The sequence below is a fragment of the Emys orbicularis genome, chromosome 4, assembly GCF_028017835.1.
Source record: "Emys orbicularis isolate rEmyOrb1 chromosome 4, rEmyOrb1.hap1, whole genome shotgun sequence".
Lineage (NCBI taxonomy): Eukaryota > Metazoa > Chordata > Testudines > Emydidae > Emys > Emys orbicularis.
This window is the reverse complement of record NC_088686.1, coordinates 153,130,580-153,200,115: the sequence shown is the minus strand read 5'-3', so window position 1 is coordinate 153,200,115 and position 69,536 is coordinate 153,130,580. Positions and strand designations below refer to the sequence as shown.

Here is a 69,536-nt window from a genome sequence, read left to right as displayed (position 1 = left end):
GGGATTTGGCAGGTCACCAGGATTTTTGTTAGGCTTGGGAGGATGAGAGTTTTATCGGTAAATGTCAGTAAACGTCAATTTCTCCCAACACACACAAACAGATGAAAAATGATTGCCACCAGTTATAACTGAAATGTACAGACAGGCAAAATAAGAAAAATGCTGCTGGAGAACTACTTAGAATTCAATTTAAGAATATTTACATTGTATATTTTGACATGTGACATTGCCAATTTGTGTTTTAATGGTTATAAAACTTTAATTTTTTGAATGTCAACATCTGTCATTAAATAAGTATTGTCTGACACACACATGCAATTTCCTGAAATTGCGAAAATGTAAATGGATAAAAATAGAAAAAAAATATTTAAAACCCACACATTTGTGCAAATATGGAAACTGAAATTGACAAAAATCTTTAAAAAAAAGCTTTAAAATAAGCACAGATATTATCCAGTGAAATTAGAAAAAAGAAAATTCAGTCCTGACAAGTCTAATTATTGTTTCCTCTTTGAGTTTTGTTTTTCTGCAATATTCTTAGTTTTGAATCTCAGGTACCTCCTGACACCATGCTCAGTTTTCTAGCATAAGAGACAGAGCTAAGGTAGTGCGACAGTCTGGTTTTATTCCTTCCACCACATCTCCAGTCCTCTCTCATCAAGCAATTACTGACCATGGAGTTCTCTGCATTCCTAAACATTACCCTATATGAGCATCCTATCATACAATTGTAACAGCCCCCTGCGCTGGGGAGAGACCCCGCTAATGTGCTGGCCATAGGGCAGAGCCAGCCTGTGGGGGCAGAAACCCTATCAATGTCTGCATGGAGGAGGGGCATGAGGGCAGATCACTCAGCCCCCAGTAGCCCCCTCTGCGACGATGGAGAGACCCCATCAATGTGAGGAGAGCTCCAGAGCCAGCGACAGCCACTGAGCCATGGGGCTGGGGAGCCAGGGATCTGAACTGGGCACCCGGTGCTGCCCTGGGTCTGCGATCAGCCAGTGGGGGAGGGGCGGGGTGTCAGAGGCAACCCATGAACTCATGGGGCCCTGACCCCCCAGCCTAGTTTGTGCTAGTCGCTGAGGCTGGGATGGCTCAGTCGCAGCACTGTCCAGCTGCTATTAATTGTAGGGTTGGTTTTATTCCTAACCACAGTGGCTGGGAGCAGTTGGCACCACTCCAGCCCTTAGTCCCCAGGGAGACCTGGTCATGACTCATCTGCCAGTTTAGAGCTGGCTATTCACCCTGGGGGATGACTGGAGATGTCTCCTGGTCGTATACTGCCAATCAGGGCCGGCTTTAACTTTTTTGCTGCCCCAAGCAGCAAAAAAAAGCACCGCCCCACCGAGCCCCCCCCGCCGAGCGCCGCCGGAACCCTCCCCGAGCGCCCCGCGCCGCCCCCCCACTGAGCGCCGCGCCGCCGGAGCCCACCCCCCCCGCCGAGCGCCACGCCGCCGGAGCCCGCCCACCCCGCCGAGCGCCGCGCCGCCGGAGCGCCCCCCTCCGCGGAATGCCGTGCCGCGCTGCCCCCTGCCACCCCAAGATTGGCCGCCCCTTACCAGGTGCCGCCCAAGCACGTGCTTGGTTGCCTGGTGCCTGCCCTGCTGCCAATACAAACACAAGTGCTGGAGTCAGTGCAACGGTGCACTGGGCTGCCTCCAGGCCTGCCCCCAGCATCCCAGAGTGGCTGCATCTTAGCGCCAGGCTGAAGGATCTCTGCTTAAACAGCCTCCACACCCCACCCCAGAATCAGCTGCATCTCTGCACCATACAAGGTATAAACAGCTGGCATGCCCCACTCCAGAGATGGCTGCAACTCAACAGTGGACAAAGGATCCCGTATAAACAGCCCCTGCAGCCCACCCTGGAGGCAGCTGCATCTCATTATGGGATGAGGGACCCTGTATAAACATCCCTAGTGCCCCACCCCAGAATCAGCTGCATCTCAATGCCTGGCAAGGGATCCCTGGATAAAGGACCCCCAGCACCCCAGAATCAGCTGCATCACAAAACTAGGCAAGGGATCCCTGTATAAACAGACCCCGTTCCCCACCCCAGAGTTAGCAGCATCTCAGCTTTGGCTGAAGGATCCCCGTATAAACAGCCCCTGCACCCCACCCCAGAGGTACCTTTATCTTAGGATGGACTGAAAGAACCTGTATTAAGAGCCACTGGAGTCAGCTGCATCTCAGCACCCGGCGAGGGCTCCCTGTATAAACAGCCTCCATGCTGACCCCACCCCAGAAGCGGCCTCATCTCGGTGCTGGGCAAGGGACGCCTCTGGGCAGCAGGACCCGAGAGCAAGCTGGGGGTGAGCGAGCGAGTGGGGGAGGCGCAGCAGCACCCTGCAGTTGCATGATGGGAAAAAGTCTCCTTCCTCCACCCCCGGCATCCGGTCCAATAACTTCTGGCTGGGCGAGAGGTAGCCCGGAGAAAGAGAGGGACAGACAGATCCCCACCATGGAGCAGCAGCCGGGGTTCCCAGCGTGAATCCCCAGCCCAGGTAACCACGGGCCCCGTATTCCCAGCCTGGCTGGGTCTCCCAGCCGCTCTCAGCCAGCGGATCTGCCTCTGCCTTTGTCTGGGAGCTGAAAGCGACCTCTGCTTCCTGCCCCCCCCCCCCCCCGCCCCGGGACCCACCGAGGCAGAGCTGGGGGCGGGGGGTGAAGCAGAGAGCCCGGGACCCGCGGGGAGCCCTGCCCGGTTGGGTGAATGCGGACGGGACAGGCGAGCGCACGCAGGCACCAGAGGCAGAGTGACGGGGGAAGGGTGTGAGCAGCGCTGGCTGCAGGCAGCAGCAGACTCGTTCCCAAGGGGCTCCGTGGGAGCCGGCTGGGAGATTTGGTTTTTGTTTGTGGGAATAAAGCAAATCGTATTCTTAGGGGGTGGGAGAGGGGGACATGGGGGCCCCAAAATATTCCTGGTGGCAGAGGGACAGTAGAAGAGATGGGAGAGCCCCCACCTGTGAAAGAGACCAGGCGCCTGTGACAGGGAGAGAGCATGTGTGTGTGTGTGTGTGTGTGTGTGAGAGAGAGAGAGAGATGGGCAGAAAGCATGTGCATGTGTGTGTGACAGGCAGAGAGCATATGTGCTCATGTGACAGGGAGAGAGCGCGTGTGTGGGTCTGATGGGCAGAATGTGTGTTTGTGTGACGGGCAGAAAGTATGAGTGTATGCACGCATGTAACGGAGCGAACGTGTGTGTGTGTCGTGGGCAGAGAGTGTTGGTGTGCATGTGTGTTTGTGTGATGGGCAGAGAGCATGTGTGTGCGCATGTGACAGGGAGATAGCATGTGTGTGTCAGGCAGTGTGTGGCTGTGTGATGTGCAGAGAGCATATGTATGCACATGGGATAGAGAGAGTACATGTGTGCGTGCCAGGCAACTTGTGTGTGTTTGTGTGATGGGCAGAGAGAACACGTGTGTGCGTGCATCACATATGACAGGAGAGAACATGTGTGTGCCAGGCAGAGAGTGTATATGTGTGTTACATTAATGTATTGAAATATATGGACTTAGAGTCACAGGTGTCCAATATTAAACAAGGTTCAGGGTTTGGTAGTAATAGTACTTTGTACCCTGGCAAACACCCGATTAAAGAGTCTTTTATCCTTTAATAAAGATACAAAAAAGGAAGGGACAACAGTTAATGTTTGACGTGTAAAGTACCAAATAAGGCTTTTGTTTTAACAATTTTTCTCTTTTTTTTAAAAAATGCTGGAGGGAGTTTCTAAAAAGGAGTGCTCCCTTCCCCCCCCACCCCCCATTTGACAGACATTTAGATGGTATTAAAGATAGTAATAGCTGTCAAAAAGTTAAGAGAAATGGGCCGGAGCTGTTATCATTAGTGAAGTTTGATTTTTGTTATTTAAAAGGCAAAGCAAGATGTGCACACCTCAGGGGACAGAAAAGAACAGCAGAGAGAGAACGTGCAGTTTCTGTCTGTGTCATTGTTGACTTTTACTTGCAGTTTCACTGTTGGAAAAACACGTGTTGCCCGTCACACCCAGCTGATCAGTCACACTAAGACTTGGCAAACTTGTACCAGTATTGGGCTGTTTAGGGCATTGCTTTTAGCTGCCTTTTTGGTCTGAGGTTTACAGCCGTATTGCAAAATATACAGCCTTGGCTGGCTAAGCCAGACGCTTATTAAATAGAAGGCAAAAGAAGAGGGATAGGAAAGAGAGAAATAAAATGGGGAAGGAAAACACCACATAAGGGTGGAGGGACAAAGTCTTACATCCCAGGAGGTGTTTGGGATTCAGTCAGAGCCAGGGGAGGTGGTGATGTCATCTGGGTCCCTTTTTTTGCCTGAGTCTGGTCAGAAAAATCTCTTAGGATCAGGATGACAAAGACTCAACAGTGTCATGGTGGATCCTGGTCATCCAGGAGACAATGTGTTCGGGCAGTCATGATGATAAATCTTGTTCCTTCCTGATCTTCTCTCTTTCAGTCTGCCTGCATCCCCCTTTGCCACTTTTCCTCCTAAAGTCTCTCCTTTTTTTAAGGACCTCAATGCAGTGTCTGCACACCCCATCCCCCATTTGGGGTGGATCTTGGGTGAGGGGGCACTGTGGTTACAGTCCACCAGACTGTCCTTGTGCTTAAGACAGCACGGCACACAGGTTAGAGTCAATACGGCTGCCCTCGGGTGCAAGGCAACCTAATGGGCGAAGTCAGGGGCCACTTGGGGAAGGGGAGGTTGACAGCTGGGGTAGGGGGCCCAGGCCCTCCCTGCTCCACCAGGTCCCAGCCCAGGGCCCTGTCAGCAGTGAGTGTGGTCATCACCCAGTCAGCAGGGATCCTACTGCAACACGCTGACATTCCTCAGGTGGGAGATACCATTCACTCTGCCCCCCAGGGCCACTTCCTACTGTGTCTCCTGAAACTGGGATCTATACGCCATCAGGGTCTCCAGGCTTCTTGCACAGGTCACTCCCTGGGATTCTGACTCCAGTCAGCCCACCGTCAACAACAGGTCTCTGGTCTGGTCCTGGGGATCCCGCAGTCAGGTGCTGAAGCAGCTTCTGGACTGGCGCCTCCACCAAGCATCCTTCCCACTCAGTGGTCAGCCTAGAATGAACTGGGCTGCTCCCTTTTATACTAAAGCAGCAGTTGGAGCATGCCCAGAATGGTCTGAGGGGTGGGACTTCCTCCGCCCACAGTGTGGGGTTAACCCTTTCTTGCCTAGTGCGGGGTATGCACACCCTGTCACAGACCCCAAAAGGGGAGTGATGGGTGGAATAGCCCATCCCCTCATTATTTTGTCCACCAATAGGCCCAATATCTGACACACCGATTTTGGTTCATTGACTTTTGGTCCCAGGCATGACTGTAGCACAGTTTTGAATTATATCAGTAGGCCTTTTTGTTTAGATTAATTCAGGCTTTCTGTCTCCCTTTTGCACCTTTTCCCACCATCATATATTGTTAGAGGTTACTGTAACATGTTTGTAAACTTTTGTTTACTTTTTCATAGTTAGGCTCACAATAATTGCTAGGCCCCAATTGTTCCAACAGTGTGTGTGTGACAGGCAGGGAATGTGTGTGTGTGTGTGTGTGAGAGAGAGAGAGAGACAGGGTGACCAGATGTCCCAATTTTATAGGGGCTTTGTCTTATATGGGCCCCTATTACTACCCACCCTCTGTCCTGATTTTTCACACTTGCTATCTGGTCACCCTAGTGCGAGATGGGCAGAGTGTGTATGTAAGAGAGAGAGAGAGAGAGAGAGAAATGGGAAGAGAGCATGTGATTACAAAGACAATATTTTTGTGGGGAGAATGTCTATGAAGGGCAGGAGCATGTGTGGAGGACATGCAAGAGAGGTGAAGGCTAAGAACACCTGGGGGTGACACTAAAACAAGGTGCACGTGAGAAGCGTGTTTGGGTGAGGGGTGGCCACGTGGGTGAGGGGACGTGTGTGTGTGTGTGTCAGGAGGGATACAGTGGGAGGCATGCTCTTATGTGAGGAGGCAAAGATTCATGAGGGGACGTGTGTGTGAGTGCAGCGGGGAAATGTGTGTGTGTGGGGGGGGGGGACACGGATGCTGCGATCCCGTTCTCCTCGCCTCCGGGCATGGAGGAGCCTGTCTGTGCTGGGTGGGGCAGGGAGCTGAGGGAATGGAAGGTGGATGGGGAGGTTAGAGAGGGGCCTGTCTGTGCCGGATGGGGGCAGAGAGCTGGGGGTATGAGTGTGGGAGATGTGCAGGGGTCTTTCAGTTATGACTTTTTCTCTGGAAGCTCTGTATATGTGGTATGAGCCATGCAAATCCTGCCGGCACTGGGAACTTTCACTCACTACCTTTGTTCAAAGGTAAGTGAGGAAGAACGTTCCCTGTTAACAGTGTGTGAGCATCCCACAGGCCTTCATGCATTTATCCTCACACATCACTGTGAGCCAGGGCAGTGCAACTGCCCCCATGGTACAGGTGGGGAAACCGAAGCACTGAGAGACTAAGGCCTGGTCTACCCTTCAAAGCTTTACGGGCACAGCTTGGGAAGGGGATGGAGGGTGTGATACTATTACCGACATAGCTATATCAGTAAATGCCCTAGATGCAGTTACACTGATTGAGCTTATACCAGACACCAAACCAGCATTAGCTATATCAGTGCTATATGTTTTATACCAGCATAACTGCATCCCCACTACAGGGTATTGGCGGTGTAGCTATGCTGATGTAATCATACCACAAACCCCACCTCATGTAGACGAGGCTAGAGTGACTGTCCCAGACTCACATACGGAGTCTGACAGAGCAGGGAACTGAACTCGGATTTCCCACGTCCCTGGCTCGTGCCCCTCATTTCCCCATCCCCCCTCTGGGATGATTCTCTAAGAAGGAGAGGTGGTCACTAGCTGGCTGTAAGAACACAGCTTTTCTGGCAGGGAAGGGTGCGTCCACACTAGGAGGACAGGAGTGTTAGTGAACACGACGCACAGTCCCAGGGGACAACTCGGCCGTTGTCATTTTTACCAGGAGTTATCAGGTTGAGCTAAGCACTCAAATCCCTCGGTACCACGGAATTGCTCCCTCACTGTCTGTGTTTCCCTTGACCTCCCAGGAGCTGCGGGAGAAGCCCCTCTTTCCAGACAGCAGCATTGCCGGCTCCAGGAGGTTGCTCTGGTTTTGCGAGACAGTTTGTGCTTCTGGGCCCTCGGACCTGATCCCCCACCCGGCTCACGTGGTGTCAATAACGAGGCATTGGTGTACGAAGCCAGAGGCTGGATGCTTCCTGCCAGGGGCATGAATGAGACAGAAAGGCCTGGGGTCTGGGATCATCCCCTGCTGGGATAAGGACACCCCCGGGGAGCAGCCATGGCTGCAGGGCCGGGGGCAGAGGGGGCCCTGGACCTGCAGTTTCAGATCCAGGTGGAGCAGTCGGTGTGCTCCGCTGGACTGACGGAGCAGCAGGTCTCAGCTGGGCCCGAGCCAGATGCGGGATTGGAGCGGTCGGGCGGGCTGCCTATTGTGGTGCAGTCCGGCACCATTGGGGAGCTGCTGAGATGGGTGGCGCCGCAGCAGGCCCAGTATGCGTCGCAGAAGGAGATGCTGCAGCACTGGGAGGACGTCTGGCAGGAGGTGCTGCAGGCCCTGCGCATCCTCCCGGAGGTGAGGCCGGCTCCGGCCTGCGCCCTCAGGCATGGAGAACCAGAGCTGTCGCCTCCTCCCGGAGTTGTGCCAGCACCGACTTGTGCACGTAGGTGTGAAAACCCCACCTCCCAGGGGGGCAGTGAGTCACCCAGGGGTCTGGAGCAGGCTGGGATCGAGCTGCCGGAGGAGATGGCACTGTGTCGAGAGGAGCAGCTGTTAGCCACGCAGACCCCTGCCGAGGTTAAGCCAACTCCAGCACCTGCATGGAGAACCCTGGAGCTGCCACAGCTGGCCCCAGAGGACGATATCGAGGCCTATCTGGCCACCTTTGAGCAGGTGGCTGATGCCTGCCAGTGGCCGAGAGAGGAATGGACAACCCGACTGGAGCTGTACCTCACCGGGAAAGCCCAGTTGGCCTATGGCAGCCTAGATATCACAGAGACAAGTGACTATGGGAAGGTGAAGGCCACCATCCTGCGTCGCTATGGCATCAGCCCGGAGACACAGCGCAGGCGCTTCAGGGAATTCTGCTACCAGGAGGCCGAGGGGCCCCAGGAGGCTTACAGCCGCCTCCGGGAGCTCTGCCATCGCTGGCTGGAGCCGCAGAGCCGCACCAAGGAGCAGATCCTGGAGCTGCTGATCCTGGAGCAGTTCCTGACCATCCTGCCGGAGGAAATGCAGAACTGGGTCTGGGAATGCGGTCCTGATACCGGCGCCCAAGCGGTGGCCCTGGCAGAGGGGTTCCAAGTGGGGCAGCCAGAGGCCGAATGGCCGGGACTACAGGTGAGAGTTTAACTCCGGTTATCTCAGTGAGGGACCGGGGTGGGAAGGGGAGACAGACTGTGGAAGCCACAGGCGAGCCAGGGTTCCTGTATTTGTCCCTGTAAAGCCTTGCTCAAGATTCTCCATGGAGTGTGGGTGCTTCAGAGTTTGGGTGCCCAACATGAGTCAACTGGGGCCAGATGGTTCAGGTGCTGTGCAGATACATCTGTGTTATCTTTAGCACAAACCCCCTGGAAACCAGGTCCCACCCGTCTCCCAGCTGGACAACTAAAAACTGTAGTGCCCCAAGTTAGCGACCACTCGTGGGCATCTGAGCGCCAGAGAACGTCCCTGAAATAATTCCTAGAGCAGAATTTTTAGAAAAACATCCAGTCTTGATTTAAAAATTGTCAGTGATGGACAATCCACTCCTCACTCTTGGTAAATTATTCCAATGGTTAATTACCCTCACTGTTAACAATTTACACTGTATTTCCAATCTGAATTGGTCTAGCTTCAACTTGCAGCCATTGGATCATGTTAGTCCTTTCTCTGTTAAACTGAAAAGTCCATTATTAAATATTTCTTCCCTATGTCAATACTTATAGACTGTGATCAAGTCACCCCTTCTCTATGGCTAGGTCTACACTACGGGGGGGGGGAGGGAGGTGTTCGACCTAAGATACGCAACTTCAGCTACGCGAATAGTGTAGCTGAAGTTGCGTATTTTAGGTCGACTTACCTGGCTGTGAGGACGGCGGCGAGTCGACCGCTGCCGCTCCCCCGCCGACTCCGCTTCCGCCTCTCGCTGCGGTGGAGTTCCGGAGTCGACAGCAGAGCTATCGGGGATCGATTTTTATCGCGTCTACACTAGACGCGATAAATCGATCCCCGATAGATAGATCGCTACCCGCCGATCCGGCGGGTAGTGAAGACGTGCCCAGATTGAGCTCCTTAAGTTTATAACTATGAGGAAGGTTTCCTTATCCTTCAATCATGTTCATGGATCTTCTCTGAATCCTCTCCAATTTATCTACATCCTTCTTGAATTGTGAGCACCAGAACTGAACAGAGTGTTGCAGCAGTGGTCACACCAGTGCCAAATACAGAGGTAAAATAACCTCTCTGCTCCTACTCGAGATTCCCGTTTATGCATCCCAGGATCGCATTAGCTCTTTTGGCCACAGCGTGACACTGGGAGCTCATGTTCAGCTGAATACCCATCACGACTCCAAAATCTTTTTCAGAGTCACTGTTTCTGAGGATAGAGTCTCCCCTCCTATAAGGATGGCCTCCATTTTTTGTTCCTAGTTGTATATATTTACATTTATCTGTATTAAAATGCATATTGTTTGCCTGAACCCAGTTTATCAAGTCATCTAGATCAGTCTGTATCAGTGACCTGTCTCTTCATTACACCTCTACCCCGATATAACGCGACCCGATATAACACGAATTCGGATATAACGCGGTAAAGCAGCGCTCCGGGGGGGGGGGGGGGGGGGGGGCTGTGCACTCCGGTGGATAAAAGCAAGTTCGATATAATGCGGTTTCACCTATAACACGGTAAGATTTTTTGGCTCCTGAGGACAGCGTTATATCTGGGTAGAGGTGTATTTACCACTCCCCCGATTTTTGTGTCATCTGCAAACTTTCTTAGTTATGATTTTTTGTTTTCTTCCAGGTAATTGTTAAAAATGTTAAATAACGTAGGGCCAGGAACCAATCCTTGTGGGCCCCACTGAAAACACGCCCGCTCAATGATGATTCTCCATTTACAGTTACATTTTGAGACCTAGCAGTTATCCAGTTTTTAATTCATTTAATGTATGCCATGTAAATTTTATATCATTCTAGTTCTTTAATCAAAATGTCGTGTGGTATCAAGTCAAATGCCTTACAGAAGTTTAAGTATATTATGTCAACACAATTACCTTTGTCAGCCAAACCTGAACTCTCATAAAACAAAAAACAAGATAATTTGACCGGACCTATTTTCCATAAACCCATGTTGATTGGCATTAATTACATTACCCTGCTTTAATTATTTATTAATTGAGTCCTGTATCAGCCCCTCTATTATCGTGCCCAGGACTGATGTCAGGCTGACATGCCTGTAATTATTCAGGTCATCCCATTTACCTGTTCTATAAATTGGCACATTAGCTGTCTTCCAGTCTTCTGGAACTTCCCCAATGCTCCAAGATTTATGGAATATCAACACTAATGATCCAGCGAGCTACTCAGCCACTTCTTTTAAAACTCTTGGATGCAAATTATCTGGGCCTGCTGATTTACAGATGTCTTACAAATAGCTTCTGTTTAACATCCTCCAGAGATACTAATGGAAAGAGTGTTATCATATGAGACTAAATCATCTGTTTTTCTTTTCCCAATACAGCACAGAAATATTTATTGAACACTTCTGTCTTTTCTACATTATTATTGATAATTCCACCATTTCCATCTAGTAATGGACCAGTACTATTGTCAGGATTCTAACCCCCACCATGCACACCCAAATTCTGGGGGTCCTGTTTCCTCGGCACTTGGCCCTGACCTGCTTCTGTGCCTGATCCCCTGATTTCAGGGATTGGCCCTGGAAAAGCTGGCACTAAGTGGGATGGAGGAGGACTGGCAGAGGTTGGGAGGGAAGGGCTGGTCCCTGGCACAAGCATTGGTGAGCAGGGGATAGCCTTGGAGTGGCCTGTGCTGAGGAGGATGTCTTTGTGGTTGTAGGTGCCAGTGCAGTTTGAGGACGTGGCTGTGACTCTGAGTGGGGCAGAGTGGTTGTTGTTGGATGAGGAGAAGAAGCAGCTCTACAGGGACATCATGAACGAGAATTACCAGAGCATCAGCTCCTTGGGTGAGTTGCATTATGATCCAAACTTCTTGCCCACTGTGGAAGCTCTGGACAAAGCTGTCCAGAAAATCCTAAATCTTTTCCACTGAATTTTATTTTTTAAAGAAACTGAAAATATTAAAAAAAATATTTTTTCCCCAAAAATATTCCAAATTGTTCAACAAAACCCAAACTGAAAATCTAAATCTTTGCCTTTTCTTTTTTCCCCTCCTCGCTCTGCTTTTAACCATCCTTTCCTCGCTCCTTCTGCTCCCTCTTTCCCCCATTTACTATTTTGCTACTGGGGAAAAAAGGAAAAACTGGAGATAAAAAACAAGAACTGGAAACTTCTTTTGTTGAAAAACTGGAAAATTTTCACTTGCAAGTAAAGTCTGTTTTTCATCCAAAGATGTTGCAGAACAAAAAAATTTGACCACCTCTGGCTGGCTTTGAGCAGAGCTGGACAGAAAATGGAGAATTTTTTCAATAGAAAATTTCAGTGGAAACTAATATTTGTTTTAGTTTTTGTTGAAGTTTTCAGTGGAAAATTTATACTTTTCAATGTAACCCCAACATTTTTGGTTCAAAAACTGCCCCCCAAAATTTAAAAATCAATAGAATTAAAATAATAGCCAAAATCTGGATTTTGGCTGAAAATTTTAAATTTTGGGGACTTCGATGTTCAAATTTTTTTTTTTTAATTGACTAAAGCACACACTCTCTGCTAAAATTTTTGTTCAATCAAACCCCAAATTTTCTGTCACAGAAAGAGTCTGGATGGATAGTTTTTGAGCAACTCTCATGGTGAAGTCTCTGCTACCCCCAAATCTGGCAGGCTGCAGGGAGATTAGTGATCAACCAGAATTTTTTACCTGTGAGAAATTCCACGTTTCTGAAATTTGAACAAAAGTCAGAAATTAGAGATTTCCCATGGAACCAAAATGTTTGGAAAATTCTGTTTATGAAAGAACTGAAATGGAATTTTATAAACATTTCTAGCTGGAAATAATTTTTTTTTTTATAAAACTGATATTTTCACAAAACCTTTGCGCCAAATATTTTTGGATTTCAGTCACTGAAAATCCTCAAATACGTGTGTTTTTCAACAAAAACCTGAAAAAGTTCTAAAAAAATCCTCCCCCTTAAAAAAAATTCACAGTGGGGAAAGAAAAATAATTTCCTGAGCCACAGGCGCCGACTTTCTGATTTTCCTGGGGGTACTCGACCCCCACTCTGCCCCAGGCCCCGCCCCCACTCCACTTCTTCCACCAAGGCCCCACCTCTTCCACCCCCTCCCCCAAGTGCGCCCCACCCCCGCTCCTTCTCCTCCCCCACCCAGGGCCTCCTGCCTCCAGCTTCTTCCAGCAAATAACTCAGAGGGTTTCAGCTGCAGGGGGAGCAGCCCTTGCAATTGCTGCTGTGCTGGTGAAATTCACCCCTTGGAAAGCGTGACCCTTCTGCCAGGTGCTGGTGGCAGCTCAGAGGGCCAGGGTCAGTTCTCCAGCGGGGTGGTTCGGAAGTTACTGGCTGGGACACCCACCAAAATCCCAGCTTGGCCCAGGCACTTTGCCAGGCAAAACTGCCCCAGGCCCAGCGTGTGGGGCTTGGACATGTGGAGAGCTTTGTGCCTGGGGGTGGGGGCACGGCCCAGGCTGGAAACAACCAGCACTGGATCAGCCAGCCCCAGCTAGTGAGTCCAGCTGCCTTGGCCATAGCCTGGCCCTCTGCCCCCTCAGTGCACTGAGCTGTTCCCTGAGTGCCACCCCAGCACTGGAGCACCCACGGAGTCAGTGCCTATGTCCTGAGCAGCTCTGTGATGGGCTGGATGCAGGAATCAGTGGGTGAGACTCTCTGGCCTGGGTTATGCAGGAGCAGGTCCAGTCAAAACGCTGAAATTCCGTTTCACTCGACATTTCAAAATTTGTTTTCCTTCTGAATCGGAACAAAACCAAATGTTCTTGAAATGAAACACAAATAGTGAAAAAAATATTTAGGCATTTATTTTATTTCTTTTTTTCTTGTCAGTGTTGTACTATTTGCATTATTTTTACCTTATTTCATGACATGTAGTGCACACTATGGCATGTCCTCTTGTGAGAGAGAAGTTGGGTGAGGTAATTTCTTTTATTGGAACAACTTCTGTTGGAGAGAGAGACAAGTTTTGAACTTACACGGAGCTATTCTTCAGGTCTGAAGGTTACAACACCACTGCATACAACATGTCCTCTCATGTCAAGTCATATCGTAATATGGCATATTATGACATAATATTCAAAATACTTTTATTTTATTTTTTAAAATATTAAGGGCAGTGGCTGCTTAGTACAGATTGAAACATCTTATTTTCTAGATCAAAGTGTCTCCTGTTTATGTTGTAGTGAAAACATTTAACACCTGTGGAACTAACATGATATGAATCATAGAAGATTAGGGTTGGAAGAGACTCAGGAGGTCATCTAGTGCAACCCCCTGCTCAAAGCAGAACCAACCCCAAATAAATTATTCCAGCCAGGGCTTTGTCAAGCCGGACCTTGAAAACCTCTAAGGAGATTCCACCACCTCCCTAGGTAACCCATTCCAGTGCTTCACCACCCTCCTAGTGAAATAGTTTCTCCTAATATCCAACCTAGACCTCTCCCACTGCAACTTGAGACCATTGCTCCTTGTCATCTGCCACCACTGAGAACAGTTGAGCTCCATCCTCTTTGATACTAGGTAGTTGAAGTACACATAGTAAGAATACTATGGACAATAATCCATTTTTCCATCCAACTTGATACAATGAATATCTTTTGATACAATGAATATCTTGTATCTTATATGAGCTGCTACCATCCAAAATTTCAAACAGTGCTTGGTTTGTTTTATTTATGTTATTCCTAATTTTAATTAATTGTGATTTTTTTTTCTTTAATGATTGTTTTAGCTGTAAAGTTAATAGTTTATATGCATGAAACACTGGAGTACTTCATTCAATGAGATCCCGGTAATCTGGGTTGCTAAGAATGGCATTTTCAAAAACATTGGCGATATTGTCGTATGCCCAATAACTGTGGGTACTTGTTGCTTAATGCAAACATTTGGATTTGTGCCCATACATCCAAGATGACCATAATAGAATTTCTTGTGATTAGTTACTACACATTTCGTAAAAGATTTCCATTTGGTTAGTTGCACTGGGCAGGATACCCGTGTTGCATTGCGTTGGTTCCTTTCCAGCTGGTCACATAGTGGAGTTGTTACCTCAAATACATTATACCTACAGATCCATTGATGCCCCTTTTGAGAGCAGCAAGCAATCCATGGGACTTTCCATGTTTGGACATTTTGGTGGAGGTACTTGGATTGTTTCTTATAGATGTCATCTTCTAGGTGGCCTATGGAATGGACAGCCAATTGATCACATGCATCCTTATCTGGATCGAACACTAGCAATGATACTGTGAATGAGACATATAAGGATCGTAAAATGTCACAGGTTTCATTTAAATAATGTGTCATAATTTGGATGCGACGTCACAGATCCCAAGTTTCTATTTGAACCAAAAGATTTTTTTTTTATATATATATTTGGTTTGGCATTCAACTTTCTCTCCTCCATGTTTTGAATACAATGTGGACAATACCAATTCAAAATTTGTTGATCTCTGATTAATTTGGGTACTTTTCTTAGTTCCAAGAATTAATAGGTATTATTAATAGTGTCTATTACATATTCACCATATAATGAACAAATAATTTATTTTCCAAGTGAATGATTTTTCCATGATCATTATTATATTTTATCAATTGATCAATCTTATTTCGAGTTTCATTAAACAAATTGGTTATTTCATGCATATTTAGACACCATAAATCATTGTTTTATTTTGCTAAACCATAAAGTCCTTTAACATGGGGTTAATAACTTTTTTAGCTTCTTTTTTTAATCACATAATTGATATGCCTTTTTTGATTCTTTTAACATTAACCTTATTTCAGATTAGCACTTCTGTACTAATAAACCTGTGATAGTGTTCAAAACTTCAAAAAGATTCATTTATTGTTTTCTTCTGGCAACATAAAGATTAGTTTGTATTTTGATACCTAAATTGGTAATAGTTTGTACTCACTGTTGATAAGCATTAAACTTATCTATGAGAAGTACTGAAAAGAAAGTTGCAACCTTAGTATCCTTACAATAACTAAATTCACTTATTTACCAATTAGATAAATTTAATACAACAGGGATATGAATGAACTGAACTTGATTAATTAAGACCCTGTATAGACGTAGCTGTGAGACCACTAACAGGGCCTTCTTGCAAACTGAACACTTCACTGGGTTCTGTGAGCAATGGTCTTTTCCATTACTGTTGCTTGTACCTTTAAAATATTTATTAATAAACTTTTACAATACCCGAAGACTTAATTTGGCTACAAGCTTCATATTCTCCTTTATATTTATAATTTTGGTTATATATATGTGGTCAATGTTTCAGTTTTTACTGAGCTTGGATATTCAGTTTTGTTCTTCCATGATCCATATGGGATTCCATACTTATTGGTGAAGATTTACCTTCACTTGCAATATATTTTATATCCTCCCACACTAGATTTCTTAATTAAGGGAGAGATTTCCCCCCCCCCCCATCCCCAATCTACATAAGGCATGTGTTCATTTCCTTTTGTGTTATATTTAAGAACAAGTTTCTTATCTATTACTTTTTTACCTTTTGATAAAATTTGTTATGCGTGGTTGGAAGAAGTATTTGACTAACTACATTTCTTTGGTTTTGGATCTCCAGTGGAAAATCCTTTCCACAATACAAACTTTCAATGCTAACCATATCCCAGTCTATACAGACCTGATATATGACTTTGTACCTTATGTATTTTAAAAGTTGTACTATTAGTTAATGCTGAAAACAATGTTTTAACCCAAGTCTTAATTATAAATTGTCCTTGTGCTGGTTGATAATTCCATTTGAAGAAAATTTCAGTTGAAAAGCGTTGATCTTTCAGTTCTTGATCTGGTTTTATTTGTTCTTGAGCCCAGATCACTGTTCTAATTGCATCCTGAGCAACAGGCAAGTTTGAGTTTAGTTCCAACATAAAATTTTGATTTGCCTTGACTATTCTTGGTTCTTGTTGTACTGGAACAGTCTGTTTGGTTTGAAGTGCAGTATTAAGGCAATAATACAGCATCAATGTTGTTAAGACATGCATTTTTTTCTTTTCCTGCTACTGGGCTGGCTTTCTCTGATCCTTTACTTCCTCTTTTGTGGTCAGTGTGTCTGATTCTTGTGCCTGTGGAGAAATATTTCTTTTCCAGTACAACTTTAATTCTATTAACATGATAGAATGTATCTACCTTTTTTTTTGTTTCTGATTCTGTATACAGAGGAAACTGAGTCTATTTATAATATAATGTGGCCCAGTTCATTGGTTACATAAATTGTGTTCTGTTACAGCATATTATCACCTGATCTCCAATTTCCCAAGCATTCTCTCTTTGGCCTTTATTAAAATAAACCTTTGCCTTCTGTTTGGATTTTCCCAATTTGATAGCTGATTTAAGTGTTTTTTTAGTGCTTGCACATAGGTTTTCAGTTTGACTTCCTCTAGCTGTGTGCCACTGGTATGCCACAAAAGATGCTTTGACATTCACATGGTTTGCCCAGTCATCACCTCAAAGGGTGTATGACCTGTGGAAGCAGTGGGAGTTGCCCTGAATGCTATTAAAATGAGTGGAATCTGGGTATTCCAACTGCATCCATTGGCATCTACCAGTTTCGGCAGCATTAGTGTGATGGTGCAATTTGTTCTCGTTTGCATCCCTGATGATTGAGGTCTATATGAAATGTGCAGTTTTGTTGCACTCCCAACAACTGTAAACATCTTTGGAACACTTGGGCCTGGTCTACACTCAGTTTAGTTCGAATTTAGCAGCGTTAAATCGAATTAACCCTGCACCCGTCCACACAATGAAGCCCTTTACTTCGATATAAAGGGCTCTTAATATCGATATCTGTACTCCTCCCCGGCGAGGGGAGTAGTGCCGAAATCGGTATTGCCATTTCGAATTAGGGTTGGTGTGGCCGCAATTCAATGGTATTGGCCTCCGGGAGCGATCCCACAGTGCACCATTGTGACCGCTCTGGACAGCAATCTGAACTCAGATGCACTGGCCAGGTAGACAGGAAAAGCCCCGCGAACTTTTGAATTTCATATCCTGTTTGCCCAGCGTGGAGAGCACAGGTAACCATGCAGTCCGAGAATCGAAAAAGAGCACCAGCATGGACCGTACAGGAGGTACTGGATCTGATCGCTATATGGGGAGAGGATTCCGTGGTAGCAGAACTACGTTCCAAAAGACAAAATGCCAAAACATTTGAAAAAATCTCCAAGGGCATGATGGAGAGGGGCCACAATAGGGACTCACTACAGTGCCGCGTGAAAGTTAAGGAGCTCAGACAAGCCTACCAGAAAACCAAAGAAGCAAACGGAAGGTCCGGGGCAGAGCCACAGACATGCCGCTTCTACGCTGAGCTGCATGCAATTCTAGGGGGGGCCGCCACCACTACCCCACCCTTGAGCATGGATTCTGAGGAGGGGGTAATCTCAGCCATGCCTGAGGATTCTGGGGATGGGGAAGATGTTCTCTGAAATCATGGAATCGACCTGCAGTGAAAGAGCTCATCTGAATGAGTGGAAGGACGCGGTATCAAAGTACAGGAAAGATGCCAGTGAACGTGAGGACAGGAGGGACCAACGTGAGGACAGGAGGGACCAACGTGAGGAGAGGAGAAACGCTCGAGATGAGAGGTGGCGGCAGGAAGATCAGAGGAGGCAGGATGCAATGCTGGGGCTGCTGCGTGAGCAAACGGACATGCTCCGGCGTCTGGTGGAGCTTCAGGAATGGCAGCAGGATCACAGAGTGCCGCTGCAGCCCCTGTATAACCACCCTCCCCCCTCACCATGTTCCATAGCCTCCTCACCCAGACGTGTAAGAACGCGCGGGGGAGGCTCCGTGCACCCTCCCACTCCACCCCAGTGGACAGCCCAACCAAAAGGCTGTCATTATTTTGAACTTTTTTAGTGGCCTTTTCCTTCCCTCCTATCCTCCTCCCAAACCCCACCCGGGCTACCTTGTAAGTTCTCTCCCTCTTTTTATAATCAATTAATAAAGAATACATGATTTTTAAACAATAGTGACTTTATTTCCGTTGAAATCAAGCTGTGATCGAAGGGGGAGGGTGGGTTGCTTACAGAGAACGAATTAATCAAGGGGGCGGGTTTTCATCAAGGAGAAACAAACAGAACTTTCACACCATAGCCTGGCCAGTCATGAAACTGTTTTTCAAAGCTTCTCTGATGCGCAGCACTTCCTGGTGTGCTCATCTAATCGCCCTGGTGTCTGGCTGCGTGTAATCAGCGGCCAGGCGATTTGCCTCATCCTCCCACACCGCCATAAAGGTCTCCCCCTTACTCTCACAGAGATTGTGGAGCAAACAGCAAGCAGCAATAACAATGGGAATATTGGTTTGGCTGAGGTCTGAGCGAGTCAGTAAAGTGCGCCAGCGACCCTTTAAATGTCCAAATGCACATTCTACCACCATTCTACACTTGCTCAGCCTGTAGTTGAACAGCTCCTGACTACTGTCCAGGCTGCCTGTGTATGCCACAGGACCCTCTGTTGCTTTTTACAGATTCAGACTAACACGGCTACCCCTCTGATATAGGCATTTCAACATCCCCAACGGTTATTTTCAGGTCTGGGAAGTAAATCCTTTGCTGCAGCCGTTTAAACAGAGTAGTGTTCCTGAAGACGCGAGCGTCATGAGCCCTTCCCGGCCATCCCACGTTGATGTTGGTGAAACGTCCCTTGTGATCCACCAGTGCTTGCAGCACCATTGAAAAGTACCCCTTGCAGTTTATGTACTGGCTGCCCTGGTGCTCTGGTGCCAAGATAGGGATATGGGTTCCATCTATCGCCCCACCACAGTTAGGGAATCCCATTGCAGCAAAGCCATCCACTATGACCTGCACATTTCCCAGAGTCGCTACCTTTCGTAGCAGCAGCTCAGTGATTGCTTTGGCTACTTGCATCACAGCAGCCCCCACAGTAGATTTGCCCACTCCAAATTGATTCCCGACTGACCAATAGCTGTCTGGCATTGCAAGCTTCCACAGGGCTATTGCCACTCACTTCTCAACTGTGAGGGCTGCTCTCATCTTGGTATTCTGGCACTTCAGGGCAGGGGAAAGCAAGTCACAACATTTCATGAAAGTGCCCTTACGCATGCGAAAGTTTTGCAACCACTGGGAATCTTCCCACACCTGCAACACTATGCGGTCCCACCAGTCTGTGCTTGTTTCCCGGCCCAGAATCGGCGTTCCATGGCTAGAACCTGCCCCATTAACAGCATGATCTCCAAAGCGCTGGGACCTGCGGTTTGAGAGAATTCTGTGTCCATGTCCTCATCACTCTCGTCGCCACGCTGCAGTTGCAGCCTCCTCCTCGCCTGGTTTTCTAGGTTCTGGTTCAGCAGAAACTGCACGATAACGCGCGAGGTGTTTACAATGTTCATTACTGCTGTCTTGAGCTGAGCGGGCTCCATGCTATGGTATGGCGTCTGCACAGTTCACCCAGGAAAAAAGGCGCGAAACGGTTGTCTGCTGTTGCTTTCACGGAGGGAGGGGTGAGGCTGTTCCCAGAACCACCAGCGACAATGTTTTTTGCCCTATCAGGCATTGGGATCTCAACCCAGAATTCCAATGGGCAGGGGAGACTGCGGGAACTATGGGATAGCTATGGAATAGCTACCCACAGTGCAATGCTCCGGAAGTCAACGCTAGCCTCGGTACGTGGACGCACACCGCCGAATTAATGTGCTTAGTGTGGCCGCATGCACTCGACTTTATACAATCGGTTGCCCAAAATCGAATTCTGTAAATTCGGAGTAATCCCGTAGTGTAGACATACCCTGGCTCAGTAAAATGTGTTCCTCTGCCTGACTCTACCCTAGCGGGGAGTTTCCAATGAGAGAAGACTTGTTTCACCATGTTTTTTTTGTTTTGGCTAAAGCAGCATTTGCCTTAAGGGGAAATACTTCCCCCCCATTTGGAGAATGGATCAATAACAAGAAGATATTGGTTTCTCCTGATCATAATAATAAGTTTCTGTGATTTTTATTTTGGGAGGTATTGATGTGAAAATCTGGGTTCAGATTTTCCCTGGATTAACATCTGGGCACACATGAGGGTTCCCAGAATACAACAGGGCATCCGGCAAAGGAGATAGGGTCCATGTTATACCTTTGTCATGCAGTAACAAAGTCCAGTGTGCTAGCTGAGCATTAGACACCTGTCCATCCTTGATTCAATTAGAAAGCAAGAACTGGAGAGGGGTGTGTGTGTGGAATGGAGAGCTATTGGGTTTAAACCAATTAAAAATGCAAAACACTTGGTTGTCCAGCTGGTGACCAATAACTATTTTTCACAAGTGGAATATTTAGGTTCCACTAGGCTCATTCTTTTAGAGCACAGGCTACTGGCCTAAATTTTTCCATAAGAACATAACATAAGAACATAAGAAAGGCCGTACTGGGTCAGACCAAAGGTCCATCTAGCCCAGTATCTGTCTACCGACAGTGGCCAATGCCAGGTGCCCCAGAGGGAGTGAACCTAACAGGCAATGATCAAGTGATCTCTCTCCTGCCATCCATCTCCATCCTCTGATGAACAGAGGCTAGGGACACCATTCTTACCCATCCTGGCTAATAGCCATTTATGGACTTAGCCACCATGAATTTATCCAGTCCCCTTTTAAACATTGTTATAGTCCTAGCATGTTCTTATGTTCTTAAAGCGCTGGGACCTGCGGTTTGAGAGAATTCTGTGTCCATGTCCTCATCACTCTCGTCGCCACGCTGCAGACTCTCTTTAGAAACTACGGTTGAAAGTGCAATTGCACTCAGAGACCTTTTAAGTGATACGGTTTGCTGGGATCTGGAGTGATCAGCACAGATGCTTGAATTACTGCTCGCTTCAATTTTACAAACTGAACTGATCTGATCTGCCCTGGCCCAAGCAATCCCTTTTCTTTCAGAAGTTATACAGTGGACCTGCAATGAAAGCAAAGTTAGGAATGAAGTCTTGATGGTGTCCTACCGATCCTAGAAAAGATCATAAAGAAGTTATGCCAGTCGGCATGCGCATGCACTGCTTGTATTCCCTGCGTGTCTGAGCTGGGGTTCCTGCTCCAGCGGAGAGTGCTCTGGTCTGTCTCTGTGGGTTCAGAGTTGTCAGCATTGGGTTGTGCCTGCCCCTCCTCCCACTAGTCATACGACTTTCCCATTGCCCTCTTTCCAGCAGAGAGGGCCCTTTGTACCAAGCCCTCGGGCTCCCTGACTGCACCCTGATGGCTTCTCTTCTCTTCCCCATGGGCAGGTTATCCGGTTCGCAAACCCGCCCTGATCTCTCAGCTGGAGCGAGGGGAGGAGCCGTGCATCCCAGATCCCCCAGCCCCTGAGGAGCAGGAGACCCAGAGGGACGTCCCAACAGGTGAGGGATGAATCAGCCAGCTTAGAAAGCAAAATCCTGGGATCCCAGCCACAAGCTCCCATCGCAGTGCCTCCTGGCTGCATCTGCCGAGCCATGGGGTAGGCAGAGCTCAGCCACACAGCCAGGAGCTCCCACAGCCCCTCCCCAGGGTCAGATCCACTGAGCCATGGCGGAGGCAGAACCACGAATTCCTGGTTCCCCAAGCTGCACTCTGTCCAATTTGGGTTCTGCCACAGACTCCCTGTGTGACCTTGGGCGAGTCACTTAGTCCCTGTGTGTGTCAGTTCCCATCTGTACACTGGGGATAACAGCCCTGCCCTGCCTCCCAGGCGTGCATGTGAATAAACACATTAAGGATTGTGAGGCACTTGCATACTATGGTGCTGGGGCCCGTCAATACCAGAGATAGACAGACACTATAATATAACCCGTGTCTGTTAAAGAGCTGCACTGGGCCGTGTGGACGGCCTTGTTCTGGTTTTAACCAAGCTTCTTTTGGTTCAGTTCCATGCAAGTGGAAACAGGTTAAGGGTAAACCAAAGTAGGCGCCTCCAGGTGGCAGATTGCCCTGGATTAGATAACGGGGTTACTTTGGAGCTGGCTGGAGATTTTTTTTCCATCACAAAATGACGATTTGCCGAATTTGAAACGTTCCATGGAAACATCTCAGTTCTGACAGAATTTGGGCAGAAAGCAGGCCGGGGACTGACAGAAACCTGCCTGGTGTCTCGCCAGCTCATCCCTCCCCAGCACTTCAGCAGCTCACCAGGAGGGCTGCCCCGTGGCCAGGGGTTTCTGAACTACAGAGGTGCCAGGAACCTGGAAGCACTGGGATACCCGGCTCCCAAGCTCCCAGGGCCAGCAGCAGCTGGCCCGGTGGCTGCCCCGGAGCCGGGGCTCCCAGGCGCTCCTGACTCCATGGCACCTGCCTGGACGGGCAGCCGGGAATCCCAGGGAGCACATTTCATTTCACACACACACATGTTCCTGCAGCTCGGTGTGTCCCAAACCAAGTATTGCGGGGTTCAAGTTGTGGGGAACATTTCCAGTTTTTGGGTTTTTTGTCCTAATTCGGGACAAACTTTTTTCCAAAAACTCGAATATTTTTTGTGAACTTTGAATTCCACTTTCCCGCCACTGTTAGTTTAGATCCCTCTGCTGGCTTCCCCCTGCGCCTGGGGCCCGGCTCACGCACCACTTCTCTCTTGGTCCCCGCAGACACTGAGGAGCTGGCTGTGCTGCACCACGGGGAGGCGGAGGCACCTGTCAAAGCAGCTCCAACGCCCAAGGCCTCAGCAAGTCGACCCAAGAGGAAAGCGGCCCAGAGCCCTGGCCGGAAGAGAAAGAAACCCTCTCTGGATGGAGAAGAGCCAGCAGCCCCCTCTGAGGGTGGGAAACAGCAGCTCCCCACCTGTCCCATGTACATGCAACAGCCGCTTCCTTCTGTGCGCATGCAAAAGCCTTTCCTTCCTGTACACAGGAAACAGCCACCGCCTGGTGTGCACAGGGAACATCCTGTCCCTCCTGTGTGCCCGGAACAGCCGCCCCCTCCCCTGAGCAGGGAACAGCCACTCCCTCCCCTGAGCAGGGAACAGCCACTCCCTCCCCTGAGCAGGAAACAGCCACCGCCTGGTGTGCACAGGGAACATCCTGTCCCTCCTGTGTGCCCGGAACAGCCGCCCCCTCCCCTGAGCAGGGAACAGCCGCCCTCCACTCCTGGCAGGGAACAGCCGCCCCCTCCCCTGCGCAGGGAACAGCCACTCCCTCCCCTGAGCAGGAAACAGCCACTCCCTCCCCTGAGCAGGAAACAGCCACCGCCTGGTGTGCACAGGGAACATCCTGTCCCTCCTGTGTGCCCGGAACAGCCGCCCCCTCCCCTGAGCAGGGAACAGCCGCCCTCCACTCCTGGCAGGGAACAGCCGCCCCCTCCCCTGCGCAGGGAACAGCCGCCCCCTCCCCTGCGCAGGGAACAGCCGCCCCCTCCCCTGCGCAGGGAACAGCCTGTCTCTCCCATGCGCAGGGAACAGCCGCCCCCTCCCCTGCGCAGAGAACAGCCTGTCTCCCCCCTGCGCAGAGAACAGCCTGTCTCCCCCCTGCGCAGAGAACAGCCTGTCTCCCCCCTGCGCAGGGAACAGCCGCCCCCTCCCCTGCGCAGAGAACAGCCTGTCTCCCCCCTGCGCAGGGAACAGCCGCCCCCTCCCCTGCGCAGAGAACAGCCTGTCTCCCCCCTGCGCAGGGAACAGCCGCCCCCTACCGAGCTGCCTCACCTGCCGTCCCTGTCTAAGTCCTGCAGCAAGGAGCCAGCAGAACAAGATTCCCCTCCCAGCAGGAGCCCGCCCCCCTCTGAGAAGTCCTACCAGTGCCCCTTGTGTAGTCAGAACTTCAGACAGAGCTCGGACCTGCAGCGGCACCGGCGCATCCACACGGGAGAGAAGCCTTTCCACTGCCCGGTGTGCGAGAAGAGCTTCCGGCTGCAGTCCAACCTGATCGTGCACCAGCGCACCCACACCGGGGAGCGGCCCTACCAGTGCGGGGAGTGCGGCCGCGCCTTCTCGCAGAGCTCCAACCTCCTGACCCACAGCAAGATCCACCTGGGCCAGAAGCCCTACGCCTGCTTCGAGTGCGGCAAGAGCTTCCACCACAGCTCCAACCTCATCATCCACCAGCGCACCCACACCGGCGAGCGGCCCTACGAGTGCAGCGTCTGCGCCAAGCACTTCAGCGACCGCTCCACCCTGGTGCAGCACCGGCGCCTCCACACAGGCGAGCGCCCCTACGCCTGCTCCGAGTGCGGCAAGTGCTTCAGCCAGGCCTCACACCTAGTCAAACACCGACGCACCCACGCGGGCCCCTGCACCAAGAATAGCGCTGCCCCCAGAAAAGCACCAGTCACAGCGGTGGAGAGAAACAGCCCCAACAATGGGGCAGCCATTGGGGACAAGAGAGCTACCCCCACTCATGGGCTGAGTGAGAGGACTGCCTCGCCCCAAAATGGAGCAGCTATAGGGGAGGAAAGAGCAGCCCTGAAAGATACACCCCCTGTGGGGAAGGGTAGAGCCACCCAGGAAGTGGGTTCAGAGGGGGAGAAGGACAAAGCAGCTCAGAAAGTTGCTTTGGCCACAAAGGAGATCGCCGCCCCCAAACACACGCTGGCCATGGGGATAGAGAGGGTGGCAACAAAGGACCCGCTGGCCGCAGGGAAGGAAAGGGTGACCCCCACACCTGGGCTGGGTGAGTTGAGAGCTGCCCCCATAAACAGGCTGGGCACAGGGGAGGACGGAGCCACTCCAAAAGATGTGCCAGCCGTGGGGGGAAAGAGAGCACTGACTCCACGTGCACCAGCCGTGCATGAGGAGAGAGATGCCCTGAAAGATGCACTGAGGGCAGGGAAGGACAAACCAGCCACAAACCACACATCAGCTGTGGAGAAGGGAAGAACCGCCCCTAAACTCGCGCTGGCCATGAGGCAGGGAAGAGCCGGCCCCAAACACACACTGGCCACGGAGAAGGGGGGAGCCAGCCCCAAACACACACTGGCCACGGGGAAAGGGAGAGCCGGCCCTGAACACGCATTGACCACGGGGAAGGAGAAAGCCAGCCGCAAACACGCACTGGCCACAGGGAAAGGGAGAGCCGGCCCTGAACACGCACTGGCCACGGGGAAAGGGAGAGCTGGCCCTGAACACGCACTGGCTATGCGGCAGGGGAAAGCTGGCCCCAAATACGCACTTGCCAAAGGGAAGGGGCGAGCCGGCCCCAAACACGCACTTGCCACGGGGAAGGGGAGAGCTGGCCCCAAACATGCACTGGCCACGGGGCAGAGGAAAGCTGGCCCCAAACATGCACTGCCCACGGGGAAAGAGGGAAATGCCCCCAAAAACACATTGGCCACGGGGAAGGAGAGAGCCGGCCCCAAACACGTGCTGGCCACGGGAAAGGGGAGAGCCGGCCCCAAACACGCACTGGCCACGGGGCAGGGGAAAGCCGGCCCCAAACATGCACTGGCCATGGGGAAGGGGAAAGCCGGCCCCAAACACGCACTGGCCACGGGGCAGGGGAAAGCCGGCCCCAAACATGCACTGGCCATGGGGCAGGGGAAAGCCGGCCCCAAACATGCACTGGCCATGGGGAAGGGGAAAGCTGGCCCCAAACATGCACTGGCCATGGGGAAAGAGGGAAATGTCCCCCAAAACACACTGGCCACGGGGAAGGAGAGAGCCGGCCCCAAACACCTGCTGGCCACGGGGAAGGGGAAAGCCGGCCCCAAACACGCACTGGCCATGGGGAAAGAGGGAAATGCCCCCCAAAACACACTGGCCACGGGGAAGGGGAGAGCCGGCCCCAAACACGCACTGGCCATGGGGAAGGGGAGAGCCAGCCCCAAACACACACTGGCCACGGGGCAGGGGAGAGCCGGCCCCAAACACACACTGGCCATGGGGCAGGGGCGAACCGGCCCCAATCACATACCAGGCACACGGGAGCGCAGACGGCAGGGGAACCCTCTCATGTCACTGCGTGATAGGGGCAGGGATGGCTCACAGAGGGAACAGACTCTGAGGAGCCCTGTCACTGCATGGTAGGGTCCGGGCTGCCTCCTTTGGACATGCATTCAGCTGGCTTTTCACTGACTGGGTGTGAAACCCCATCAATGTGCAGGAGGGCAGTAATGCCAATGCCATAGGCTCACACTTAGGCAGCAGCGGAGAAGCAGGCCTGGCATGGGATGCACTAACAGCTCGGAGAGGACGGGCAGCACGAAGGCACTTCTGGTACCGCAGAGCGTGTCCCCCACCCCCCGGGACCGGAGCTGGCAGAGCAAGTGGCTGGCACATAAAATGCAAACACAGACATCTCTCGCTCGGGGCAGGGGGAGGAGGAGGCTGAAATCTTGGCAGGCAACAGGAAGGGAGAGTTGGGTGAATTTTAAACTCTCAAATTGGGCTCTGAGCCAAGGGAGTGTAAAAGAAGCCCTAGAAATCTCCCTTTTTGTGGAATTAAAATGAGACGAACGGTTCCGGTGTGACCAACTCTTGTGATCTGTGGGCTGTCTCTTAAAGGCCCAGTTCTGCTTTTATATATAAAAAGAAAATCTGTGTCTAGCCCAATGACTGGGGAGAAAAATCAAGGAAACTCAAACCCTATTGGCTACGACGCAAATCACTCCATGTTAATTTATTTTATTTTATTAAATCTCATGATTTTTTAAAACGGATTTTGTGATATTTTGGGTCTGACGCCATCTTTCTTTGAAGGCTTGGGGCTTTTGGGGGAGGAGGGGCTGATAAAGCCACGGGAGGCAGTTTTGGAAGCCCAGCGAATGTATCCTCCAGCGTCCATTGCAACCCACATGCTGCATCCCAGGTGAGCCCTAATGGGGAAATGGACGAGACGTGGCAGCCCCATTCTCAAGGGGTATCTGCATCGTGCAATCTTATACCTGCAGAATGCTGTTGGGATTTTTCTTGGCAATTTGTTGTGGCCACAATCCATTGGAAGAAGTTTAAAAAAAAAAGGCCTAATTTTTAAATGGACAGTGCCCCTTTTGTAGCTTTTTAGGTCAGAACAGTGTGACGGTGTAGTCTGATCTCCTGCATAACACTGTCCGTGAATTAAATGCTGCTTCGAGCCCAATAGCTAGGACCCTGCCAAATTCACTGTCCATTTTCATAACTTTCACAATTGTAAAAAATCTTGAATGTCACAGTTTCAGCTATTTAAATCTTAAATTTCACGGTGTTGTAACAAACACGAATATGTATTTAAAAACAGCAAAATATAAACATGCACAGCCCTTAAGATTTAGCGTTTCTCAAACTGGGGGTCCTGACCTAAAGGGGGGTCGCAAGGTTATTGTAGAGGGCAGCCGGAGAGCAGCGGCTGCTGGCCGTGCGCTCAGCTCTGAAAGCAGCGCTGCTGACAGCCGGAGCGCAGCAGTAAGGGTGACAACACTGTGACCCCCCTACAATAGCCTTGCGACCCCCTTTTGGGTTGGGGCCCCCAGTTTGGGAAAAGCAGTGTAGTTCTGTATACTTTTCCCCTATAGTCTAGGGAACTTTTATAATATAGGTAAAAGTACACAAAAGACCAGATTTCACAGTCCGTGATGCGTTTTTGACATCTGTGAATGTGGTAGGGCCCTATTTATAAGCTATATTAGCTGACTAGATTGTGCTCCTTGGGTCTTTCACTGCCCCTTTCTTTGAGCCAGTCTTAAAACAACTCGGTTCAGCAATAAAAGTGCTTCACTGGGCTACCCCAGGGATGTAACCAACAGAGGAAATCTTTATAATGTAGGCTACACTCCAGAGGATGAATACATGTCATTCCCAGTCTCACAGGGATGCTGTGAGGGTCTTGTGACTAAAGAGCAGGCTAGGAATTTCCTGAGTTGATTTTTTAAGAAAGCATTTTTAAAAAACACGTGTGTGACAATGGGCTGTAGATGATTTTATCTCCTTCGAGAGCGAGATTACGGTCTGGAGCCAGCTTCTGGAAGCCCTGATTCCAGGGAGTAGCACCCACTCCGAGGGCCTGATCTGTTGAAGGTTGCTGGAAAGATTTAACAGAGCTTTGGACAGACCCGTGGTCTCATTGTGTGCAATGAGACGACTCCCACGAGTGAGGCTTTGCAGGCCTGGCTCCTACCTTTGCCCGTAGCTCCAGGTGTCGTGACATGCTGGAACGCGTTGGTCAAGGGGTGCGTCTTTACGGCAGGGTTAGCCCCCAGGTCTGAGTACTTGGGTTAGCCTAGCCTCCGTGTTAGCCACCACAATGCAAAGCCTGACTTAAGTTACTGTGTCCTGATGGGTGCTGCCCTCCCCCCACAAGTGTTGTTAGGACTTCTGGAGACATATTCCATGGTGCTTTGTGCTGCAGCAAGCTGAACTGCTCTATGATTTTTTTCCCCCCAGAGCATTGTGGGAGAATTTTTGACCTTCTGGGCCCATGGGGGCATTGTGGAAAGGCACTGGAGGACTATCAGCACTGCAGCGGGTTAACCTGCGTCCTCACTGCAAAGTGGGCAGGTTAGCAGCCTGAATGAAAGCTGCAACAGGGCTTTAACCCCCCTAGTAGCCAGGCCAGCAAGCCCGCCTGGGTTTAAAACACCTACATCGATCAGGAGAGAGGATTTTGTGTATGGACAGGGGGTCAGAGGAAGGACAACAGCTGGGTAAGAGCAGTGAAGACAGACCCTGTGAAACACAAGACAACGTACTAGTCGAATCGACAGAGTCTGTAACCTGCCTGTCCCGGCGGAGCGTGGCTGATGGCATAGGCTTCGACTTCTGCTCCTGCCGGTGGGTGCTCGACCCCCCTCTGCCCCCGGCCCCACCCCGACTCCCCCCCCTGCCCCACCCCCATTCCAACCCCTTCCCCAAAGTCCCTGCCCCAACTCCGCCCCCTCCCTGCCCCTATTCCGACTCCTTCCCCCAATCCCCGCCCTGGCCCCGCCTCTTCCCCACCTCCTCCCCTGAGCGTGCCACGTTCCCGCTCCTTCCCCTCCCTCCGGCTGTTTTGCGGCGGCAAGGCGGGAAGCTCTGGGAGGTAATCAGAGGAGCTGGCAAGCCTAGGAGGGAGGGGGGAGGAGGAAGAACACGGTGCGCTTGGGGAAGAGGTGGGGCCGGGGTGGGGATTTGGGGAGGTGTCCAATAGGGGCAGGGAGGGGGCGGAGTTGGGGCGGGGCCAGGGGGCACGAGCCCACTGACCTCAGACTTTGCCAAAGCAACCCGGTGGGCAGGAAACCACACATGGGAAGTTCCCAGTGGAAATTGTCTGCGTTTTATAGGAAACTGGAAGTGAAGGGAGCACAGCTTGAAGGTCTGCTTGGGATGGAAAATGAAAGGTGACTGGAAAGGGGAAAATTGGCTGTTTATGATACTCAATTTTTTTCATTTTTTCCATTAGAAATATGGATTCCTGACTTCTGATTTTGCTAGGGGGTCCCTTGAGGAGGCGGAGAATTTAGCAGGGTTATATCACATGAAAGCACAGACTGAAATCTGAGGCTAAAGTGTTGCGGTCCCAATCACATGCCGAGGCACCTGTCTCTATCCGCAATGCCAATGGGGCTGCCCAGCCAATTCTCATTGCAGGCTGGTTGCATCAATAGCCTGTATGGTTGAAAGCTCTAATTCAGGCTTGGCAGAAGCCCTGTGTGTAAGAGATTCACCCCCTGCTAACTGAGGAATCATCCACTCCAGTTTTCTCCTCGCAGTCCGCCGGCAAAACTCAGAGAAGGCAAGAATGGATCGCCAGGGCTCAGATTTTCCAACTAGCACCCAACTGGTAAGATTAAAAGAACAAGCAGAGAAGAACAAAAGGGGAAGCCCTCTAACATCTTCTTCCCACATCTGAAGGAGCAGGAAGAAAAAAGCCCAAGGCGTTATTTCTCTCTTCACAGGTCACCCAGGGCGGTGCCCTTTCAGAGATGCTGTCCTTCTCTAGCATGAAACCTTCTTCCACTTTCATTTGATTTGTTTTAAAATTAGGATTACAGGTTTTAAATATCAAAATGATCTATTCATAGTAATGATGTACATTGCCCTTACTGTTCTGTTGATACAAAAATATTGCTACACAGGCTGTAACGCAATAAAACAAAGTGACTTTGGGTTCTTTTGACTCATTATTATACTTAGCTGGGACCTGATTTTTTTATATTTGCATTAATTTGATTAGGTTTAACAATTTATAACACAGATAACCAAACAATCTATATGGTGACATTGTAAAACATTGTAGCTATACATACTACAAGACCATAGTTAAGCTGTTTTGGGCTAACAGCAGGGGCGCTCACTGGCGTGCGAGCGCTGGTACCGTGCCAGGTTGGAGAGATGGCTGAAGCCCTGCCCACAGCAGGGGCAGGCGAAGGGCTGGTGCTCCCCAGGCATGCACCAGGTGACAGCTCTGTCGGAAGCTTTTCCCACAGTCCGAGCACCGGTGGGGCCGCTCCATGCTGGGGTCTGCCCAGCACCCCACGGGCGGGAGCTGTCGCTGCTCCATCTGAGGGAGATTCTCCCCATGGCTGTTTGTCACCAGCCTATCACCCCCTGGAATGGGAAGAGAAGCCAGACGGAACCCAAGGTTAGATTCCCAGCTCTGACCTTTTCCCTCCCCTCCTGAGTTCTGTAGCTGGGACAGGACACTGCATGCAAGTGTCACCGCCTGTGCGTCCCCCTGCCCCCGGCCTAGATCTTCAGAAGCGACGTGTAACTTTGGGCACCCGGCTGGAGACATCAATTCCAAGGCCAGCGGTGCCCATTGTGCCCATCCGTGCAGCCCGGCCTCCTGCCTAACCCAGGCCAAGAATCTCCCGCAGTGATTCCTGCCTCGCACCGAGTCATTCCTGGCTGAGCTACAGCATCAAGTGCCTTCAAGAGGCCTAGCCTCTGAGAGCAGAACGAGCATCCGCCCCCTGAAAACCAACTCCCTTTAAGGGGGGTTGACTTTGTACTATACGGCATTTTGATTAACAAAATAAAAACTACTGCTACAGTACACCAGCAAAGCAGAAGAACTGGCTGACTGACAGATCTCAAGGAGCAGTCAGTGAGGAATCATTAGCGAACGGGTGTGTTTCTAGTGGGGTTCCCCAGGGCGTAGTTCTAGGCCTGACGCTACTCAGCATTTTCAGCAATGATCTGGAAGTAAAGACAAAATCACGGCTGACAACATTTGCGGAGGACAGCGAGACTGGTGGAGTGGTAAAGAATGATGGGGTCAGGGCTGTCACACAGTGGGATCTGGATGGCTGGGCCCATTCAAACCAGATGCCTTTTAATTCAGCCAAATGCAGCAACATCCATCTAGGAACAAGAAATGCAGACCAAACCTACAAGACGGGCTGCATCCTGGAAAGCAATGACTCTGACAAGGCTCTATGGGTTGTGGTGGACAGACAACTTGAACGCAAGCTCCTACTGAGATGCGGCAAAAGGGCTGATGCAGTTGTGGGTGTATAAACAGGGGAGTAGCGAGTAGAAGAACCAAAGGCTGGAAGCTGAAGCCGGACAAATTGAAATCAGAAATGAAGCACACATTTCTAACAGCAAGGGTGACTGACCATAACACTGCCCGGGCACCCAGCCGCCGAGACCGGGGCCCCGGAGTGCTGGGCACTGCCCAGGCACCCAGTGAAAAACACTCTCTGCCCCTAGGATCTCTCACTATCTAAATAGGCATTAAAGAGGTGTAGCGCCCCCTTTCCACCCCGTTACCTTTTTTCATGCCAATCTGCTTACAGGTTTTGATGGACAGGTCTGGGTTCTTCTGGATTCCACTACCCACTTAGCAGGATGTATCTTCTTTATTTTTTCCTATGAATTTATTTGGCAGTGACTCCACCCCCCTCGCTCCTTCCTGTCAGGGTCACCAGGGCAGCTTGGGAGGAAAATTCTAACCACAGGGTAACTCCCACTTACTTGCCAGATAGTTGGAGACTCCCAAGAAATAACACAAATGCATACAATATATTAACACAATAATTATATTAAACAGGAGACAAATATAACATAACAGGGTAAAACACTATTCTTAGGGTCACCGGTGCCCACGCTGATAATACCCATGACTTTCCACAGTCACGTGACCTGATGTAGAAATGTAAGATCAGTTTCCTGTTGGTACGCGCACTTTGTTGGGGCCCTTGATGACCTATGACCACGATATCTTCTCTGCAGTGGTTTAGCTGTGTGGCTGACTGGTTCAGTACAGCCCAAAGGACTCAAAAGTGGGAGGAGGCAGTAAGTCCCTCCACAGGTTTAATACGCAGCAGGTTATAAAATCCCCAAACCCTCACTCCTTGGCTTAAGGACACAGTTCAGGGAGTAGGGGGTCCCCAAAACAAATTCCCTGACTGACTAACTAAAAGACGGTGCACTCACAAACTCCATGAATGATCCTCAGCTTCAGAGATGACTCTGGACTCCTCGGTCACTGCAGAGGGGCTGATCTCTGCTGGCAGGGATCCAGGAGTCAGGCTGCTTCTGGTCCCAGGATTTCCCCACACCACAAAGGGGTGCAGGGCTCAAGGTGCAGGTTACACAACTACACTAAAATCCAAACTGTTGTCTCCTACCCCAGCGCCCAGACACACTCCCAGCAGGCAGCAGCCCTGAACTAGCAGCCAGAGCAGAGCTGACCATGTGGTGACTGGTCTCACCTAGGGAGCTGGAGGGCTAACTCAGCCTGGCTGGGGAAGCTTCCCAGCAAAACTCTACAAACTGGGGGTCATCAGTGGAGGGGGGGAAAGCCCAGCTGAGGATCTTGCTGTCAGGTCCCTAGAGGCCAGTTCTCAGGGGGAACCCTGCATGCAGGCCTGGGACTCACCAGCTCCCCACACAGCCAGTCCGCCCTTGCCGGCTCAAGACTGCCTCAAAAAATGGCTTCTCCCCTTTCCTGAGCTCCCTGGGAAGGGCATCTCACTCCCTATTGGTTGCTGGGCAGACGCTGAGTCTGCCTTGGCTCCCCCTCCCTACCAGGGACAGTGCCTCTCCCTGAGCTGCCAGCAGACAGAGCCCCAGGAATCTAGGTAATCTCCTTTGCGGTTACAGAGACAAGGGATTATTTCCCCTATTTTGCAGGGGTGGAGCCAATAATAGAACCCAGGAGCTCCACATGCCAGACACCATTCCCACTGCCACTGGACAGCAGCCCCTGTGGATAGGACACCAGCTCTGCCGCCCCATCTCACAGCATGGTCAGCAAATCTTGGGGGAGCTCCTCACTTGCATGGGCACCCATCAGGTTCCCTCAGGCCTCCACGCCGAGCAGCTCAAGGATCTAGCTGTCGTCTCCCTGCACCATCCTCCAGGCAGCGGGATGGGAAAGAGAACACAGCACAGTATCAGATACAGACTCTTATTGCCTGCTGGAGCTGTGGGCACGTGGAGGGAGAGATGGGCAGCAGGAGATCAGGATGCAGGGAGAGAGAAGGGTTTGGCGCAAATGGCTACATTACACCTGGGGGGTGCATGGCTCCCTGCACCCAAGAGGGGGAGGGTGCAGCCTTGTGGGTTCAGGGACCCCACATACTCAGGGCACAGACACACACCCCAGCATTCTGGGTAAGGAGTCACTGGTGCCGGCTGGCAATAGCCCTTAGTAACCTGGCCACACCAGGAGGCAGGGAGTCAAGGAACAGGGCAAGCACAGGCCTTCCCCATGGTACAGCTCCGCCCCACACACACCAAGGGGGTGAGCCAAGGGAAGGAGCAGCACAGCAGCAGGAGAAACCACAGAGAGAGGTGAGGGGCTCTGAGCAGGGGCTGACAGTCTATGGGGCCATGGAGAAGCCCCAGGAAGACTAGTGGGGGTGGGAAACTGGGGGTCTGAACCACCACATCTCGGCAACTCTGGGGTACAGCTAGGGGCATCTGCCAAGTCTTCCCCTGATCATGGGCCCAGCTGGAAGGGCCATTTACGTATAGAGAGCCCCTCCCCTGGGCCGGGTTGTGTCAGGCAGGGTGTAAGTGGTGCAGTACACAAAGGCAGGATCTGGAGTATGCTGGAGCTGTCAGTCAGGTCGTGCTGTAGATTTCAGGTTCAAGCTTTTAGCGCAGGGGTGGCCAACCTGAGCCAGAGAAGGAGCCAGAATTTAACCAATGTACATTGCCAAAGAGCCACAGTAATATGTCAGCAGCCCCATATCTGCTCCCCTCCCCCCGTTCCCAGCACCTCCCGCCCACCGGCAGCCCCGCTGATCAGTGCCTCCCCCTCCCTCCCCCCCACGCCTCCCAATCAGCTGTTTTGTGGCATGCAGGAGGCTCAGGGGGGTGAGGAGTGAGGGCACTGCAGGCTCAGGGGAGGGGGCGGGAGGGGTGGAGTGGGGGCAGGGCCTGTGGCAGAGCCAGGGGTTGAGCAGTGAGCATCCTCCGTCTAGCACATTGGAAAGTTGGCACCTGTAGCTCCAGCCCTGGAGTCAGTGACTATACGAGGAGCTGCATATTAACTTGTTGGCTACCCGTGGCTCCAGAGCCATAGGTTGGCTACCCCTGTTCTAGCGTACAAGTTTCAGGAAAGGCACGAACTGGCTCGCAGAGCCTGAGTGGTGAGAAATTGAGTTTTGCAGGGAAACTCAGAAACATTCCCTCCTCTGCCCCTTTGGGCAGTTTCTTCAGTGGCTTGTCTCGCATGTCTTTTCCAGAGCCCTTTTGGGAGAAATTGAAACTGCTCTGGGATCTGCACTTGGCAACTTCCCCCCCAAATCAGGGATACACAGCCAGCATCACACACACACACACACACACACACAAACATTCAAAAATCCTGTGCCTGTCCTACACACACGCACACACCATGACCTTGAAAAAATAATCCATGCTGGGTGTGTTTACCTTGGAGCATGTGATTACTCTGGAGAGGCGATTTCAATAATACACTGAGCCACCACATGCAATGAGGCATAAACTGACCGCTCTTGTAGCTCAGTAGCCCCTTCCCTGAACTGACACGAATGAATCTAGCTGTTCAGATTTTACCTCTTTTAGCTGCTGTTTATATCCCCCGGTCCACTTGGCAAATATTATAGAGCGTGCAGCAGGCCGCTATGACCACAGGAATATTTTCTTAATATAGGTCTAACCTGTCATAAAGGCAGCACCAGCGCGCTTTTAATCTGCCAAAGGCACATTCTATGGTCAGTCTGCACCTGCTCAACTTATTGTTGAAGCTCTCCTTGCTTCTGTCCAGGTTTCCCGTGTAAGGATTCATGAGCCACAGGACCAAGGGTCTCCCAGGATCACTATAGGTATTTCAATATTCCCCGCTGGACTCTTCTGGTCTGGAAAGAAAGGCCCTGCTTGGAGCTTTTTGTACAAGCCAGTGTTCCTGAAGATGTGTGCATCATGCACCTTCCCAAACCACCCTATGTTGATGTCAGTGAAATGCCCATAGTGAGCTACAAGCGCCTGCAATACCATAGAGAAGTATCCCTTTCTATTGATGTACTCCATCGCAAGATGGTCTGTAGGACAAAATTGAATATGCGTGCAATCTATCACCCCGTCATAGTTAGGGAATCCCATTTCATAAAATCATAGAATCATAGGACTGGAAGGGAACTCAAGAGCTGATCTAGTCCAGTCCCCTGCACTCATGGCAGGACTAAGTATTAAGTAGACCTTCTGCAAAGCCATCCAATATTTCAAGCACATTGCCAAGAGTCACAGTCCTTCGTAGCAGGATACAATTAATGGCCCTGCACACTTGCGTTACCGCAGCCCCAGTGGTCGACTTCCCAACGCTAAACTGATTCATGACCAACCAGTAGCAGTCTGGAGTTGCCAGCTTCCACACAGCGATCACCATGTGCTTCTCCACTGAAAGGGCAGGTGGCATAGCCCAGAGGAGAGGGCTTGAGTGCCTGAAAGGCTGGTGGTGTTAGGGGGCTGACACCCACCTATCACAGGCAAGACTCCCTCTCACTGGGTGGTGGGAGGGGGGGTAACAGGATGACTCAGACTCCTGGATACCCCAAGAACTGCCACAGCAGGGTTCCTGGGAGGCAGGGACACAATTCCCGGGGGGGGGGGGAGGAGTTCTCAGGGGAAGCAGGTAGGGTTCCCAGGGGCAGGGTTCCTGAGGGAGTGCCAGGGCCCATAATGTCAACAGTCTGACCTAGGGGCTGGAGCCCAGAGTAGAGTCAGGGTCATAGTCAGGAGTCATGCCAAGGGTCCCAGCCGGTCAGTAACTGGAGTTAGGGTGAGGAAGCAGGGACAAGGAGCAGGAGCCAGTCCAGAAGGCAGGGGTCTGCTCAGCCCAGCAGCAGCTGCTCAGAGGGGAGATTTGGCAGGAGCAGGATGCCATATGCCCAGAGGGTCTGTGGCTAGTCAGCAGCATCTGCTGAGTCAGTGGGAGAAGGCCCTGTCTGCGGGGAATCAGCCACAGTTTCCATGCTGGGCCTTGCCGTGGGTGGCACAGGCTTGAGAGCTGCAGGGCCTGATCAGGAACGGGTGGGGTTTCTGCAGGGTGGGGCTCCTGCAAGAACATTTCTCGGGCAGAGGGGGGCTCCCAGGATGCAATTCCCAGAGGCCAGGCAGCAGGGTTCAGGGGGCGGGGGATGAGGGGGTTCCCGGGGGTTGGGTTTGTGGGGAGGAGTGTGGGGGTGGGATTCCCAGAGGCTGGCAGCAGGGCTGGGGAGAGGTGAAGGGGCTCCCAGAGGTGGGGTTTGGGGGGGTGGGATTCCCAGAGGCCAGCAGAAGGGCGGGCGGGGGGGGAAGGTGAGGGTGCTCCCAGGAGTGGGGTTTGTGGGGAGGGGGTGGGATTCCCAGAGGCCAGCAGCAGGGCTGAGGGGGAAGTGAGGGGGCACAGGAGGGCTGTGGGGAGGGGGTGGGATTCCCAGAGGCCAGCAGCAGGGCTGGGGGGAGGTGAGGGGGCACAGGAGGGCTGTGGGGAGGGGGTGGGATTCCCAGAGGCCAGCAGCAGGGCTGGGGGGAGGTGAGGGGGCACTGGGGGGGTTGTGGGGAGGGGGTGGGATTCCCAGAGGCCAGCAGCAGGGTTCTGGGGGGAGGTGAGGGGGCACTGGGGGGTTTGTGGGGAGGGGGTGGGATTCCCAGAGGCCAGCAGCAGGGCTGAGGGGGAAGTGAGGGGGCACAGGAGGGTTGTGGGGAGGGGGTGGGATTCCCAGAGGCCAGCAGCAGGGCTGGGGGGGAGGCGAGGGGGCACTGGGGGGGTTGTGGGGAGGGGGTGGGATTCCCAGAGGCCAGCAGCACGGCTGGGGGGGAGGTGAGGGGGCACTGGGGGGGTTGTGGGGAGGGGGTGGGATTCCCAGAGGCCAGCAGGAGGGCTGGGGGGGGTCTTTGGAAAGGGGTGGGGCTCTAAAATGGTCAGGTGCTTCAGGGCTGGGTCACTGCCCCCAAGCTCGCCCCCAGACCCTCTGCCCCAGCGCTGCCCAAGCTCCAGCCCCACGTGCCCGCCAGGAGGCAGCTAGCGCAAAGCCCAGCTCAACCCCCAAGAGGGCGGGGCCAGCAAGGGGGCGGGTCCGCCGCCGCCGCTCGCACTCCCGTGATCTGATTGGCTGTTAGCGGCGCGGCTTCTGCCGCCATGTTATTCCGGGGCGGAAGTCGCCGAGGGCGGTCCGTTAGCGGGCGGAGAGGCTGGTTCAGGAGCCATCTTTGTTGAGGGCAAGGCGGGCGGTTTGACCCCGCGGTGTCCGAGGAGCTGCCTGGTGAGCCTCGGCCCTGCGGTACCTGCGGGCGGCGGGGGCCTGGTGCCGGGCTGTGCGCGGCCTGGGGCGTCCCACAGCACGTGGGGCCAGACGCTGCCGCGCGAGCCCCTGGGAGTTGGGGCCGGGGTGCAGGTGTGGGGGGAGGGTTGGAGTGGGGTGTGGAGGATACAGAGAGATGGAGGGGGGTGCATGGGGTGGAGGGTGCGGGGGTGGGGGATACAGAGATGAGGGGGGTGCAGGGGTGGGGGATACAGAGATGAGGAGGGTGCAGGGGGAGGGGGTGGGGGGTGCAGGGGTGGGGGATACAGAGATGAGGGGGGTGCGGGGGGAGGGGATGCATGGAGTGGGGGTGCAGGGGGGGTGCATGGGCTGTATACACTGTTGCCTTGGCTCCCTCCAACAGAAAGGGAAAGGTTGGAGCCTGTGCCTGCCCCTACCCTGCTGGGTGTGGGGAATTCCCTGTGTGCCTTCTGCAAAGCCATCACGGGACTCCTAGCTGCAGAAGCCTGTTGGCTCCTGTTGGTGGGGAGCTGCCCAGCCCGGGCCTCTGTCCCTTGGCCGGGGTGGCTGGAGTGCGGCCGCTGCACCTGGACTTGGTGCACACGGTGACTCCAAGTCCAAATATTTCAGCACGAGCAAAAGGTGGAGAAACCACTCGGCCCAATTCATGGCTATTGTGAGGAAGTTTGCGAAGGTGGCGAATTGCAACAGAGCTGCAGAAATTGCAAAGTGGGCCAACCGAGATCTCAGGTGGGAACCTTTTTGCTGAATGCAGTGGAAAGAAGGAGGAGACGCCCAGAACGGACTGACTTTGGCTAAATATCTGTGAGTGTTAGACTCAGACTCTGAGGATGAAGGTACTGATATTGCTGCATTGCCAAGTACATCAGAAGGAAGCTGGATCCAGGTCAGCCAAAGACAAGGAGCAGGAAGTATTATGTTTTTTTCAATCATAAATGGTTTTGTAACAAAAACAACTCCAGAACTGAAACAAAAGAGAGACTGGAAAATTGCTAATTTTTTTTATAGCTGTAATATTCCCTTTTCTGTTATTGAGCATCCAACTTTTCAAGCAATGATCAGCTGCCTATGGCCAGCCTACCAAGACCCAGTCAAAAGCCGGTGAACAGTGAAATGCAGTTACTGATGGCTTGAGGGGTGGAAGCATGCAACAAATTACATGGAAAAGCAGTTACGTTATGGCTGGCGTAATATGCACAACCAGTGATTGCTAACTGTGTGCAAATAGGGAAGACTGTGGTTCATGCATCAGTGGTTGATACTGGATGGAAGGAGAAGACTGGACAGTACTATGCTACACTGGCAAGAGAAGCCAAGGCATTAGCAAATGAACTGTATGGTTGCATTGTGAAGAGCTACATGACAGAAAACAAGAAAAAGATGCAAAGTCTGATGAGTGATTTGGAAGAAGATGACGGCACTTGGGTTATGTATGGATGTGCATCTTATTGACTCAATCTACTTGGACAAGAACGTACACCAAGTGCTTTGATGAAACGTTGTAGATTGACAAAAGTATTTTGGCAATCGCGCCCAGCCTGGAGCTTGGTTAAAAGAATGCCAAATCCCCAGTGACACGATGGAACAATCAGATAACATGCCTGGAAACGTATGTTAAAAATCGGCCATATTATTTCAGGATGATTTAGTTGGGGATTGGTCCTGCTTTGAGCAGGGGGTTGGACTAGATGACCTCCTGAGGTCCCTTCCAACCCTGATATTCTATGATTCTAAGATTGTGAGAAATCATGAGGCAGAATTTGAAGATGGAGCAATCAGTATAATTAATACTCAAGGAATTTACCAAGAAGCAAAGAACTTGATCACTCAGTTGAAACCAGTTGCTGTGGCACTTGACTCACTCCAAAGGGACCCACATCAACAATTGCTGTTACATGTGAAGTATGATTGGATCTGCAGATAAATGAAGATCTTGCACCACATAAAGCAAAACTACAAAAGAGAGGTCATGAGGCAGTTACTCCTGTACACATGTTGCTCAACCTCCTTCATGCAAAATATGCAAGAAAGAAATTGTCAGCTGAACAAGAATATATTGCAAGGCAGTGGGTGCTCGGCAAAAATCCAAACATTGTGCCATATTTACTTGTATTTAAAGCAGTAGAATCTCTGGATTCAAAAATCTATGTTTTCATCCACTATGAAGAAAAAGGATGGAAAAATCTGAAGGCTGCTGATAGTCCATATAACTTCATAGAACTGGTGGTGCAATTGCATCAGTGCCCAGCAAGTGCAGTAAGCATAGAATGAATTTTAAACTTTGGATGCATCCATTCATAACTGAGGAATAGGCTCGGTCTATCCGCTGCATCAAAGTTGGTCTTCTGCTGCAGAATGCAAATGGACCCAGACTGGTAGCCTGCAACTCTGCATGCTTCTGATTGCGTAATGCGTCAAGCCTTCACCTCTGCATTACTGTCGCTTTCATCTCATCAAGTGGTTTTGATTATTTGTCTAATATTGAAAACCGAAATGAGTCATGACCTGTGTGATTTCCTTGAGGAAAATACCAAACCAAATTGGACACAGGCATTCCGACGTTCCTAATTACCTATATTCGTATTATGCCCAGTGCAGTTTTACTTTTTATTTGTACAACCCTAAATTAATCACTGAATCTACTGCTTTATGGAACCACAATTTGAATATGTAACTAAAACCAAGTATAAAGTGGTGTGCATTACTGAAACAGTGTTTAAAATGCCTTAAATTGGGACTAAATCGTTTTTCCCAGGGAGGTAAAAACCATGATTTTACCTGGTAAAAAAACCACCTCTGATAAATACCATGTTATCCCTGATGTGCATGGGGGTGGAGGAAGGGATGGGTGAGTGTACATAGTGATGCGGGGAGAGGGTGGAGAGATGGGTGAGAGTGCATGGGGATGAACGGGTGGAGGGTTAGGAGGGGTGGGTGTTCGTAGGGGTGGTGGGATGGGTGTAGCAATGGGGGGTGGCATGGCAGTGGGTGAGTGGAAGCGTCGTGGGGGGCGGGGATGTGGGTGGAGGTGCATGGTGGTGGAGGGGATGGGTGAGCAGGCATGGTGGTGGATGGGTTCTGCTAGGGCTGCTGTGAGGGGAATCCAAGCCTTTGTGCTCGGGATCCCTGGCGTATTTCAAACACCCGGAGCCTGAACACAGTCCACACTCAGAGCACAGCCCTGCTATCTGGCACCCCCCTGTGAGTGCTGGAACCCACTGTCCAGCCACCTACCCCCTCTAGGCTCCCCAGTACTTGAACTCATCTGCCACAGATCCACAGGATCGGTGCTAGGCCCCAGTTTTTAAACAGTGCTTGGAACCCTTCAGTGCACCAGACCTCCAAGGGGTCCCGCTCTTCCTTCAGGGCAGGCCACCCGGCCTCACTGCCTCTGAGATGGAGCTTCTGGCCTTCAGCCCCCTTGCTCCACCCAGTGAGCTCTGCCCTGCAAGCTGACGTGGCCGTGGCTCGGTGAAGGGCAGCTGGCCTCAGTTGCACTGTCCTCTCGCTCTCTCTGCAGGGTGTGATGTTCCCTGGCCTGCACCATCTCCGCCTGGGCGCCCGCCCCACACCCGGTGCCACGAGGGCAGGTGGCTCTGCCCGGGGGTACCTGTCCCAGGAGAACGAGCAGCGGTGCCGAGGGCTGCTGGAGGCCTCCACCAGATGCTACCGGCAGGAGGCGGTGGCAGCGGCTGTGCTGGTGACACTGTGTTCTGTGGGCGGGTACCCTGCGCTGCTGTACACGCTGCGCTCCAGCACGCTGACGGGCCATCACAAGGGAGATGTCAGGTACCCCGGCCCTCGACTCACTGAGTGCCCTGCAGCCCTGCTCCCCAAGCCCTACCTCCACTGCACGCTCAATTCCAGCCGAACCCCCTGCCATCCCAGCCCTGGGCTCCCCCTAGATTTCTGCCGGTGCCCCTCAATCCCGACCCACAGCCCCTGCCATCCCAGCCCTGGGCTCCCCCTAGAGCTCTGCCGGTGCCCCTCAATCCCGACCCACAGCCCGTGCTATCCCAGCCTTGGGCTACCCCCCTCCCACGGCTTTGCTTGTGCCCCTCAGACCCAACCCACAGCCGCTGCTATCCCAGCCCTGGGCTATCCCCACCCCTCCCACAGCTCTGCCAGTGCCCCTCAATTCCAGCCTGCACCCCCTGCTATCCCAGCCCTGGGCTCCTGCCAGAGCTCCGGTGCCCCTCAATCCTGACCCACAGCCCCTGCTATCCCAGCCCTGGGCTCCCCCCAGAACTCTGCTGGTACCCCTCAATCCCAACCCACAGCCCCTGCTATCCCAGCCCTGGGCTCTCCACACACACAGCTCTGCCGGTGCCCCTCAATCCCGACCCACAGCCCCTGCTATGCCAGCCCTGGGCTACCCCCACCCCTCCACAGCTCTGCTGGTGCCCCTCAATCCCAGCCTTGGGCTCCCTTCCACCCCCCTCTACAACCCTACCGGTGCCCCTGAATCCCACCTACATCCCCCTATTATCTCAGCCCAGAGCTACCCCCACACAGTTCTGCCGATGCCCCTCAATCCTGACCCACAGCCCCATTATCTCAGCCCAGGGCTCCCCAGCCCTACCGGTGCCACTCAATCCCGCCTCACAGTCCCCTGCCATCCCAGCCCTGGGCTCTCCTCACGCACAGCCCTGCCAGTGCCCCTCACTCCCGACCCGCAGCCCCTGCCATCCCAGCCCTGGGCTCTCCTCACGCACAGCTCTGCCGGTGCCCCTCCACCCCCCCCCCCCCGTTGTTTCAATAGTTAACGGAAGCTTTTCTCTGCAGTCCTGTGATAAGTCTGTGCCCCTTTCGCCAGTCCCTGAGCATCCGGTGCCAGGGTGGACGATGCCCCTCCTGCCTGCCACAGCGCCTGGGGCAATGGATCCTGCCTGCCCTCTAAGGAGACTCTGGTTTTCTTGTTGCAGTTTCCCGGGCGGCAAGTGCGACAGCTCCGACCAGGATGTGATCGCCACAGCGCTGAGGGAGACGCAGGAAGAGCTGGGCCTGCGCTTGGGGGCTGAGAGCGTCTGGGGGGTCATGAAACCCCTACCCACCGGGGTAACACCACTCCGCTCCCCTAGCAGTGTTAGGGAATCACTGGGGCAGGGCAGTGTGAGGGAAGGGGGGAGGTGTCTCTCTGGGGCAGGGTCCTGTGAGGAGAGGGGGGATCACTTTGGGGCAGGGCGGGTTTCTCTAGGGTGGGATCATGTGGGAGGAGCAGCATGAAGGGTGGGGTGTTGCTCTGGAGCAGGGTCCCATGGGGGGCAGCCATGTGAGTTGGGGTCCCCTTGAGGCTGAGGTCCACTGGGTGTGGTAATGTGAGGGGAGGTGCTATGAGGCAGGAGGGCTCTTTTGGGGAGGGGGTGTACTGCACAACAGGGAAGGGTCCTATGGGGGAGGTGCACTGTAAGGTGGGGATGTCCCATTGGCAGTGTCTCTGAGGTGGGGTGTGTCCCGGGGTGGGGTGCTGTGAGGTAGAGGGCCATAGGGGCGTCTCAGAGGAGGGAGGCTACTGTGAGATGAAGGGGGAGATGCTGAGATGGAAGGCCATGGGGGGGATCTCTCTGAGGCAGGGTGAGTCCCGTGATGTGGGGGTGGTGAGGCAGAGAGGCTATCGGAGGGGGCCCTCTCTGAGGAGGGGGAGATTCTGGGGGGGAGGCAGCATTGTGAGGCAGAGGGTCTATGGGGGGTCATCTGAGGAGGGGAGAATTCAGGGGGGCGGTGCTGTCAGGAGGAGGGTCCATGGGGGGTCTCTCTGAGGAGGGGGGTGGCACTGCAAGGCAGAGGATCCATGGGGGGCTCTCCAAGGAGGGGGGAGATTCTGGGTGGGGGCCAGTGCTGTGAGGTAGAGGGGCCATGGGGGGCTCTCCAAGTAGGGGTGGGTTCTGTTGGGGCTGTGTTGTGAGACCGAGGGGTCTCTTAGGGAGGATTCCAGGGGGGTGGTGCTGGAAGGTGGCGGTGGGTCCTGTGGGCAGGGGGTATCTCTGTGAGACGAAGGTGGGTCCTGGAGTGGGGGAGGTTCCTAGGGAAGCCAGTGTCAGTGGGGGGGTCTCACTCTGGTTTCCTTCCAGAGGGGACTGACTGTTGCTCCCGTCCTGGCACATCTGGGCCCCTTGGAGTGTGTGTGTCTGAGCCCCAACCCACAGGAGGTGAGCCCCACGCAGACCCCACCCTGACATGGCTGTGCCGCTTGCAGCTGCCCTTAGCACGTGCAGGGCCCCCACCATCCTTCGGGTCCCTGGCCAGAGGGCGGTGCCCCAGCCTGGTTAGCGTGCTGGCCTCCTGCAGGGAGGGAGATCAGCAGAACCCCTGGCCTATGGGCAGCTGGGGCCAGTGTCACCGTGAACCTGGCTGCCTGCCTCAGGCTCCCCCTGCGCGGAGTGACTCATGGTCTGGCCAGAGTGGACCTTCCCAATCACCCTGGCTGAGTTCCTGCCCTGCCCAGCCCAGCCCAGAGAGCCCCAATCCAGCAACCCAAGACCAGCCCAATGCCCCTTGCTTGGAAACCCCTCTGCTGCCCAGCAGCTCCCCTCCTGCAGCCACTGGAGCCCCCCACCTAGCAACCCACTTGGGCAGGAGTGCCGCCAGCTTTTCTGCCGCCCTAGGCGGCGGAAGGTCCCGCCGCTGAAATACTGCTGCGGTCGCCGCCCCCCAAATTGTAGCGCCCTAGGCGATCGCCTAGGTCGCCTAATGGGTTGCGCCGGCCCTGCACTTGGGCAGTGGTGTCCTGGCTGGGGGAGAGCCCATCTCCTGCAAAGAGACCCTGAGGCCTGCTGGGCTACACTTAACTGTTAGGGTGAGCTACAGCTCTCAGGGGTGTGAAGAGTTCCCCTCCTGCCCCGAGCGCTACAGCTGCACCAGCCTAGTCCCTGGAGCGGACAGGGCTAGGTCGACAGAAGACTTCAGAGGACCTAGCAGCCGCTGCTCAGAGAGGTGCAGTTCCTGCAGCGATGGAAAAATCCCTCCTTGTAGGAAGTGTCTCCGCTACAGCAGCGTAGCTGCAGCACCCTTAGTGGAGACATGGCCTGAGAGTTCATTGAAGAATGATGGGGAATCCACCCTGCCCTGGGCACCTTGTACCAAGCATTATTTCCCCTCCCTATTAGACATTTGTGCCTCATTTTCAGTCTGACCCCAGCCCTGGGGCCTCACTTTGCCTGTGTCCTTTGGAGATCCTTATAGACCAGAACAAGTCGCCTCTTCATCTTCTGTGACTGTGGGAAATTTTTGTAATATGGTTATGAATGCTGTGTGTGCCTCAGTTCCCCGCCCACGTACTTTGCAGTACTACCCAGTGGTGGAAAATGTTAAATGGGAAATTGCACTGAGAAGATGTGTTTCCAGTAGGTCCCATGGGAATTGGTCCTTGGCCCTACGCTATTTAACATTTTTGTCAATGACCTGGAAGAAAAAAAACAGAATCATCATTGATAAAGTTTGAAGATGACACAAAAATCAGGGAGTGGTAAATAACGGAGAGGACAGGATCACAGATACCGAGCGATCTGGGAAACTGGGCGCAAGCAAACAATATGTGGGTAAATGTATACAGCTAGGGCCAAAAAAAGTAGGGTGTGTTTACACGATGGGGGACTGTATCCTCAGAAGCAGTGACTCTGAAAAAGATTTTGGAGTCGGGGTGGGTAGTTAGCTGAACATGAGCTCCCAGTGTGATGCTGTGGCCAAAAGAGCTAACGTGATCCTGCCTAATCTTGAGTAGGACAAGGGAGGTTATTTTACCTCTTTAGTTGCCACTGGTGTGACCACGGCTGGGTCCAGTTCTGGAGCCCACACTTCAAGTAAGATTTGGATAAGTTGGAGAAGATTCAGGGAAGATCTAAATGATTACCTGCCCTATAGTGATAGACTCAAGGTGCTTGATCTATTTATCTTAAAGAGAAGATTTTAAGGAGCGACTCAATCGGAGTCCATAACTATGTACATGGGAAACAAATAGTTAATGGACTCTTCAGTCTAGCAGAGAAGGTCTAACAGGATCCAGTGGCTGGCAGCTGAAGCTAGATAAATTCAGACTGGAAATAAGGTGTCAATGTTTAACAGTGAGCGTAATTAACCATTGGAACAATTTACCAAGCGTCATGGTGGATTCTCCATCTCTGGCAATGTTTAAATCAAGACTGGACGTTTTGCTAAAAGCTCTGCTCTAGGGATTGTTTTGGGGCAGTTCCCTGGCCTGGGTTAGACGGGAGGTCACATGAGATGATGGCAACGGGCCTTTCTGGCCTTGGAACCTATGGAAGAAGAGTTAAGTTTGCTTCTGGGGCAGCACAGGAGACATGAGGTGTGGGTGGCGTTTTGCTGTGTGGGGTGTAAGGAACGGGCTAGAACTTGTTGAAACCGAGCCATATCAATGCCCAAGCCAAAAGAGACAATAGGAAGCCCTAGGGACGAGAACGTGCACACGTAGCAACCAAGAGATAAGGAGGTTCCCCCACCGCGGCAGGGACGCAGAGCCGAGGCCAGCTTGAGAACCAAGGACTGAGAGAGGCCGGGAAGGGATAGGAGAGGGCGTTTGAGAGACAGCGTGCTCACCTGAGACAGGACAGACAGAGCCTGAAATGGAGGCTATGCAGCTTGGCTGGTTGATGGCACTGGTTTGGACAGATGGACAGTGTCTTAACCTTTATTTCTCTCTGCTGCCCTAAGAACCTCCCCAGCCTGGTTCCAGGTGACTAATAAACCCTGCTCTGTGTGGAAAAGGCTGCCTGGTGTTGCTGCAAACACTGGTTGGGGTGTATTAGTCCCTGAAGGGTGTAAAAGTCTCTGAGCAGGGGTCTGGCTCAGTGGGATGCGCTGGGCAGAGCTCATGGGATGGAGCCCAGTGGCTCCCTCTCAGAGGTAGTGAGGCCGCATGGCCTGCCCTGGAGGAAGAGTGGGGCCCCTGGGGAGGCTAGCACACTGCAGCTCCTCGGGGGGGACGGCAAGATGCTGTCCTGCTGCAGTTGTATCTGTGCTTGAGAATACACTCCTCTAGTGGGGAGGGAGGAGGTGGACATGGGGCCAGGGAGGCTTGTCAAGGAGGGAGCAGCCGGACATGGGGCCAGGGAGGCTTGTCAAGGAGGGAGCAGCCGTGGTCCCAGCTGTTCCTCTCCTGGGTCCCTACCCTACTGTAGGAGGTACTGCATGCTGGGGGCGCAGGGCACTCGGGTGTGCTGCTTTCCTAGCCCAGCCCAGCAAGTGGGCTGAGGGCCAGGCGCAGGGGTAACGGGATCCTGCCGGGCAGGGCAACACCAACATGCCCCTTTCCGTCTCTCTTTGCCACCAGGTTGAGGATGTTTTCACCATCCCCCTGTCTCACCTGCTGCAGGCCCAGAACCACGGTTACACCAACTTCTGCCACCAGGGCCGCTACAGCTACACGCTGCCCGTCTTCCTCAACGGCCGCTACCGGGTGTGGGGGCTGACGGCCATCATCACGGACCTCACGCTGGAGCTGCTGGCGCCCAGCGCCTACCGCCGGAGAACACGCACACCCAGCAGCCGCTGAGCCCTCAGCCCACCTGTGCTATAGCCTGCCCTGGCCCCACAGCATGGACAGAGCCAGCTGGCTGGGCGAGGGCCCCCTGGAGGCAGAGAGAGCCAGGGGGGCAGGCTGGGCGAGGTGTTCCCCCACCTCAAGGGCAGAAAGAACAAGGGGGGCAGGCTGGGCGTGCCCCTCCCAGAGGCGTGGGACAGAGCTGAGGGGGTGACCCCAGGAGGGAATCCCCAGCCTGTGATAATGCTGGGGGGAGTTACATGGTGTCGGGAGGGGGGATTTTGACGAGACCTGCGTGAGCCGTGATGCTGGCGCCTGCTGTATTTCATGTGGGGCCTACGCATAAACAAACCTCCCTGAGCTCAGCGTGCCATCTCAGTGCTGGGGGGGGCAGGGAGGGGGTAGAGGAGTGGCCCAGGGCCAGGTGCTGCCCCCTGCTGGGCCTCAGCTCCTGCCCTGCAGGAGACCAACAGGAACTCACGAACAGCCCCCCCTTCACCCCACCCCTGCCAGCAATGGGGGCTGGAGCCAACAACAGAGAGTGGGGGAACCCCTGGTGCCCCAGCCCGGCCCCCTCCCACCCACATGTGGACCCCAGCCAGGCCCTCTGGGGCCAGTCCTCACCTCCCCCACCAGTCACTATAGCTGCCCTGCCCACACTCTTCTCCCCCCCCCCCACACACAGTGCCACTCCCCAACCACACACCCCGCCCTCCCCCCACACTGCAACCTGTTCACTAGGGTCTGGTTTGGGTGAAGTGAGGTCAGAAAACAGCCCAACCCCGTGGGCTCCGGTCGGATCTGACCCCCACCTGCTGCCCTTGGGGTTGGCACAGCAGCAGCCACCTGCCCGTCTCTTGCCAGTCACTGCCGGCCGCACTGCGTGTGCTGCAGAGTGAGCGTGCCGACGAGTCACAGCACCTCGCCGCCGCGCACCCAGGCAGGAGCGGGACACGGCCGCTGCCCCACCGAGCTCCCAAGCAGGAGGCAGCGTAGACAGATCGCAGGCACGGGGCCTGGGGGCAGGAAGCCCCCAGGACAAGGAGGTGGCAGCAGCGCTGGCTCAGGCTTGGGGAAGTGTCGGGTCGGGCTTTCAAATGAGACCCAAGCAGAGCTCAACTGGTACCAGATCACCCCCAAGAATAGCCAGACTGCCACAGCTGTAAGGGAACCCAACCCGCCGCTCTCCTGGCAGGGAAGGGGCGGCCATGTGAGGGACGGCAGCCTGTGGCTCGGCGCCCAGCTGCTCCCTGGCGTTACACAGATGCACGTTCACACAGGAAGGAGATACCGGCTGCCACCACAGCACGTTTATTGGGGAGCTCACCCAGCAGGGGAGGGTGAGGAGACAGCATAGCCAGGGGGGTCTCCCCCTCATGCAAGAGAAACCCCAATAGACACACAGGTAAGTCACCCGCCCCGCACACGCCAGAAAAACCCATCAACACCCAGAGGCACTGAGGGCTGCCCCCATGCGGATCCCAGCCAACATGTCAAGTGCTCAGCCCCTCCCGCACGTCATGGGGGAGGGGCGCTGACCACGCACAGAGAGGCGGGATCCGACCCCCTCCATCACCGGGCACCCAGCCCTCACGCGGACGCTTGCCGAGCTTGGGTCTCCTCGTGACGCCGCATCCGCTGCTCCAGCTCTGGGCGGAAGTGACGGATCAGCCCCTGCAAGCAAGGAATGAGTGCGCAGGGCTGGCAAGGTAGCGCCCCACCCCCATCCTGCATCTGCCACCCACCCCTCACCACACACAGAGCAGCCCCCCAGATGTACCCCCCATCTGCAGGAGCCTCTTCCCCCCAACTGCCCTCCCAGGCTAGTTTATGAGCACACCCACCATCTACCCACACACCCCTCCCCTCTGCCAGGCCACCCCCTGCCCTGGTGCCCAGCCGCCGGCTACCTGCACAGGCCAAGCGGCCCCGTCGCCCAGGGCGCAGATGGTATGGCCCTCAATCTGCTTGCTGATCTCCCAGAGTGCGTCGATCTCAGCTGCCTGCGCGTTGCCTTGCACGAACCGCCACATCACCTTGTTCATCCAATCCACACCTGGGGGGTGGGCACCACAGCCAATCACAGCCCGCACGCCGGGGGGAGAGGCTGCATCCACAGAGCTGCCCTCCCCCCATCCCACCCACAGGCCCTGACAGCTGGGCATCATCCCCCCACACCACGGATCCAGCCAGACCAGCATCCTCACCCCCAATTCCACCCATGGTCCCAGCTAGTCCCATATCCTCCCTCCCCCACCCTACCCCCAGTGACCCCAGCCAGCCCACCCAGCATCCTCCCCACCACCCCCAGTGACTCCAGCCCTCCCAGCATCCTCCCCAACACCCCCAGTGACCCCAGCCCGCCCGGCCTCCTCCCCACCACCCCCAGTGACCCCAGCCCTCCCAGCATCCTCATCCCCCACCTCCGATCCCACCAATGGGCAGTCTGGCATATCTCCCCCAGCCGTACCCAGATCAGCAGCAGCCCAGCTCCCAGCACTCACCCTCCCTGCAGGGGGTGCACTGCCCACAGCTTTCGTGCTTGTAGAACTCGATGAGGCGGGCGATGGCTCGGACAAGGTCTGTCTGGGGGAGGAGGAGAGGGTGAGTGCCCTGCTGCAGGAACCAGGCCGGCTGGCGGGGGGGGGGGGGGGGGGGGGGGGCGTGCCACAGGGGGCGGGGGCCTTACCGATTTGTCCATGACGATGACGGCAGCTGTGCCGAGCCCGGTCTGCGCCTGCACCAGCCCGTCGAAGTCCATGGGCACCGTCTCACACACCGACTTGGGGATGAGGGGGGTGGAGGAGCCTCCTGGGATCACCGCCAAGAGGTTGTCCCAGCCCCCGCGCACACCTCCTGTGCACAGAGGGGGCAGGGTTAGGCCTAGGCACTCCCCCTCCCCACGGCAAACCAGATCCATGATGCCCGGTGCTGTCCCCTTCCCCCAAAGCCTCCTCCTAGTGCGACCTGCTACTCCAGGCTCTGGGTGGAAGCGACGGATCAGCCCCTCTGCACAGGCCACAAGCAGGGTTAGCAGGCTAGCACCTGTCCCCCCCAGCCTTACTTTTGTAGGGTGAGCCACCCACAGCCGCAACGGCTGGAGCTAGACCTGTGGGGCAGCCCGGAGACGAAGTGGCCTAAGACGGGAAGTGGGGGAGGAGAGGGGAGTCCAACCCTGTCGCTCACCCAGCAGTCAGGGGAGGGCCAGGGTTTGGCATCTCACCCGCATGCTTCTCAATCAGCTCCTTGAGCGGCACCGACATCTCCTCCTCCACGGTGCAGGGCGTGTTCACGTGCCCGGAGATGTTGAAGAGCTTGGTGCCCGAGTTGCGTTCACGCCCAAAGCTGGCAAACCAGGCTCCCCCGCGCCGGCAGATGGTGGGCGCCACAGCCACCGTCTCCACATTGGCCACGGTAGTGGGGCAGCCGAACACGCCTGGGAAGGAGAGGGCAGTGACGTGGACACAGAGCAGGCTGGGAATCCTGGTGCCCCCCAAAAACAGTGTGACCCCCCTGCCCCACAAGCAGCTGGGCAGGGGGACCCAGCTAGAACACCCCACAATCCCTCAGTCCCCTAAAGAGGGCAAGCGAACCCCCACTAAGGCACCCCCCATCTCCCCCACAACAGCACAGTTCCCCGGTGGGTCGTACCAATGTCAGCCGGGAAGGGCGGTTTGAGGCGTGGCTTGCCCTGCTTGCCCTCAATGGATTCGATCAGCGCTGTCTCCTCCCCACAGATGTAGGCCCCGGCGCCCCTCACCACAAACACGTCGAAGTCGTAGCCTGAGCTGCAGGCGTCTTTGCCCAGCAGACCTGCCTCATAGGCCTCGCGAATCGCCACCTGCAGGGAGACAGGTCAGCACAGCTGCTCCCCCGGCCCTGCTGCTCCACACCCACCTGGCCTGGCTCCCTGGCCTGCCTTGCCCTCTGTGCCCTGCAGAGAGACTGGTCAGAGCAGCTGCTCCTGCCATCACAACCCCAGCCCTGCCCTCTGTGTCACATGGGGAAATGGGTCGAAATGGCAGCTGCTGCCCCCACCCCCAGGCTCTGTGGGTCAGTGCACCTGCTCCCCCTATAGCTCCTGCTTACCTGCAGGTTGGAGGCTTCATTGTAGAACTCCCCACGGATGTAGATGTAGGCAGCCCGGGCCCCCATGGAGCGCCCTGCCACCAGGCAGCCCTCCACCAGCTTGTGTGGGTCATGGCGCATGATCTCGCGGTCCTTACAGGTGCCTGGCTCCCCTTCATCCGCGTTCACCACCAGGTACTTGGGCCTGGAACACAGACCCCATCGGACCGACCGCAGCAGCCCTCCCCGCATGAGCTACCATCCCACAGCAGACCCAGCTCCACTACCTTGCTGCCAGCAGGGAAAGCTCGTTTGGCCAGCACTGGCAGCTGTCCCCACCCCAGGGAGCCAATGGGGCCCAGACATGCTGCAGCTCAGCAGCCCCATGCCCTGCAATGGGACTGCCCCCGGGGTGGAGGTATTCTGGGAACGCTTGTTAGTGCTGGGGGCTTGCAGCCAGGATGTCTGGGTTCTATGCAGGCCCCAGCACTGCCCACCCCCCAAGCCCTGCCCCACAGGGATGTTTCAGACTAGGAGAAGGAGCTGTACCACCCTGAGCTATTGTCCACCCCATGCTGTAGAGGGCCCAACAGTGGCAGCCCTGCCCCACCCACCTGCCATCTGAAGGCTTGTTCATGAAGCTCCATTTGAGGCCTGTGGGGAAGCCAGCCCCGCCCCGTCCTCGCAGGCCCGAGGTCTTGATCTCGTTCAAGATCCAGTCGATCCCCTTCAGCAGGATCTCCTTGGTTTTGTACCAGTCACCCCGGCTCATAGCCCCCTTCAGCCTGGACAAGAGAGAAGGCAAATCAGCTGGCTACATTATGGGGATCAGCAGTACCAAGCCTAGAGCACAAACCTAACAGATACAGGCTCTTTTACCAACCTGGGGCGCTAGCTCCGACCCAGCCCCAGGACAGGGAAGGGGGACTGGCAGACTCAGGGATGGGGAACGAAATGCAGGAGCTTTCCCATCCAGGGGGCACTGACTCCAATCTGATTCCAGGGCGGGGGAATTGGTTGGCTCAGAGGGGTGGGGAATGTGCAGGGTTTTTCACCTCTAGGAGGTGCCAGCTCCAATACAGCCCCAGGCAGGAGGAGGGGGTCCAGCAGGCTCAGCTGGGTGGAGAATGGGACATGGGGCCCTTTCATCTTTGGGGGGCACTGCATCTGATACAGCTCCCTTCCTTGGGAAGGCAAGGAATGAGACATGGGGCTTTTCCTCTCTAGAGGGTGCCAGCACCCATCCAGCCCTAGGGCTGGGAGTAGCAGGGGGGACTGGAACATGGGATCTCCCCACCCCATCCCCAGGCTGCCAGTGCCCCCTGGTCCACACTCCAGCTGCAACCAGAGTAGAAGTACAGGGCAGCATCCAATGGTCCAGGAGCGAGGAGTCATATTGTAGGCTGTGCAGCTTGGATCTCACCTCCAGTCATGGCGTCCGTAGAGATTTGTGAAGATCCGGTCCTCGTCCTTCAAAGAACCAAACTGGGTTTTCTTAGGTGCTGTCTGCAGAAGACACATTGCCAAGGTGAGCTGGTACCAGCCCCACAGCAAGCAGCACCGCTCCGGCATGGGCAGGCATTAACCTGGGACCACCCCCCAGCACTACCCCAATCTAGGGTGATCAGATGTCCCAATTTTATAGGGACAGTCCCGGTTTTGGGGTCTTTTTCTTATATAGGCTCCTATTACCCCCCCCCCCCCCATCCCCGTCCTGATTTTTCACGCTTGCTGTCTGGTCACCCTACCCCAATCCTACCCAGAGCTGCCCTGGCACCCAGCGGTAGCAGAGGAGGGACAATGTAGTGGGGGATAGCTCAGTGGTTTGAGCAGTGGCCTGCTAAACCCAGGGTTGTGAGTTCAATGCTTGAGGGGACCATTTAGGGAACTGGGGTAAAAATCTGTCTGGGGATTGGTCCTGCTTTGAGCAGGGGGTGGGACTAGATGACCTCCTGAGGGCCCTTCCAACCCTGATATTCTATGATTTTTTTTAATGACAGTGTTGCCTAGTGGCTAGAGCATGGGCTAGGACTTAGGAGACATGGGTTCTATTCCTGGCTCTGCCGCTGCTGGGGGGGTGGGGGGGGCAGGCTCGGGCTGCGGTCAAGCCACTGCCCAGCTACGGCCCCAGCCCTGCCCTGCGCGGGGTCCCGGGCACCGGCGGGTGCAGGGGCGGGGCCGGCGTCACTCGGCTCCAGAGTCATCGCCTGGGGGGGCGGGGAGAGGAAGGCCCCAGGCCCCGCCCCCCACTCACCGAGCCGGCGGCGGCGGAGAAGCGGCGCAGGGCGGCAGCCCCGCGGGGGCTCAGCAGCTGCCGCGCGGCCATGGCGGGCGGGCGGGGCCGGGGATCGGGTCCGTCCGGGCCGCGCGCTTCGACCCGTCACCTTCACCCAGCTCGGGGGGGGGCGGGTCGGCGTCGCGCGTAAATAACGTCACGTCGCCGGGACCCACTTCCGGCGCATCGGGCCTGGCGTCACGTCCCCGGAAAAGAGGCGGTCCAGCGCGGAGCCTGCTGGGAGCCGTAGTCCTGGGGCGGGGCTGGGGGAGCCCAGTAAGCCGCGCCCTGAGCACTGACACGCGCTAGCCGCGTGCTCTCGCCTCTCTGGCCGCTCATTGGTCAGGGCGCTCCGCACCCTGCAGCCCGGCGGGCTGGGATTGGTTAGTCTCAGCCGAGCCTTCCTGTCTTGCCAGCGAACGGGAGAGCCCAGAGCCGGGGGACCAGGGTCGGCACCGCCACGTGGCGCCAGGGCCACTTGACAAAATGACCTCCTGGAGTGACAGACAATGGGGGGAGGGGGGTGTTATGTCAGCCAGTCCCTCTTCCATTTTTTGAAAAATCACCAGGGACCTCACAGTTTTTCACCATGGACACTTGTGTCCGTGTACGGACGCGTTGCTGAGCCCTGCGGGCAGGGGCGGCTCTATGTATTTTGCTGCCCCAAGCACGGCAGTGAGGCAGCCTTCGGCGGCAGGTCCGTTGGTAGCACGGATTCGGCGGCATGCCTGCGGGAGGTCCGCCGGTCCCGCGCCTTCGGCGTACCCGCCGCAGAATTGCTGCCGAAACCACAGGACCAGCGGACCTCCTGCAGGCATGCCGCCGAAGGCAGCCTGACTGCTGCCCTCACGGCAACCAGCAGGCCCCCCCCCCCCTCCCCAGCTTGCCGCCCCAGGTACGCGCTTGGTGCCTGGAGCCGCCCCTGCCTGTGGGGGAAGAGGGCGTTCATAGGGTGACGAATAAGGGTGTTCTGTCAAAGATATGAGGAGCAAGGGGAGGTAACAAACACGTAAGGTGGTACGTAAGGTGTTTATCCCAGTTGTTTGTCTCAGTCTATAATTGTTGGGGTCCCTGACCTTAACCCTTTGTGTAGCCATGGAGACAGCAGAGATTCCCGCTGATGACTGAGCTACTCCTTGCCACTGGGCCCTCATGTGTTAATGTACCTGTAACCATGGAGCCAGGCCATTAAAACTGTGTCTTGAGGGCAATAAACCTGGCTGGGTGCCTTTGTCACTGAACCGTGCTGGTGGTCTTTCTTCATGAGTAACATTGAGATCTACTGAACGAGCAGGCTGCCTGATCTGCTGCTCGTACTATAACATGGGAGCTCCAAGGAGAGATGCACTGGGCAGCCTGAACAGCATTCCTAAAGCAACGACATTCCAGCCTTCAACACTTTACAACAGAGCTGTGTCCCAATTCCAGAGCTGTGTGTATGCCAGGAACCCATTTTTCCTTTTGGGTCTAACCTGTTGCCGTTGTCCCCAGGACGGAGACCCCTCTTGCCCTGTCCCCCCGCCCCCCCCATGCTGGTGGGCTGTAATTTGGGGCCTCTTAGTTAAAAGAACCCATCATGGCCCTGGCCACCCACTGACAAGGTGTCTCTCTTAATAGTTGCAGCCATTGGGCTGCTTTACCCTTCTTTGAGGCTTCTCTCCCCACTGGAAAAGGCAAACCTGCCTGGTGTCCTCCTGCCCTGTCCATGTCGGCCCACACTCAGCTGGGGTATCCGCTCCCACTGGGCTCAGCTCTGACTCTGTTTCCCCAGGGAGAGCAGGCTGCGAGCTGGCTCCCTTGGCCACAGCCTCCGGGAAGTTCTGCCAGAGCCCGTGTGATTCACATGTCCCTTGTGGAGATGGGGAATGTTCCTCTGCCCCACTCAGATATAGGGGACTGCTGACAGATGTGCTGAGCTTAGCAGCCTTTCCTTAGTGTTACAGGCAAGGGGGGAAACGCCCGGCTCCCTGGCAGCCGAACTATTTGCCTTTTCACTGACACCTCCAGTCTGAGCCTTCTGGTTCACTTGGTTCAAACTCTTGGCTGTTACAGGAAAAGACTGGATTTTGTCTTAAAAGTGATACAGTCTTTCCCAAGGAGGAGGCCAAAGCGGACGTCTTGGAGAACCCCAGCTACCAGCCATCCTGATCTTTCCTGTGTCTGCACTGAGATCTGAGTCATAGGCAGGGCACACGGCTTCACACGTGGAACCAGGTTGTCCTTCCTTTCAGCATTTGATGGAGTTTCACCACCTAGGGGTTGACGAGGGTTCTCTCCGTCCCAGAATCTCTCCAACCCATGAATGTCTTTCCTTGAAGTACCACCTGTCACCTGGGGGTCAGATGAGTCTGAGAGTATAACAGAGCCGTGGTACCTGGGATGTTCACTCTTTGAAGTTGAGCTACAGGCTGTCCTCCTGGCTAGGCAGAAGAGGAGTTAGCCCCTCTGTCGTGGGCAAACCCTATTTCATCCGGCTGCAGGGAGTTTCCCTACTTATGCCCCATTTGTCTACATATACTACCCCTCAAATCCTTGCAATCCCTTGGCAGGGGTCTAATGGAGCTGGCTGCTCCCTTTACTTTGGCTTTAAAGAATCCCCTTTGCTTAGGTCAGTTCCCTTTGGGTATGAAAAGAGACCCAGCCCTACTGCCCATAAATGCATCTGCCCCCTCTCCCTCTCCCCCCCCCCCCCCTCCCCAGCCTGTGCTATGCAGTTCTCTAGGCTTTCTGTTCACTAATCACGTTTTAAGCTCATGGGGAGATATCCCAGAGAGTTGTTCCAACCCACCCAGGTTATACAAATCCCCCACCGCGGTGACGCCTGCACCTTTACCCCAGCTGTGGAGATAGAATTCCCCCAGCAGGCGGGCGGCTTCCATTTAGGTCATACCCTGGGTGTTTTGCACACCCTGAAACCCTTTCATATAAGCCTCAGGCGTGAGGTCAAACTTAAGCAGTGGATCCTTTTTGAACAGTTCCCAGTCCCCAGTATTAACGCCGTCCATCTGGCTGTACGGCCTTATGGCTTTGGGGGACCGAGTATGGGGGTGAGACAGCAGAGCCGGTCCGCAGGGTCAACCAGGTTCAAATTCCAACCCTTCTCAAAGGCAGTGAGGTTGGCATCTATATCCCCCACCCCGCAACTGGGGCAACACTTTGGTATCTAGGCTCCCTGTGGAATAGGTACCCATGGTCCTTCACCATTTGCTCCTGTGTGGGTCCACTTGCCCATCCGTTTCTCCATCTCCAGCTCATGCTTTCTCTGCTTTTCCTGGTTTTTCCATTGTTCTTCCTCATGTTTTCACTGCCTCTCACAGTCATCTAGGCCAGGTTTTAGGAAATCAGGTTGGTTTAACTGCGTCGCTCAGGGGTGTGGATTTTTCAGCGTGGACAGCGTATGCCCAGTATAGACAGCACTACATTGATAGGAGAATTCTCCCGTCCACCTGGCTCTCGCGGTGGTGGATTACCTTGGCTGATAGGAGGGGTCCTTCTCCTGTTGGGGTAGGTAGTGTCTACACTGAAGCGCTACAGCGGCACAGCTGCAGCAATTTAAATGTAGGCCTGCCCCTAATTTCTGTCTCTCTAACTGAAGCTCCTTCACGCTCAGCTCCAACTCCCACGGGAACCGGGTCATGAGCACACCCTGCTGCAAGGAGAACAGGCTCGCAAGCGTGCCTTGCTGCTGCTACGGCTGCAACTTCTGTTGTTCTCAGACTCTCTAGGAACCCTGTCCGGGTCTGGACCCTGCTTCTTGGTCCAATCAAGCTTCTCCGCCATGCAATCAATTGCGTCTCGTTGAGCTTTCCAACACTTATCCCTCTCTTCCGGACCAGTTCTGTGCTTCTCCTCTGAGGGAGCTGGTTATACGCCATTTTCCTGCCATTTTCCTTTGACTAACCTTGTTTTCCTGCTGCAAGTCACTTATTGCAAAATACCATCGGTGCATTCAGCATCCCACCTCTAACACAGATCCACAGGCTCTGTGCTAGGCCCCAGCTTTTCAACAGTCTCTCGAAGGAGCCCTTCAGTGTGCCAGACCTCCAAGGGGTCCCACTCTTCCTTCAGGGTAGGTCATGCAGCCTCCCTGCCTCTGAGACTGAGCCTCTGGGCTCCAGCCTGCCTCCTTCACACTGTAAGCTGTGCCCAGCAAGTCCAACAGAGATAGACTCCTAGAGTATGTTTACACTGCAAAGAAAAACCCGGGGCACTGGGAGCCTGGATCAATTGGCTCAGCCTTGAGGGGGTTAGAATGTGGGGTGAAAAATAACAGGGTACATGTTTGGGCTCAGGCTGGATATTTTGATATATACGTATATCTTCCTTCACTTCTCTCAAAACCCTCTATTTATCCTTTCGTCAGCACTCTCTGATATTTACTGTGAAGGTTCCCAAAACTGACCGAGGGAAGCCAACACAGATTTAATCCTCAAGATCCACTCGACCCAAGTCCATAAGACAATCACCTGCAAACTCAATCATGTGAAGCACGGATAGCGCATGAAGCAGAAAGCGGCGTGTGCACTAAAATACACAATTGTCCGTATGTACAGATCAGAAGAAGAAAGAACACACTAACACTTAGGAAAACGAAGAAAAACAGGAGCGAAGGCACTATACAACGGAGTGTGCTGGACCGTAAACAAAAGATGGCGGCCTTCCAGCTATTACCAGCCAAGGGGGACACTATACATGGTGTCACTCCTAGGACGAGTCCCATACGAGCATGAGCTTGGCAGGATTGCTTCACGACACTGCCATCTCCGACCTCACATTTTTCCCGAATTTATCGGCAGTGAGATTATTTATTTATTTAAATAAGGGATGAAGGCACGGTCAGAATTTTACCAGTAGCAGCTCGCCAACAAAACGCTGCCTTAAGAGACTGATAGCAGATGTATTCGTAGAAATAGTAATTTTACCAGTGCAATTATCGTTCTTTTCTCAGCCCTGGCTCCCACCTGTCAATAACGAACAATTAGCGAAGGGTGAGGGTAAGGGTATGTGTGTAGCCAGATGGGTATATTTTTGTCATATTTGAACGAAAATGTCTTTATTTAGAGAGAATCTTCTTTTTTCCCATATCTCCTTTATTTATCCACCAATTTTGATAAAATCTGAAGTGGAGTCAGTATTTTCTTTTTTAGAAGCCCCTCGTATTGGTAGGCCCAATCTGTAGTTTAGTTAGTTTATGTGTTAATCCGGCACTGCCTGGCCACAGCTGGAGAGCGCTGGGTGATGGAGCAGGATGGCCCCTGTGAAGTGGGCTGGGGCTGGGAGTGCTGATTGCAGCTCCTGTTTCATGGGCTGCCTCTGCATGGTGAGGGGGGCCGGGGTGGGCGTTGGCAGGTATGGGGCTAGCCTGGTGCTGGGGCAGATAACAATCCAGGGCTTTGGGAGCATCTCCTGATGAGCTATCCCTCCCCACCTCCTGGCCAGGCTGTGCTAATCCCCTTCCATCTCCCTCCGCCAGCCCCGCCACGCTAATCTCCTACCATCCCCCCTAATCCTCCCCGTCTCTTTTGCTGCTCTCCTCCAGAGCCTTGCTTTCCTTCGGCTCCAGATTAACTAATTAGCACTATCCGGCTGTGCTAACCCCCCTGTTAAATGGACTAAGAAGTGGCTAATGGACGGCACTCAAAGGAGTGGTCAATGGGGAATCACCGTCCAATAGGCGCTTCTGCAGGGATCGGCACTAGGCCTGACCCTATTTAACGTTTCCATCGACCCGGCAGCAAATATTAAACCTCTGCTGAGGAGCTGGGCGGCTGGCACCACTGGGGGTGTGGGAAAGAGTGAGGCGGCCGGGGCAGTCGGACAGCGCCATCGGGAGCGCTTGGTAAGCTGGGCGCATTCGAACAAAATGCGTTGTAACATGGCCAGAGGCAAAGTCAGCTGTGCAGGAGCAAGGCCTGCAGCCCACACCTACAGACCGGGAGTCTGCAGAGGATTTAGGGGGTAGCACGAGTCTCAGACAAGCCCCCTCTCTCCGCTGCTCACTAGACTGCTGGGGACGGGGTGGGATCCAGTTGCTGGGTTTCCAGGTGTTTTAAGCCTCTGTCTCAGTCTGGGGGTCCCTAGGCCAACTCTTGGGGTGAAGACCCTCTGGCTAGCACCCCCTCCTGTCCAGGAGCCCAGCCCCTGGGCTCAGAACTGACCCTTCCCCCTCCACCCCATAGCTTAAATCCCTCTCCCCTATGAGGTTGCCAAGGGCTGGTCCACACTAAGCCCACAGTTCAAACTAAGATACGCAACTTCAGCTACGTGAATAACGTAGCTGAAGTCGAAGTATCTTAGTTCGAACTTAAAGGTACTCACCGCGGGTCCACACGCGGCAGGCAGGCTCCCCCGTCGACTCCGCCTACTCCTCTCGCGGAGCAGGATTACCGGCGTCGACGGCGAGCACTTCCGGGATCGATTGCTTGCCGCCAAACCAGCGGGTAAGTATAGACGTACCCCAAGTTTCTAATTGCACAAAACCGAACACCCTTGCCCTGCCCCCTGCCCTGCCCCTTTCCCGAGGACCTACCCATTCCCCTGCCCCTTCTCTGAAGCCCTGCCCCCACTCACTCCAGCCCCCCTCCCTCTGTCACTCACTGTCCCCCACCCTCACTGGGCTGGGGCAGGGGGTTGGGGTGCAGGAGGGGCAGGGGCGGCTCCAGGCACCAGCACAGCAAGTGCGTGCCTGGGGCGGCAAGCCACGGGGGGCGGCGTGCCGGTCATCGTGAGGGCAGCAGTGAGGCCGCCTTCGGCGGCATGCCTGTGGGAGGTCCGCCGGTCCCACGGCTTCGGTGGCAATTCAGCGGCGGGTATGGCGAAGGTGTGGGACCGGCAGATCACCCGCAAAAACGCCACCGAATCTGCGTGACCGCGGACCACCCGCAGGCATGCCGCCGAAAGCCGCCTGACTGCCATGCTTGAGGCGGCAAAAAACATAGAGCCGCCCCTGGGGAGGGGGTGAGGGCTCCCACTGGGGGTGAGGGGTTCAAGGTGCGGGAGGGGGCTCCAGGCTGGGGCAGGGGTTTCGGGTTGGGAGTGGTTGAGGGCTCCAGCTAGGGGTGCAGGCTCTGGGGTGGGGCTGGGGATAAGGGGTTTGGGTTGCAGGAGGGGGCTGCAGGCTGGGGCCAGGGGGTTTGGTGTGTGGGAGCGGGCTCAGGGCTGGGGCAGGGGGTCGGGGTGCAGGAAGGGGTATGAACTCTGGGGTGGTGCTGGGGATGAGGGGTTTGGGGTGTGGGCCCCAGGAGGAAGTTTGGGTATGTGAAGGGGTTCCGACTTGGGAGAGGGGATTGGGGTGGGGGTGCAGGGTCTGGGAGGGAGTTAGGGTGTGGGAGGAGGTTCCAACCTGGGGCAGGGAGTTCGGGGTGTGGTCTCTGGCTGGGCAGCACTTACCTCAGGCGGCTCCCGTTCGGCAGCGCTGCCCTGCCTGCCCTGGCCTTGCGCTGCGCCCACAAGCGGCCGGCATGTCCAGCTCTGGCCCCTCAGTGGAGGTGCTGCCAGGTGGCTCGGCACGGTGTGCACTGCCCATGCCTGCAGGTATCGCCCCTGCAGCTCCCATTGGCCAATGGGAGCTGTGGGGGTGGCTCTCAGGGTGGGGGCAGCGCGGGGAGCTTCCCTGAACACCCTTGTGCCTCGGGGCCAGACATGCCGTCAGCTTCTGGGAGCTGTGCGGGAGCCAGGGCAGGCAGGGAGCCTGCCTTAGCCCTACTGCGCCACTGACCAGACTTTTTACGGCCCATTCAGCGGTGCCGACCGGAACTGCCAGGCTCCCTTTTCGACTGGGCGTTCGGGTCGAAAACCGGACGCCTGGCAACCCTACTCTCCCAGCACTCCACCGAAGGGGTGAGCCGGCTGGGTTCCCAGAGGCCTGCGGTATGTGAAACAGAGACACACGCAGCCCCTTTGAGTCTCCCCCATGGCTTCCCTTGAACAGCACAATAGTCAAACAACAACAACCTTGCCGAGCATTTCCCTGCCACAGCATCCTCCCCACTCGGGCACATTCTTGGGCTAGGGTCAAAGTCCTGTGGGCCAGCCAGGCCCTTGTGCTACAGAGCAGAGTTTGTCTGCTGCCATTTGGCGCTTTCTCCCCCAGCTCAGCTCCCCTCGCGTGGCTGTTTGCACCCTCTGTCCTGCCCAGCTCCCCGGGGGTCTGTTTAATGTACCCCCCCCCCACCAACACTTGGGTCTTTTTGGTGATTTCCCACTGCCCCCAGCACAGCACAGCCAGGGAGGGAGGAAGTGTCTTTGTCCAGCAACCCTCTTAGCCAGTCCTGTTATGATCTGAGCATTCCCCATTGTCCTGGGCTGGGAGGCAGTTCTGCTAGACAGTGGGGCACAGACAGGAGGGTATTTATGCTTTCCATAGCAACAGCGTCCCACCATCACCTGTCCAGATGAGGCCCCTAAATCATCACAGGGCAGGGCCGGCTCCAGGCACCAGCTAAAGAAGCAGGTGCTTGGGGCGGCCAATACCAAGGGGCGGCACTCCGGCCGCTATTGGGGCGGCACGTCCGTTGTCGCCAAAGAGTGGAGCGCCGCGATCGCGCTGCCGTGACTTTTTTTTTTTTTTTTTGCTGCTTGGGGCAGCAGAAAACCTGGAGCCGGCCCTGTCACAGGGCCAAACGTCCTGTCGTCCACTCCTGGTGCGATGCTGTGGCTAAAAAGGGCTGGTGCAACCCTGGGCTATATAAACAGGGGAGCGGTGAGCAGGAGCAGAGAGTTGGATTTACCTCTGCGTCCGGCACTGGGGAGATCCACATTGGGATGCTGCGTCCAGTTCTGGGGGCCAGGTTTTACAACGGATGTTGAAAAAAATTGGAGCGGGGGCAGAGAAGAGCCACCAAAATGATTCGAGGGCTGGCGAAAACGCCTGACAGGGAGGGACTGACAGAGCTCAATCTGCCTAGCTTCTCAAACCCACGCCTGAGAGGTGACTCGATAACAGGGGCGAAGCCCCTTCAGGGAAAGAGAATACCAGGTACAAAAGGGCTCTTCGATCTAGCGGAGAGAGGCGGGGCCAGACGCAGTGGCTGGGCAATGGAGCCAGGCACGTTCCCATTAGAAAGGAGGCACAAACGTCCAACAGCGCAGGGGAGGAACCCCTGGAGCAAACTCCTGAGGGCCGGGGAGGAGGCTCCATCGCTGCTGTCTTCAGAGCCAGGCTGGAGCCTTTCGGGACGATGCTTTGGTCAAACACCAGTCACAGGGCTCAGTACAGGGGAAGCGGCTGAGCCAATGGGCCCATCTGGCCTCTCCATCTCTCAGTCCCCTAGCACCATCCCCGGGGCTGGCGTGGTCCCTGGGCGTGGCCCACAGCAACTCCTCCTTCCGCCTTTTCCCATTGGAGGGAAGATCCCCTGGCCTTGGGGTCCCCATGGGGAGTCTCCTGGGTGGCTGCATCCCCTCCCCCCCCCCCCCCATGGCAGGCTCCTGCAGCTGTTCCATGGCCATGGCAACCCCCTTCCATATGGCTGGGAAGAGGAAAGGACACCACGCCTCTCAGATCCCTCTGGGGTGGCTGTGACCAAGGACCCCCCCCATCTTAGGGAAGGGGAGGGGTATGTGCCCTGTGCAGTGAGACGGAGCAGTGGGAACGGATGCGGGGGGAAGGGGATCCCAGCACCACAGCACATCCACAGTGACAATTCTCTCACCACACCGGGCAATGGGACCCCTGGCTGGGAGGTGCCAGTCCTGCTATGGAAATCGCCCTCCCCCCCCCCCCAAACCAGACCTGCTCATAGGGCAGTACTGACTGTGTGCCAGGGGAGCCTGTCCTAGCGGGCTGGGGTCTGTCTATGCTTCACCAGCAACCCCAGCTCCCACCCAGCCCCTCCCCTTGGCAGCCAGCCTGGATGAGACATGCCCAGGGGCAGCAGTGGCTGAAAGCAGGGAGACATGCTGTGACAAAGGGGGAATTCTTTGTAATTTTTTTTTATGAATCCTCTCTGTGCCTCAGTTTCCCCCATAGTTTGCATGTGGCTACCCACTGGGGGAAACAGGATGAAGTTTGCTCTCAGGGCAGGCTAAGAGACGTGGCAGGAGGGGTGCCTAGCTGTCTGAGTGGATCATTAAAGAAGGACCAGTGAGGCCGACCCATATCAGCGGAAAATGTGAGGAGACAATGGGAAATCCAGTCACCAGGACCCGGACACCTAGCAACCCACGCCCCAGCGGGAGGATTTTGCCGCCTCTCAGCAGGGAGGCTGAAGGAAGGACTGCGCTGGGAGGTGGGGGAGAAAGGTTAGCTGCTGGAGGAAGCTGGGGGCTCTCTTCTGGGAACTGAGGAAAGAAGGAAGTCAGAGACACAGTCCGAACATGGAGTTTGGGTGAGGTTGGGGGCAGGTTCAGGACGGCTTTAGGGGCAGGGTCGGGCTTGGCTGGTGAATTGTGGCTCGACCAGAATGGATGATGCTTTAACCCTCAGGTCTTCCTGTTGACCTAGGGCCTCACTGGGCCGTGGAACTGGTTTGACAATGCTGCCGGCTGTCACTGCAAACGGGGGCTGGGGTGTCGGAGCCCCCAAAGAGCAGCCAGGTCTCTCCAGGGGTCTGGCTCAGTGGGACACGCTAGGCAGAGCTCACCGGGTGAAGGAGGGCGGAGCCCAAAGGCTCTGGCGCTGAGGCCACGTGGCCAGCCCTGCAGGAAGAGTGGGGCCCCTGGGGGGCTGGCGCACTGAAGGGCTCCTCCACAGGACCGTGTTAGCACTGGGGCCTAGCACTGATCCTGGGGATCTGTGACACAGAGGCTGCCAACCGCCCACGGGGCCAGGCCAAGGGTGGGTCCCATGGAGGAATCACACACCCACTCTGGAGATGCCTGGATTCTATTCCCAGCCCTCAAAGGGTGGGTGGGGTCTAGTGGGTTAGGGCAGTGGGCCAGGACCTCGGACACCTGGGTTCCACCACCCCCCCGGTACAATGCGGATAGCCACGCTGGCACCCGGGGCCAAGGAGAGGCAGACGATCAGCCTTTTCATTTAGACTGAAAGAGAATTGGATTTTATGGGCTGAGGACCTGCTGGAGCAGCCCCAGCCCCTGCACAGGGTGACCTGCCCTAAGGCGTGCTCCGCCCTGCCTCCCCCACTAAGGATCCCTTTGGAGGGGAGTTTGCCCCGCCTCACCCTGAGCCCTCAGGGCTGGTGTTTCCGTGCTTGTGGGCATGCAGCTGGCAACACAGCCTGCCCCTAGCAGAGCCTGGCCTGATGGAACAGGGCAGGATAAATGCAGGGCACATTATGGGCACCACTCTGGGTCAGGGCACTGCCCCCAGTGGCTCCTGCACATCCCCCCACAGAGGTGGCTGCATCTCCCCCCTGGGCAATGTCCCATCTTGGGCACAGCCACCAAGCAGAGTAGCACTGGGGCTCTGTGAGGAGGTAGCCCATGTGCCTGGGTAACACTGCCCCACTCCTGCCCCCCAGCTGCACACAACAGCAGCACCACAGGACCCAGGTCCCAGCACGGTCCTTGAGCCCTGGGCAACAGGTGCCTGCTGGAGCCGTGTGTGGGGCTGCTTCCGGGACTGGAAATGGGTTTCCTCTCTCATGCGTTAAACACCAACTCCCCCCTGCCCACCCTGCCCCCCAACAACACACAGGGGCCTGGTCTGGGAGCTGTTTATTGTGCCACAGGAGTGCCCCCTCCGTCCATCCATGGGGGTCACTGCTTGCCATTGCCATTGATGGGCCGGTCACGGTGGGTGGCTGACTCCAGGTAGGTGCGCAGGCGGGGCCGGGCACTCACCCGCTCCACATAAGCGGCCAGCAGAGGGCAGGAGGCCAGGCAGCCGGGTGCCAGCACCAGGTGGTTCCGCACCAGCTCCACCAGGTTATAGTCTGCAAAAGAGATCTGGGGAGAGAGGGCGGAATCAGCACATGGCCATGCCCCCAGGCAGCTGATGAGACCCATCGGTTTCAGGGCCAGGGCCAGTGAGACCCTGGTCACCTGGGAAGGAGGAGACTGATGGACAGATACCCCAGCCACTGTGGGGGGCAGGAGTGGGGAGACAGCCCCCCCGCCCCAAACACACTCACCTGATCTCCGACGATGAAGGCCTTGCCGGCGCGGTTCTGGGACAGCAGGGTCTCAAAGGGGCGCAGCTGCCCTGGCAGTGCCTCCACATAGGCCGCTTTACCGTTCTCCTGCGGGAGACAGGGGTCAGGGCCCAGCTGCTCCCCCAGGAACCCACCCCCACCCAGGGCCGGCTCCAGGCACCAGACGAGAAAGCATGTGCCTGGGGCGGCACATTGTAAGGGGCGGCATTCTGGCCAATTTTGGGGCAGCCAGCCCTGCAGGGGCACGAACTAGCGATCCCCGCGCCGCCGGGCTCCCCAGGACACGCCACTCCCCGCCGCCTGCACCAGCCTCCGCCTCCCGTGCCGCTCTGAGCCCGGCCCGGCCGAGCCGCCTTTAAAGGAGCGGCTGAGCCAGCACCTCCTGCAGCCCCCGGGGGCTCCGCCTGCCCGGCCGGGAGAGGCACCCCAAGGCCGGAGGGCTACCCACGGTGCCGCCCTTCACCCCCCTGCAAGCCGCCTTGACCGCCCTCCATGCGCTCCCTGCGGCTGCCCTTTTTTTTTTTTTTTTTGCTTCGGCAGTCCGGCCGCCGTTTTTTTTTTTTGCCTGGGGCAGCAAAAAAGCCGGCCCTGCCCCCACCACAACCTATCCTAGTGCTGGACCCACCCCCAACACGACAGGGCCCATCCTCAGCTGGACCCACCCCCACCAAGACCTGTCCTAGCACTGGACCCACCCGCACCACAATGGGGCCTGTCCCCAACGCTGGGCCCACGCCCTCACTCCCCATCCTAGCGCCAAAGTCAACCCTGCCCTCACTGCAATGGGGCCCACTCCTGCCTCCAAGCGCAGGAGCCACCCCCACCCCCCCACCAGGCCTATCCCCCAGTGCTGGAGCTGCCCTCTCCTGACCCCACTCCTCCCCCTGACACAGACTCTGGCCTTGGCTCACGTAGTTCTGGTAGATGAGCTGGGCATATTTGAGGCGCAGATCTTCCACCCCGTCATTCACCATGTCCAGCAACGCCGCCTCCCGCTGGTCCTTTCCGTATAGCCCTGCCAGAGCAAGAGCAGCCATCAGCAGGGGGAGACCTCCCCCTACCCACAGCCCTGCCACCCGCTGGTCCTGCCCCTATAGCCCTGCCAGAGCGAAAGCTGCGATCAGCCTGGGGAGACCTCCTCCTCCCATTCCCCTCCCCACACCTGCTCCCTACACCCAGCCCTGCCTCCCCAAGCTCCTTCCCATATAGCACTGTCAGAGGAGAGCTGTGGCCAGCACAGGGAGCCCCCCTACACCCAGCTCCCCCCAGCTGCCCAGTCCCTCCCTCCCCCAGCCGTACCATAGGTCCTGGCCAGGTGCCGCAGGAAGGCGTTGGACTGGTACAGGGTTAAGTCGCCATCCCGAAACTTGGGCAGCTGCCCGAACAGCTGCAAGGAGCACAAGGTGAGGAGTCACAAGCCCCAGATTGGGCCGACAGGGTGAGGCCGTGGGACCGACGGACAGACACAGCAGAGCAGCGACCTCAGCGGGGCAACAGCAAGATGGGCCAGAAAGCCATCGGGGGAGGGGACTCTGAACCAGTGCTCCAACCTCTGCTGGGATCCCCCTCCTCACCCCGCCAGGGGGTCATGCCCCCATCTCCCCTGAGGATCTCCCCTCCCCACCCCGCCATGGGATCATGCCTCCCCCCCAAGGGTTCCCCCACACCTGCCATCTCCCCTGGTACCCCCTCCCTACTCCCATGGGGTCACATCCACAATCTCCCCTGAGATGCCCCCCCACCTCCCCTGGGATTCCTTCATCCCCACAGGGTCACTTCCCCCCATCCCCCGGCAGGGGATCCCCTCTCCCCCCCTCCCCCGCAGGGTCACTCCCCCCACCTTCCCCACTCCACTCAGGGACACCCCCCCCCACCCACCCACCGCTCAGTGCCAGCCACCCCCAGGGGTTTCACTCACACAGGATTTCTTGAGCTCTCCCTTCTGCCACAGGTCCATGGTCACTACATCCTCCTGCCACTCCTGCCCCTGGTCGGTCAGCAGCATCCGCACGGCCTCGCAGCGCCCTGCGCCACGGGATGGGCAGACCCTCACTGGCTGTCCCCGGGTACAGACAGACCCCTCCGGCACCCCCAGCAGCCCTCCTGGGCATGGACAGACCCCTCCAATCCCATCCCCCCCCCCGCAGCTCCCCAGGGCATGGGCATCTCCATCCTCCTCACCACCCAGCCCCCGGGGTCATGGACACCCCTGCCCCACGCCCCCCCCCCCCCCCCATCACCCAGCCCCCACAGGGCAGAGATCGAGCAGAACAGACACCCCCAGCCAGCGCTGCTCTCTGCACCCAGGGCACCAGTAGAGCTAGAGGGGACGGGGGTTGCTGCGGGAGCCCAGGGCTGGGCTAGCAGGGGCTATAGGTCAGGAGTGAGGGGCACCGGCAGGGCTGGGGGTGGGGGGAGCCCAGGGCTGGGCTAGCAGGGGCTGTGGGTTGGGAGTGAGGGGCACCGGCAGGGCTGGGGGTGGGGGGAGCCCAGGGCTGGGCTAGCAGGGGCTGTGGGTTGGGAGCGACGGGCACTGGCAGGGCCTGGGGGGGGGGGAAAGAGAGCAGGGGCTGCGGGTCGGGAGCGAGGGGCACTGGCAGGGCGGGGGGGGGGAGGAGAGAGCAGGGGCTGCGGGTCGGGAGCGAGGGGCACTGGCAGGGCCTGGGGGGGGGGGGGGAAGAGAGCAGGGGCTGCGGGTCGGGAGCGAGGGGCACTGGCAGGGCCTGGGGGGGGGGAAGAGAGCAGGGGCTGCGGGTTGGGAGCGAGGGGCACTGGCAGGGCCTGGGGGGGGGAGCAGGGGCTGCAGGTCAGGATCGAGCCCCCCCCCGGCTGGCTGTACCCCCCCATCACTCACCGCGCACGGGGAAGTAGGTGATGGTGAAGGGCCCAGGCACTGCGGAGAGAACAGAGAAGAGAGCGGAGTTAGCGGGGTCTAGGACGGGGCGGGGGGGGGGGGGGGCACCAAGGCTCCTCTGACTCACTCTTGGTCTCTCTCGCTACAGCTGCGGAGCCAGATAGATCCTGCCCTGGGTTAAAGGAAGCCAGGAAAGTACTGAGTCACCTGCCCCCCCGGTGCCTTAAAAGCAGACGAACAGGCACCGCCCCCTCCCCAGCCAGGGGTGGCGGAATTTGCTGCTGGGCTGGGACTGTGCCGCGCCTAATCCGCTTCCCAGGGCTCTGTTCTTAAAGCACCAGGCTGGCCAACGCCTGCCCGCAGTGCATGGAGCTGCTACAGGAGACTCGAGTCAGTGACATAGTTTACATCCCCTCCCCGCCCCCCCCCCCCCCCAAAAAAAATACACTAGCCAGACATTTAAAACTCCCCACTCCGTTTCTGGGTCTGCAAAGCCTCAGCGCAGTTCTGTCCTAGCCGCTGTCCCTGTGGCTTCACGCCCTGACACTACTTACTTTAGAGAGTGTGCTTTTTATTACTCGTAGCACATCGGCCTGTACCTCCGTTCCCCTTGTGCAGCTGGAGGCCCCTGTGCGTATTGTGAATACTGAGTAATGGCTGACAGGGCCGTAGCAACAAAGAACGTGGCCCCCTCCGAACATATGTCCAGGCGGGGCCCCTTACAATGCAGAAACTGGAATGCGGTATTTATTTTGCCACGTTTAGGGGCCCCCTTCCTTGCGGGGCCCCCTCCGGTCGGAGGGTACGGAGGGTGCTCGCTACGCCTCTGATGGCTGAAGATGTTCCTAC

General features: G+C 55.2%; 3 protein-coding genes across 3 annotated transcripts; 1 reads left to right on the top strand and 2 right to left on the bottom strand.

The window, feature by feature from the left end:
* The first annotated feature begins 41,464 nt into the window (after positions 1-41,464).
* Positions 41,465-47,446, top strand: NUDT8 (nudix hydrolase 8). Its single transcript, XM_065404511.1, has 4 exons — positions 41,465-41,727; positions 42,864-42,996; positions 44,010-44,087; positions 47,225-47,446. The coding sequence occupies exons 1-4, from the start codon at positions 41,465-41,467 to the stop codon at positions 47,444-47,446; spliced, it is 696 nt and encodes a 231-aa protein (XP_065260583.1).
* Positions 47,447-48,715: 1,269 nt separating this feature from the next.
* NDUFV1 (NADH:ubiquinone oxidoreductase core subunit V1) lies at positions 48,716-52,993 on the bottom strand. The gene is made up of 9 exons (XM_065402997.1): positions 52,926-52,993; positions 52,117-52,287; positions 51,524-51,707; positions 51,086-51,275; positions 50,658-50,870; positions 50,124-50,290; positions 49,939-50,020; positions 49,345-49,490; positions 48,716-49,108 (listed from the first exon to the last, which is right to left on the bottom strand). The coding sequence occupies exons 2-9, from the start codon at positions 52,272-52,274 to the stop codon at positions 49,025-49,027; spliced, it is 1,224 nt and encodes a 407-aa protein (XP_065259069.1). The 5' UTR covers positions 52,275-52,287; positions 52,926-52,993; the 3' UTR covers positions 48,716-49,024.
* Positions 52,994-65,379: 12,386 nt separating this feature from the next.
* Positions 65,380-68,931, bottom strand: GSTP1 (glutathione S-transferase pi 1). Its single transcript, XM_065403207.1, has 7 exons — positions 68,815-68,931; positions 68,688-68,726; positions 67,752-67,858; positions 67,133-67,220; positions 66,745-66,848; positions 65,813-65,920; positions 65,380-65,627 (listed from the first exon to the last, which is right to left on the bottom strand). Coding segments are annotated over exons 1-7 (636 nt in total). The 5' UTR covers positions 68,816-68,931; the 3' UTR covers positions 65,380-65,438.
* Positions 68,932-69,536: the final 605 nt, after the last annotated feature.

Coding starts and splice junctions, on each gene's coding strand:
- NUDT8 (XM_065404511.1), top strand. CDS start 41,465: ATGTTCCCTGGCCTGCACCATCTCCGCCTGGGCGCCCGCCCCACACCC. Junction 42,997..44,009: donor TGAAACCCCTACCCACCGGG/GTAACACCACTC, acceptor GTTTCCTTCCAG/AGGGGACTGACTGTTGCTCC. Junction 44,088..47,224: donor TGAGCCCCAACCCACAGGAG/GTGAGCCCCACG, acceptor CTTTGCCACCAG/GTTGAGGATGTTTTCACCAT.
- NDUFV1 (XM_065402997.1), bottom strand. CDS start 52,274: ATGAGCCGGGGTGACTGGTACAAAACCAAGGAGATCCTGCTGAAGGGG. Junction 50,291..50,657: donor GCTGATTGAGAAGCATGCGG/GTGAGATGCCAA, acceptor CTCTGTGCACAG/GAGGTGTGCGCGGGGGCTGG. Junction 49,491..49,938: donor GTGCACCCCCTGCAGGGAGG/GTGAGTGCTGGG, acceptor CCCACCCCCCAG/GTGTGGATTGGATGAACAAG.
- GSTP1 (XM_065403207.1), bottom strand. Junction 67,221..67,751: donor GAGAGCTCAAGAAATCCTGT/GTGAGTGAAACC, acceptor TGCTCCTTGCAG/CTGTTCGGGCAGCTGCCCAA. Junction 65,921..66,744: donor AGCTCATCTACCAGAACTAC/GTGAGCCAAGGC, acceptor TGTCTCCCGCAG/GAGAACGGTAAAGCGGCCTA.